General features: G+C 42.5%; 1 protein-coding gene, 1 long non-coding RNA gene and 2 pseudogenes across 5 annotated transcripts in view; 1 reads left to right on the forward strand and 3 right to left on the reverse strand.

Moving 5' to 3' along the window:
- Positions 1–16,486: 16,486 nt before the first annotated feature.
- Positions 16,487–16,581, forward strand: LOC115284546 (annotated as a pseudogene).
- Positions 16,582–23,582: 7,001 nt separating this feature from the next.
- LOC115283241 lies at positions 23,583–27,270 on the reverse strand. The gene is made up of 2 exons (XR_003904968.1): positions 27,216–27,270; positions 23,583–23,851 (listed from the first exon to the last, which is right to left on the reverse strand). It is a non-coding gene; the product is annotated as an uncharacterized LOC115283241 (long non-coding RNA).
- Positions 27,271–58,881: 31,611 nt separating this feature from the next.
- Positions 58,882–58,991, reverse strand: LOC115284420 (annotated as a pseudogene).
- Positions 58,992–64,862: 5,871 nt separating this feature from the next.
- Positions 64,863–72,089, reverse strand: part of IDS (iduronate 2-sulfatase) — a 25,076-nt gene continuing 17,849 nt past the window's right edge. For 2 of the 4 annotated variants that reach the window (XM_029929578.1, XM_029929577.1), the window contains one exon: positions 64,863–69,002. In XM_029929578.1, coding sequence (XP_029785438.1) covers positions 68,530–69,002 — 473 coding nt within the window. In that variant the 3' untranslated portion in view covers positions 64,863–68,529. The remainder of the gene's footprint in view (positions 69,003–72,089) is intronic. The other 2 variants (XM_029929580.1, XM_029929579.1) reach the window with 2 other exon arrangements.

A 72,089-nucleotide genomic window follows, 5' to 3' on the forward strand; every position in this document is an offset into this window, starting at 1 on the left:
AAACAGTGTTGTTGTGGTGCCTTTAAAGGAGGAATTCTACAGCCCGCCTGAATCTTCTCAGTTCCACAAAGTCTCTGAGTTGACAACTAATAATTAATTAACAATGAACAGTGTCTTGCTGCCCATCACAGTGACTGGCACTCTCATCTCTGAAAAGAGAAAGATGTGCTAATGTGGCAGGCTTCATAATCCCTGCAGCTTTCAGCTCAGTGCCTGATGTGACAGGGCAGATCCCTTCTCGGGACAACTCAGCAAAGGGGGGTGAGGGGACACAGGTGACAGCTTTCTGGAGCCAGGCTACAGAAGCCAACTACCAACAGGGCAGAAGTTCAGGGGCCAGATGTCATTACCCAGCTCTTCTCATTCATTGATCCCATTGTCTTTCTCTTTGCCTTGCCCCTGTCACCAACTCGGCCCAACTCTGCCAAACATAGTGAGCATTTTCATGTGCGAAGCCCCAGGAACTCTGAAGACGAGCAAGCCAGGTGCCTCAAAGGAGCCTGGCCACTAAGCCAGGTTGGGGTCAGTGAGAGCACAGAACAAAATTCCTCACTCACTGCCACTGAGCTATGTAGCCCTCGTCCTGGCAGGGCTGTTTTCTATTCTCTCCTTTCAAGACTTGAACCACCTTGTTTGAAGATCTATAGACCAAATACACACGCACGTCAGCAGACCTTCCAGGTGACTAATACCCAGAGCTGTCTACCTGCCTGGCATGGAACTTGGATTTTTTACGATGGAAGACCCGACACAAGGGATGTTTACTCAAGTCACCTGGGGGAATCTGTGCAACCATGGCTAGAGCACAATCAGGGGGAGCAGCAGAATTAAGCCATGACCGGCAGCTTCCTGGGTGTCAGGGGTCCTGAATTCTAGCATAGCCCTGCCATGGACTTGTTGTGTGACCTTAAGCAGATGCCCTCCTCTCTTTGGCGAAACTAATATGTCTGTCTACAAAGCGATGGCATTGGACCAAAGGATGTTTGTTCCTTGCTGCATTCCCAACACCTGAAGTGGCACCTAGCATGCGTGAGATACCTGGAAGTGTTTATTGCCTGAATGATCTGCTATGGATCCTTCCAGAACTGTGAAATCATCCCCCTTGGTACTGTGAGTTTGCCTTCACAGCTAGGCCTTCAGATGACAGAATTTTCATTTGAAATGAATATTTTTTTAATCAGATGACAACCATTTGGGTTTCTCTTTTACTTTCTTAATCATTCTGCAGCCCATAGTTGCTTCCCCAGTCACCTGTGAGACAGAAGGTTGCACCGATCCTTCACTGTACACAGAAACTGCTGTGGTTTGTAAACATAAGGAAAACATTCGAGATAAAAATCTGGGTCCCCTAATCCCCAGCCCCAACAACACAACACACAGCCTCACAGCTAATTCATACAAGGGAAGAAGGGAACACACAGAAGAATATTAACACTGTCAATCTGAAAACATGAGTTTAAAATTAGTAAAGGGAAAAATACATCAATCATGACTCAGAAGGCATCACTGATTGCTTTGCATGTTCAGTACTCACAAACCAACCAACCAACCAACCAACCAACCAACCACTTGAAATTCTTCACATCTAATTGTCTATTGGTGAAAATCAGTGCTGAGAACATCATGCTTGAATTAACACCCCTCCCTCCCCCCAAAGAAACAAACCAAAACAAAAACACCAAAATGCACAGAGAAGGAGAGCCTGAAAGGAGAAGTTTAAATCCTGCAATGACCTTTATCTATTAGCAGAGAAGCCTGGATTTACTGGAAAGTGTGCCCTCCCCAAAATAAAGAAAAAGAACTGAGGTAAAATCCACTGCTGAAGGAGGAGACCATGAAGTGGGCAGTTTTCCTGTGATTAAAGCAATTCTTGAGGCCCCTTCCACCTCTGTCCTCAAAATTATAACTGCAGGCTGGAATAAGTGGGCAAGAGAGAAATACAGCACTCACATGGGAGCCCCCATCATGCCCTGAGGATGCAAAGTGAGGCGAGTCTAGGGTGGGCAGGATGGCAGTCATCAGAGGGCTGTGGGGGGCAGGTGGCATGAGGCAGGAAGGGGAGCAAAGGGCCCCCAAAACCCCACCCCTGGGACAAAAGGTGAGAGAGAAAGGAGAGTTCTCTTGAAGCCCATCCACTCACCCTCCTCAGTAGTCATGGTATAGGGGCCCCAGGAAGAAAACACATCACTGACCACAAGCGCTAGGTCTCCAGAGGCTCCAGTAGCTGCTGACCACACCCCAATGCAAACATACACATTTATTTTTTGTTTATTTTTTTGAGAGAGACAGAGACAGAGCACAAGTGGGGAAGGGGCAGAGAGGGTGATCTCACAAAATCAGAAGCAGGCTCCAGGCTCCAAGCTGTCCACACAGAGCCCAACACGGGGCTCAAACTCACAAACAGTGTGATCATGACCTAAGCTGAAGTTGGATGCTTAACTGACTGAGCCACCCAGGCACCCCCTTACACATTTCTTATATTAGGTGCAATGCAAACATCTAGAATGGAAACTAGTTTAGGAAGCTCCATCTCAGCTCTACCGTGGACTCTGTGTGTTCTTTCTTGGGCAAAGCCAGTCCCTTTCCAGCTTCGGTGTGTCCATGGAGGAGCTACAGCAGGCAATCTCAGAAGAACCTTCCAGACTGGTCATGACATGGCTAAAGCAAGGTCAGAGACTGTGGGAACACAAGAAAAGCCCCCTCTCCTTGCCTATGCTGGCTAAAGTTGGGGATGCATGCTCCAAGCAGAGGACCCAGCAAGAATTCAACACAGTTGCCCTGCACTTGCTGTGGACATGACCAGAAGCTTCTAAGTTCAGTCCTGGCCTTAGAGACTCTCGATTAGCCTTGAGCACAGTACTCATTATCCAAGTGACCCAAAGCCACCCCTGCCTCCCCTGACACTAATGTCCTGGCTGATGCAGGCCCACTCTGTCATCCCCACAGACAGCCTGTCAGCATCTCATAATTAGGAAAAAGCTGTTTCTGCAATCATCAAGAAGATCCATTTCACAGAGACAGCTTCTGCATGTGAGATGGTATTTCAAACAAAAAGCTTTCAAATACCAAAATCCAGGCATTCCAGCAAGTCACATCTTGACAGTCTGGTCCTAGATGACTCAATATCCTGAACTCACCTTCCTTTTGCTCTAGACAATAAATTGCCCTTCAATTTTCAGGACCAGGACTGTTCGAACCTTTAAAGTAACTTGTCAATCTGGCTGAAAATCGCATTTGCAATTGAAAGAAGTCTCAACTGAGACAATAGAGTGATGTTACTTCCTAGAAAAAAGAGTCCTCTTACTAACATATATGTAAACACACATATACACATGCCTGCACACACATTCTGACATTGAAAACATTTTAAATCAGCTACAAAACTTATAAATAAGAATACCATATAGCAGAATTTCTGAATTATAATCTAATAAGAAACCCAACATGAAAGGCAAAAATTTATTCAAAGTAAACATGGTCACTCCAATCATGACCAGCCATATGTCTGCTAAGTGTGGATTGTCAGTGATCCAAAGAGACCATTGCGACCTAGAAAGTGAGTGTTAAAAGTTCTGAAATGGGTATTGGGTGTTTACACAAGAGCCATCAAAGTTGCTGAAGAAACATCCCACTTGACTCTCATTTTCATTCTGTAAATCTTGCGCAGGTGAAGGACTGAGGGCTTTCTACTGCGAATCAAGGGAAACTTTCTTTTCCAGCAATGTCTAGAGTCACGCGACTCTAGACTCTAGCTTACTGCCAGATGTAAATGGTATGGGTTAAATGAAGGTCTCAACTCTTCAGTTAGAGAAAAGAAGAGGAAGCAAAGCCAAGGGAACACCGATACTTACTTCCCCAATCTGACTATACATCGCTTCCTCTTGCAAAAACTTGAAGGCCAACATCTGAAGCACTTCATTTTTCCTCAGTGTCCATGCTCACTATACACAGATGAGGCTTATGATCTGTGTGCCACAGGCAAATGGAATAGAGGCTGCTTTTGTGGGAAAAGATGAAGGAGGTTTCCTTTGGGGTTCCCATATTCAATGATAAGTTCATTAGCACAATTGCTATTATATGAGTAATAAGTACTCATTATAGAAAAATACGGAAAAGACAGAGAAGTGTCAAAAGACAGTTGAGTTTCCATCCTGAAATGGCCAATGTTAACACTGATATATTTCCTTCCACCTGTTTGGCTATAAGTCCATGCTGCTTGTTTTACATGGTTGTAATCAAACCAGATCTGCAATTTCACATCCCACCTTTTTCACATATAATTATGAGCATTTTTAGATGTTACAACCATCATTTTGAGAACCACATGAAGTGGATGTGATGGAGACAGAAAGTGCACCATATATGATAGTTAAAAGCTTGGGCCTTGGGGTGCACCTGGGTGGCTCAGTCAATTAAGCATCGGACTTGGTCTCACAGTTGGTGGGTTCGACCCCCACGCAGGGCTCTGCTCTACTCTGAAAGCTAGGAGCCTGCCTGGAAGTATTTTTCTCTGCTCCTCCCCCCAACTTGTACACATGCATTCTCTCTCCCTCTCTCTCAAAAACAAATAAATAAACTTTTAAAAAGCCTAGGTTTTGGGATCAGATAGAGCTGGGTTAAAATTGCAACTTTACTGCTCACTGGGTCTTTCTTTTTGCACAGTCCTGTGTGCCTCTGTCCCCTCCTCTACAAACAAGGAATGACAATAGCCTGGTTCGCATCACCAGGGTTGTTCTGAGGCATAACGAGTTAATTCCATAAAGCATTTAGCACAGTGCCAGTGGTAACTCCTTAGTGCAGGATAGCTGATGTTATTTTTAATAGCATTTTTAAATTATCCAATCTCTTATTGTTAGCCACTGCATAGCTTCCAAATTTCCCATTTGGACAACTTTGCAATGTGCATGTAAATAGTTTGAATTCTTTTCCTTAGAATATATTTTCCAAAAGTGAAAGTCTGGATATTCTGTGATTGTTGATATGCATGGCCACATTTGTTGCCCTGATGACTTTTGCTCTGCCATGAATCAGTGTGGAGAAATTATCAAGGGCAGCAGAACTGAGAGAGATCAAGGGACCCTTGAAGTCCTTAAATATCTTAGGGCTAAGAGAGCCCTCGAGGAGCACCAAGTGCAATCCTATTTGGATTACTAATGGGAGACAGGTGCCCGTATTGACGACCTTGGCCTCATTTGAGTTGAGACCTCATCGACCACCAGGCAATGTACATATGAAGCAGCTTGTGGTGAGGCACTACTGAAACCCCACATCATCCATGCCCAAAGGCTACTAAGAATTTGGTACCATGGGTTCCAGCCTCCCCCTGAAAGTCAAGGGCATATCTTCCTATCATCATATTTCTCTCTAGCAGGAACATAACTGGGCATAGTAGTGGGGTATAACCCATGCTGTTCCTTTATCTGAGGTACATTTTCCCCACTTTTGGAATGGTTCCCTCTTTTGTGTACCTTATTCTCAGCTTCAGCGCCAAGAGTCAAGAGCATTCAGTGCTGAGTAGCTGCTCCATAGCTCTCTACAGCTGTGCAAATTCATTTCATTTCAAGGATTCTTCATGGCCTATAATCATGTCTTTGTTCACTTATTTATAGTGGATCCCCTCATCTAGACTGTCCACACCATGAGGGGTGAGGACTTTGTCTCAGTATTGCCTGGATGTATCCTTAGTCACCCAGCTAGCAAAGAGTCTGGCACAGAGTAGGCACTCCTATACACCATTGCCTGTTTGATGCTCAGTGCCCTCTTGGTTACATAGGAAGCTGGGCCTTGAGATGGATCCTGAGGGTACAGGAACAAAGGAGCACACAATCATTGCCTTTAAGGAGTGTCCATGGCTGTCTCTTTGCACAGCCATTTAAGCAAGAACTAGGAGCAACATTCTCTAATGCTAGGGAGGCAGATGGAGCCAGAGCTCATTAATAGACATCCATCCATGGGAAGGTTTATTCCACCCTCACCAAGCTGCTCATGCTTGGCACCTGTGGGATTTTGTCTGCTTAAAATCTGTTCCTTGGGATGCCCTTTCAACCTCTAATAAGTCAAGGGTTGAAAGGGCTGGTGCAGCAGAGTAAGAGTAAGGAAAGATGGGGGTAGGGGACAGAGGGCAAGAGCCTAAAATCTGGGTTCCTGTCTCAGTTGTGCTCCTTATGATACTGGGTGGGTCACCCCATACCTGAGCCTTGGTTTTGTCCCAAATAGGCTTCATTGGCCATGGGCACAAAAGGTAAGGGTGCAACAGGAAGGCCAAGAGGTCATTACAGTAATGAGGAGAGAAGAGTGTGCCAGCTGAGCGACCTCTTAGGACCCCTCTGGAGGATGTCATTGACAGAGGTGGAGAATGAGAGTCACACCTTCTGCACCTACACCTAAACTTACCCTGGCCAAGGAATTCTCACCAGCCCTCTTGAAATAGCCCCCAGATTGGACTTCCTCCTGAATATGTACTCAACAGCCCTAAGAAGAAGCTAGTTGTTTTCTTCAAGGCAAGGTTTCTAATCAAATAAGCAGTATCTCCACAACAGCCAGAAGACATCTTTAATTGATGAATGCCAAAGCTCAGACAAACCACAAATGCCCCATTCACCATGTCAGTCCTACAGAGGATGTTGTGCTTCTTTCAATTTCCCCTGCCACATACAGCTGCAAAGCTGGCTTATATTACTAATTATATGCAGTATGTGTGTCTCGGGTTATAACAGATGGTGTTTGTGATGCATGCAGAAGCTTCAGATAGCCAAATGGCGCAGCCATGGACATCTTCCAAAAAGAAGACAAAAACAACAACAACAAAAAACACTCACACCAGTGAATAGCTGAAGAGTATTTATATTGCTTTCTACTGTGGCAAAATAGAGAACATCCGATTCCTGTGAGAGCTCTACTGACTGGGAGAAGCCAGCCAAACGTGAAGGGGCAGATGCTACTGAAAGGAAATACCTGCAGGGCATGTTCTCACACTTCCTAGAAGAGCTATTACCTTAAAGAGGTGGAAGAACAGAATTTGGGCCTCTTCATCTTGCCAATAAATCTGGAATTCCCTCTACTTGCCAAGGTTGTCCATGAGTGGACTACTCTAACTGGCAGAAAACCCTGTTCTAATAGAATACCAAGATTTCTTTTCTATAACTCATAAAACCAGAGGGTGCCATGACTGAAGCCCCCTTATTTCGCAGCAGATACCTGAGGCCCAGATATGGGAGGACAGTCAGCCCAAGTCTCATGACTTATGCTAGTTGGTGTACCCCATTAGGGTCCTCACATACCTAGGTCTCCTGAGTCTGAAACCAATGAACTTTCCACTACGTGATACTCCTGCCCCTGCCACTGCATTACTATTAATTCCACCTCCACAGCAGCCAGTAAATCTAGTTCCTCTCATTTATCATACGAAAATGGTTCTCATGTTCCCACACCACCGTAATCACTCCTACCTGAATCTTCTCTCTTCTACATGAATTGTCTCTAGCTTCTTCAAGTTGACTTCATAATTCATGGTTTCCAGATCTTCAGAGCACTCACAAACTCAATCATCATCCTCTTAAAAAGAAAAATACAGAATACTTTGGGTCCATCATATACATTTAGAGTGTCTACTTGTATCAACACAGGTCTGGTTGTGGCCATATTATCATCAGCTGTGTGTCACATTGTCCCAAGTTGTGGTCAACTAAAATCAGAATCCTTCCTTAAGGATGTTCAAATACAAGAAAACAAAGATATTTTCTCTTTCTTTTGGGGTCCCCAAGCTGGGATTTGTAAATCCAGAGATGCCAGAAACCATGTTCTATCACATGTAAAAAAAAAGTTCATCTGCAAGAGGATAGCTTGGAGCCAGCAAGAAACAGAAAGTGTGTGTGTGTGTGTGTGTGTGTGTGTGTGTGTGTGTGTGTGTGTGCTAGAGTGTACTAGTCCACATTAGTGTGTGATCACACATTCACTGGCACTATCAAGCCCCTAATTTCAGTAGAGCTGCTTGATTCCTACAGCTCTTCCACTAAGTCTGGGAACTACCCCAGTGTCTTGACAATAAATCCTCTTGTATATTTAAGCTAGAAAGGAAGCTTTCTGTCACTTACAACCAAAATAAACTTGACTCCAAGTTTCCTGAGATCTTCACACGCATGTTTCCTCTCTTCCTTCATATTGCTGCTTTATAGTCAGTGTGGTGCCTTTCCTTACTGAATGAAATGGAGGACCAAGTATCAGGACAATCATAAGGATAGAGAGAAGAGGAAGGGTGATAACGTTAGAGACCAAATTTTTTTTTAATTTATTTTTGAGAGACAGAGATGGCGTGATCAGGGGAGGGTCAGAGAGAGAGGGAGACACAGAATCCAAAGCAGGCTCCAGGCTCTGAGCTAGTTGTCAGCACAGAACCTGATGCAGGGCTCGAACCCATGAACTGTGAGATCATGACCTGAGCTGAAGCTGGACGCTTAACTGACTGAGCCACTGAGGATCCCCAGAGACCAAATCTTTTACTTACCCATTTGCTGAGTGCAAGCCCAAGCCTTCTCTGGGCTCCTCCAAAGATCCCTCCAATCCCATGAAGCTCAGAAAAGAGTGCATAGTAACTTGCTACCTTGCTTTTTCTAAAGATCTCCACTCCAAATGGCAAGCTCTGGAGCAGATGAGTGTCTGGGGTGGAAAAGAAGTGCTTGAGAAAATCACAGTTCTGTGACACAGTCTGATTTTGTCCAGCTCCCAGGCTCTGCATTGAAAGTCTGAAACAGGATACCACTTGTGATCTGCCAGAGAGAATCTAAGAAACCTTGAGCTGGAAGTGACCCAAACTAAATGTTTGGGTTTGTAATGATTGGCAGCAAGATCATCAAGTTGGTAGCTAACAAATCACACAGGAACAATTTCTAACCAAACTGCTTCTTAAGATGGGCAGCATTGTCCAAGAAGATGGTCAATGTGATGGTGAGTGGACAGCAGTGTTCCTAGCATAACTGTCCCCAAAGTGGCTAAGATGTGGTCTTGCACGTCCCATTGCAATTAGAGGAACTATGGCCCACTAACAGCCTTGTAGTTGTAAATTCCTGCAGAAAGGATTATGCACTCCTACTAATACAGTAATGTTAGACTGAGTTTTGCTCGATTACATACTTGGCCTCAAGCCTTCTATTCAAGGGATTATAACAGCATCTCTCCCAAACTCATGTACCAGGAAATCTGGTTTTGCCTCCTACACTAGTCCTAGAAAACCACCAAAGAAAGATTTTATTTGCTCACTGAGTTTGCACTTTCTTGCTTTATTTCGGGAAATGATGATGTGTCTAGAAACGCAAAAGGATGAGGCACAGGAACATAATGTCACCCACGTAGCCCAGAGAAACACAGTCCTTACATATTTATAAATCCTTTCTGCACACTAATTGATTACTAATCTTTTGGAGGAAATGCTAACAGTCCAGATGGCTGTAATCCGAAGGAAGGGAGCAAGTAAATGACTTCAGATTAAGCTGAATAATAGTGATGAAGAGGGACTTACAGACCCTGCTGGGGTATACACTAGATGGAAAGAAAGAATCAATTTTTTGTGGATTTTTAGCAATGACTTTCCCACTAAGGAGGCTTTGATGAAGCAGCCTCCTCGTCTAGTTACAAATCATCTTAGAGCCTATATTTGGCCCCTTTGAGCTATTTAAGCAAGCATAGAAAATAAATGGGTGGTGCTTATTAAATTAACATTGATCTGCAAGTGAAGCACTTCATGACTCCTTCAGGAATGGTGTCATGAAAAACGTATGAGGCGGTCATAGAGAGAGCTTAACATTTTCCTTCATATCACTGGTGCCATATCACCAAAGCTACTTGAAGAATGGAATTCAGACAGCTCAAGCCAATAAACTAAAGGAATAGATTCACACTGAAGTCTTCTGATGCTAAGTTTTATTGTCTACTATACTTCCAAAATACAAGTCATGGATCTCTGCCCTCAAGACAAGATCATGACTACGTTAATCAAATGTGCAATCACTCTAGAGACAGACAGCAGCCAGGTACATGAGACAGACAGTCAGAAGACTGTGAGTCCTTGCCAAATAAGTAACACAGACAAAGCAAGAATTTGGCTCCCTTTTCCCAAGACTATCTTGACTTTAAACACCCTACTGGATAGTATCCCCACGAACCCCTTAAATGTCCTTCCAGCCCTTCAAGTGCCAATATTTCAGCAAATAGTGACAAAGCCAAGTCAGTAATCATAGCAATAGCAACTTTAACAACTCACAAAGATCGTATCTCAGATCATGTGTCCTTGGTCCTCCACTGATATTGACAACATAGTGCTTCAGATTTGAAGGAGACATTCCTATAAGTTGGTGTTTCAGCTAGAGGTCTTTGATTGTAAGCAACTGAAAAAAGAGTCTGGGTAACTTACACACACACACACAAAATGGAGATGGACTGGAGGCCTATAGAAAAATTCAAGAGATCATATGAAAGCTAAAGAACCAAGCTTAAAAAAGCCAAGAACCAGGATGCTCCAGAGAGTCTGGAACCACTCAGCAGCTTCACCCAAGCATACACTACCCCTGGAATTCATTCACTCATCAAATACATACTTACAAATACTTACCATGTGCCAGGCATAGTATTACATGATAAGGATACAGCAGTAAGCAAAACAGACAATACCCCATTCTCATGGGGCTTTCATTCATGATAGTGAACATGTTCATTCATGTTTAACTTGTTTAATAGCTCGAACAATAATGATGATGATCACGATAGTGGTGGTGACAGCCCCAATTATTGAGCATCTACTTTGTGACACTGTGCTAAGTAATGCCAAGAAATGTCCTAAGCACTGGAAATACATCCAGGAAGAAAACCAATAAGAATCCCTGTCCTTGTGCAGCTGACATTATAATGAAACAAATGAATTGAAAACACCCAAAAATCAAAGTCCTAGGGAATAGCTTACGATTAGTCATGCTTAGGTCATATATATGCCCCCAGGTTTGCCAGGGCAGTGAGAAGGAAGAGGGCAGGTATCCAGATTTATCATCAACCAAGCATATGAATCCCGTGGAGGTAGAGTCCCTAAGAGGAAATCAGGGAACTATGAGGAAAGAAAATGGATGCTAGGCAGTGGAGACTACTTCACCTGGGCCTTATTGGTGTCAGGATATATAGTAAAAATATACTGGAAACAAGATTGTCTAAAAAGAGAAATAAAATGATATTTTGGACTGCTTGAGCTTGAATATGGCTGCATGATTTATGGGGTTAACTAGAGGTTCTTGGGCAAATTACTAAACCCCTCTATGCCTCAGTGTCCTTTTCTGTGAAATAAGGGATATTGTTAATATCTACCAGTTGTGCTGTCATGAGGAGTAAATGAGTTAATATTTGTAAAGTGTTTATAACTGCCTGAAACACAGTAAGTACTCTGTGAGTAAATAAAATAGAAAAATACTTGATCCATGTAAATTCATCCATAATATATTATGCAAAAAAGTAGGTTGCACAGTAGATGCCCAACATAACCCCATTTTTTATTTTAAAAAGTAAGTTATGATAGAAAGATATATAATATAAGAAATATGCATATCAAGTGGTTTGCAGCAATGCTCTCTAGCTGCAAGTGGGAGAAATGGATAATTTCTATTTTTTCCTTTTTTCCCTTTTCTGTATTTTTGAAATTTCTAGTGTTAATATTGATTGCTCCTGTAATTTTTAAGTTATTAGAAACACACCTATATCCAAACACATACAAACACTGAAATATCAATAAAACAAATGTGTTGGCAGATGGGGAAGTGACCAATTGCAAACATGTTTAACTTGTTTAATAGCTTAACGTAACTTCAGTAAGGCACACTAAAGGGAAATAAAAATCAAGAAAATTCCTGGCTCTACAATAATGATAAGAGAGGCACCTGGGTGGTTCAGTCAGTAAAACATCCGACTTCGGCTCAGGTCATGATTTCACAGTCCGTGAGTTCAAGCCCCACGTCAGGCTGTTTGCTGACACAGGATTCTGTGTCTCCCTCTCTCTGCCCCTCCCCCACTCATGCTCTGTCTCCCTCTCTCTCTCAAAAATTAAACATTAAAAATTTTTAATAAAATAATTATAATAAGATGCTGTCAAGATTACTGACAAGCTAATATTACAGTGGAAGAGAAGCAATCAACAAGAAGGATTCCATCTGAACACTGGGGTCCCACAGCCCCTTGAGCCACTCAAGACTCTTCTGCCTAACGGGACAATGCCTGACATTGTTTAAAGAAAGTTTCTGTCAACCTGTGATACAATGTCAAGTGATTTAACACACACAAAATTGAAGTCACAGAAACAGAAACGAGGAACAAGAGAAAGAGAGACATGAATATACTTCAGAGTGATAACAAACTTCTCACCAGAAGATATGCAAACAAGAAAACAACTGCACAACAACTCTAAAGTGCTAAAGAAACTGTCACCTTAGGATTTTATACTCAGGGGAAAGAGCTTGCAGAAACAAAAGTGAAATAAAGAATTTTCCAGACAAACAGAATCTGCCATGATTCCTTGCCATCAGACACACACTACAACAAACATTAAAGGAATCTCTTCAAGCAAGAAGAAAACAAGACCAGATGAAAACATGGATCTATACATAGAAATCAAGAGAACTGCGAAGGTTAACTACATGGGTATATATTTAAATGATTTCTTTAAAAGCTAAGTGACTGTTTAAAGCAGCAATAATTATGCATTGTGGTGCTAGTAACATATGCAGAAGGAAAATGTATGGAAATGATACCATGAAGGATAGTAAGGAAGATGGAAGAATATTGTTGTGAGGTTCTTATGGTGTATTAACAGGGTATAATATCATTTGAAGATAGACCATGATAAGATAGAGATGTATATTGCAAATATTAGGCAACTACTAAAAAGATAAAACAAATAGGGGTACCTGGGTGGCTCAGTTGGTTAAGTGACGACTTTGGTTCAGGATGATCTCATGGTTCGTGAGTTCAAGCCCTGTGTTGGGCTCTGTGCTGACAGCTCAGAGACTGAAGCCTGCTTCCCATCCTGTGTGTCCCTTGCTCTCTGCCCCTCCCCCGCTCATGCTCTGTCTCTCTTTCTTTCTCAAAAATAAAATAAACATATAAGAAAAAACCCAAAGAGGTAAAGCTAATAAACCAAGAGAGGAGAAGAAATGGAATGCTAACAAAATAATAATATCAAAAAAGTCAGGAAAGGAAGAACAAATGAACAAAGAACATGTGGGGAAAACAGAAAGTAAATAGCAATGTGTTAGATTTAAATCCAAACAAATTGATAATTACATTAAATATAAGTTTATATAAGAAATCCACTCTAAATATGAAGACACAAATAGGTTAAAATAAAAGGATGGAAAAATCTGTACAATGAAAGCACTAATCTTAAGAAAGCTGATTAGCTAAATTAATCTCAGACAAAGATGACTTCAGAACAAGGACTATCACCCAGGCTAGTGTGGGACATTTACATTTTATAATCATAAAGGGTCAATTCATCAAAAAGACATAATAATTCTAGATATATATGAAATCAATAACAGCATGTCAAAATAGATGAAGCGACAACTGACAGAAACAATGAAAAATGGGCAAATCCACAATTACATTGGGAGACTTCAATATTCTGCCTTCAGTAATTGATACAAGTATACTAAAAAATCAGTAAGGATATAAAGAATAAAATGACATCATTAGCCAATTTTACCTACACAACATTTATAAAACATTCCATCCAGTCACAGCACAAACGACATCCTTTTTGAGTTCACATTGGACATTTTACCAAGATATACCATATGTTGGGCCATAAAACAGGTCTCTATATATTTAAAATAATTGAAATCATATAGAGACTCTTCTATAGCCAGAGTGGAAATGAATTAGAAAGAAATAACAAAAATATCTGGAAAAGCTCCAAATATTTAGAAGTTTAAAAAGGTACACTACTTTGCAGTGCAGAAGCTTTTTATCTTGATGAGGTCTCTCCCAATAGTTCATTTTTGTTCTTGATTCCTTTGCCTTTGGGGATGCGTCAAGTAGGAGATTGCTGCGATTGAGGTCAAGGAGACTATTACCTGCTTTCTCCTCTAGGATTTTGATGGTTTCTTGTCTCACATTCAGGTCTTTTATCCATTTTGAGTTTATTTTTGTGAATGGTGTAAGAGAGTGGTCTAGTTTCATTCTTCTGCATGTTGCTGTCCAGCTCTCCCAACACCACCTGTTGAAGAGGCTGTCTTTTTTCCATTGGACACTCTTTCCTGCTTTGTCAAGATTAATTGGCCATACACTTGTGGGTCCAGTTCTGGGTTCTCTATTCTATTCCATTGGTCTATGTGTCTGTTTTTGTGCCAATACCATACTGTCTTGATGGTGACAGCTTTGTAGTAGAGGCTAAAGTCTGGGATTGTGGTGCCTCCCATTTTGGTATTCTTCTTCAATATTAGTTTGGCTATTTGGGGTTTTTGGTGGTTCCATATGAATTTTAAGATAATTTTCTCTAGCTTTGAGAAGAATGCTGTTGCATGGAAAGAGCCTCTCTCTCTCTCTCTCTCTCTCTCTCTCTCTCTCTCTCTGTATATATATATATACATACATACAATGGAGTATTACATGGCAATGAGAAAGAATGAAATCTGGCCATTTGTAGCAAAGTGGATGGACCTCGAGGGTGTCAAGCTAAACGAAATCAGTCAGGCAGAGAAGGACAGATACCATATGTTTGCACTCATAGGTCTAACAGGAGAACAGGAGAAACCTAATGGAGGACCATAGGGAAGGGAAGGGGGAAAGAGAGTTGGGGAGAGAGAGGGGCGCAAATCATGAGAGACTACTGAATACTGAAAACGAACCAAACCAAGGGCTGAAGGGGGAGGGGGAGGGAGGGGATGGTCATGGAGGGGGGCACTTGTGGGGAGGAGCACTGGGTGTTATATGGAAACCAAATTGACAATAAACTAGTATAAAAAATAAATAATAAACATTAAAAGGTACACTACTAAATGTTACTTTTGCTTCTAGTCAAGACAAGTATCATGGCAGGTATTTACCCTCCCACTTGAAATAGCTGAGAAAAAATCTAGACAAAATACACAAAACATGTCACTTAAGACAATGGACATCAGGCAATAAAAATGAGTTATCCCTGAAATATGGAAAAACGAATGAGATGAGCCTTAATATTGCCCCATATTGCTACCTGAAGAAAGTTTCCAGGGCTCAGCACAGGGAGGGGGAGCCTACGCAGCCTCCCTGAATTAAATACACAGAAGTGGGAGCCTAAAGATACTGAGATGACTAGAGTTCACATGACAGAGTTTCAGAGAAGAAAGTGCTGCAAAGAGAGAGATAGAAGTCCAGAGATCTTTGGGGGTCGCTCTCAAATATTGAGGAAAATGCTGATCAGTGGAAGTGAGAAAACTACCCAAAACCAGAAAAAATAATCACTGAAAAGGATTATAGGGAGCAATGCCCAGAGATCATACACAGGCAGAAATAGTATCTGTTGTCCAGTTAGTGTGAGAAATCTCATAACTCAGGGAGCAGTGGTTAGAGCTGTGATTCACAATGGAAGGCAATTGTGTCCCCAAGCAAACATTTGGCAATATCTGGAGACATTTTTGGTTTCCCAATCAGGTGCATGCTAGTGATACCTAGTATGTAAAGATCAGGGATATTGTTAAACATCTTACAATGCACAGGACAGCCCCCTGCTCTAAGAAATTACCTGTCCCAAAGTGTCAATAGTACAGAGGTTGACAAATCTTAGGTAATTAAGTACCTAAGTAATTAAGTAATAAAAAGGATCTTGCCTCAGTGGTAATAAAAAAATCAACTCTAGATTAAACCATGTTCTTGCCCCAACTAACAAAACTTTCGCTCATGCAAGACCTGAAAAGATCAAACTATTTCCACACAACTGAATCCCATAACAAAGCTCAAGAATATTTATAGGAGGGGGCACCTGAGTGGCTCAGTCTGTTAAGCGTCTGACTCTTAATTTTAGCTCAGGCCATGCTCTCATGGTTCATGAGTTCAAGGTCTGCATTAGGTTCTCTGCTATCAGCCTGGAGCCCACATCAGATCCTCTGTTCCCCTCTCTCTGCCCCTCCCTGACTCATTTTCTCTCTCTCTCTCTCTCTCTCCCCTCTCTCCTCTCTCTCTCTCAAAATAAATAAATAAACTAAAAAAAAAGAATATTGAGGGGCAGCTGGGTGACTCAGTTGGATAAGTGCCCAACTTAACTTAAGTGCTCGATCTCTGTGCGGACAGCTTGGAGCCTGGACTCTTGGTTTCAGCTCAGGTCATGATCTCATGGTCTGTGAGTTCGAGCCCCTCCTCAGGCTCTGTGCCGACAGCTCAGAGTATGGAGCCTGCTTCAGATTCTGTGTCTCCCTCTCTCTCTGCCCCTCACCTGCTCACACTCTGTCTGTGTCTCTCTCTCTCAAAAATAAATAAACATTTAATCAGTTCTCGGCCTTTTGGCTAAGATCAAGTGTAGTATTTGTTCTTATCAGTTTAAAAATAAATAAACATTTAAAATTTAGAAAAAGAATATATATAGAAATGTCAAAATATTCAGTATCTAATAAAGTGAAACTGACAATACTTGACATCCAATAAAAATTTGCCAGACAGGCAAAGAACAAGAAAAATACAATCTGTAATGAGGAAAAAGATCTATTAAAATTGACAGAGAAATTAAATAGAGAATATATTAATAGAAAAGGACATTAAAACAATTATATAACTGTATTCCATTTGTTCAAGAAGCTAGAGGAAAGACTGGAAACACTGAGTAGATAAATGGAACATATGAAATTATCCAAACCAACCTCTAGAATGTCTAAGATGAAAAATATACTGGATGAGACTTAATGACAGATTACACATTGCAGATGAAAACATGGCAATACATACCATCTAAAATGAAGCACAGAGTGAAAACAAACTCAAAACATAAATAAATAAACAGAGCATCAGTGAAATGTGGCACTTCAAGCAACCAAATATGTATATAGATAGATGGATAGATAGATAGATGATAGATAGATAGATAGATAGATAGATAGATAGATAGATATCCACTTCAGGTCTCCAAAAGCCAGAATGGAGACGGGAAATCCAAAAAACATTTGAAGAAGTAATGGCCAAGATTTTTCAAAAGTTAATGACAACTATGGGCCTGCAAAGCCATGAAACTCAACAAATCCAAACACAAGGAACATGAAGAAAGCGACACTAACACATATCATAATCAAATTGCTTGAAATCAGTGATAAAAAGAAAATCTTAAAAGTAGAGGAAGGAGAATGACACAGAAAAAAAGTGTTAGCAAGGAGACGGAGAATTTGGAACTCTCGTGCTTTGCTGGTGGGAATGTACAATGGTGAGGTATTATGGAAAGCAGTACGGTGGTTCCTCAAGGAATTAAAAATAGAATCACAGTATGATCCAATATTTTGAAATTCTGGGTATATACCTGAAAGAATTGAAAGCAGAGATTTGAACAGGTATTTGTAGACCTATTTTCACAGCCACATTATTCTCATTAGCCAAAAATTGGAAGCTATCCAAGTAGCCATTGACAGATGATTGGATAAATAAAATGTGCAATATACATATAGTGAGACCTTATTCAGCCTTCAAAAGGAAAGGAAAGAAAAGATATTCTGATACATGGTACAATGTAGATAAGCCTTGAATGCATTATGCTAAGTGAAATAAGGCAGTCACAAATGGACAAATATTGTATGATCTGAGTTAAATCAGTTACTAGAGTTGTCAAATTTACATAGCCAGAAAGAGCAATGGTGGCTTCCCGGGATTGTGGAAAGGAAGTGAAGGGAAGTTGTTGTTTAATAAGGACAGGGTTTCTGTTGTGCAAGAAAAGAGTTCTAGGGATGGATGGTGGTAATGGCTGCACAGCAGCATGAATGTACTTAATGCTACTGAACTGGAAAACTATATATAGTTAAAATGATAAATTGTACATTGTATATATTTATCTCAATTAAAAAATGAAAAAAGATGATATTATGAATAACTTTATGCCAATAAGTATAACAATTTGGATGAAATGAATAAATCTCTTTAAAATATTTTTTGTTTATTTATTTTTGAAAGAGAGAAAGAGAGACAGAGCACAAGCAGGGGAGGGGCAGAGAGAGGAGACACAGAATCCAAAGCAGGCTTCACAGAGCCTGACGTAGAACCTAAACTCATGAGCATTGAGATCATGACCTGAGCTGAAGTCAGACACTTAACCGACTAAGCTACCCAGGGACCCCTAAATGAATAAACTTCTTAAAAGACAGACTACCAAGGCACATCCAAGAGGAAATATGTAATGAAAAGCGCTGAACATAGTAAAGAAATTAAATACCTGTTAAAAAAAAACCCTCCCACAAAGAAAACCTCAGGTCCAAAGAGCCTTCAGAGGAGTTACTAGACCATACTTGTAAGTTTCATCCCCACTTTCCCCAAATGGCAAACAGCCACCTCCTGGCCACCCCTCAGGCACATACGTTCCCACATCAACTGCAGGTGTGTCCCCAGAAAAGCAGGCTCCAGAAAGGAGTTTGTGAAGGCTTTGGAAATGGGCTTGTGGCTATTTAGGCAAGCAATTTCAGCTTCCCAGGTATCTGCTGTGGGGTCTAGAAGGAGGCCAGTGGGCCTGTGCAGGCACATCTCTTTGGTTCCACTGTATCTTACTCAAAGTGAGGCCCCCTAAAGCACAAGGACCAGAGTGGGGCTCTTGTATGGGTCTAAGTGTGGCTGCCAAATCCTCAGGGAGAGAAAGTAGAGGAGAACTAATGGCCAGTGGCCCCAGGGACTTGCCCACAGAAAGCCTTGCGCCTCCATGGACTCCTATCCAACACTGAAGACAGAAATGGGCAGCTAGAGCAAGATGATTAAATTAATCCATGTCCATCAAGGCAAAGGGTTGACAGAAGCAACCTTGAGAGGGAATGATTGGGTCTTGAACCTTGCAAACCTGGACTATTTACCACCACTTTCCTGTCTTCTAAAACTTAAACGTCCTCATCAAAGAAAAAAAAGAAGAGTTTTTTGGTAATTTTCTATGGTGACGAATGGTAACTAGACTTATTTGTACTGACCATTTCACAACATACACAATATTGATCATTATGTTGTATGCCTGAAACATAATATGTCAATTATACGTCAATTAAAAAAATTCTCAAGGGTGCCTGGGTGGCTCAGGTGGTTCTGCATCTGACTTTGGCTCAGGTCAGGATCTTGCCATTTGTGAGTTTGGGCCCTACGTCAGGCTCTGTACTGACAGCTCAGAGCCTGGAGCCTGTTTCATATTCTCCATTTCCCTTTCTCTCTGCCCCTCTTGCACTCACACACTCTCTCTAAAATAAATAAACATTAAAAAAATTTCTCTGAACATTGCCAGATGTCCCCTGGGGGACAAGATTGTCCCTGTTGAAAACCACTATCTTAGATGGAATATTCTACAGTCTTGACAATGATAGATTTACAAATTATATGTCATAGAAAGTCTCTAACAATATAAAACGGCAGAATGAAAATATATATTCATAACGAGGCCACAATTATATAATAAAACAGTGTGTGGATAAAAGTCATGAATGTAGTAAACAATTAATGAAAAAAAGGCAATGTCTCTTCACATAGTTAGTAAACACAGAGACTATTGCTCAGTAGCCATTCCTCCAGTTGTATGGATGGCCTGTAGTACATCTCAGGATAGAAAGCCCCAGCACACTCCCACCTTCACAATGAGCTGCCTGGTTTGAGTAGAGCCAGGAACTCTGTTTATTCATGCCTGAGCAAGCTGCTGATAGGAAGGCAGTGCAATGCAGGGAGACATTCAGGTCTGGACTGGCCATGAATTAGCGTGCTTATGTGTTGCAATTCCCTTGGTGCAGGTGGGACATATGATACTCATTCACTCAGCACCACGGGCTGGCCAGGGACTCAGGACCAACTGAGCAGCAGCAATCTGTCATCTGTCACACACCTTCTTGTATCGCCTTTCTCAGCTTGGCTGGAGCCTCTGAGCCACGCGCATTTCAAAGGCTGCTGCAGACACTAGGACTCTGTTGTGGTAGAAGCTTACAGAAGACAGATGCCTCCAAAAGAGGGATGGCAACCAAGTCTTGGGGCATGCTGATACCTGGCAACAGAAACTGTAAAGATTTTTGAAAAGGGAGAGGAACTGGAGTTGGCCCATGCACAGCGATATGGATGAGTGCTTTCTGGAACAAAGAAACATACAGCTGCCAAGGCTTTGATGAGCTCTATTAGACGCACCTATATTATAGAGACAGAGACAAAGGATTGTACCTGAGAATGTGAAAACAAAGAAGGAAAGAATGTGGTGAGCCACAACATTCCAGAGATGGCTGCCTAGGTCCCATTCGGAGCACTGATTTCTATTTATTATGGATTTGGGGAAATTCTGGTACTGTCACTCTGTAGAACAATTATAATCAAGTTCTGAGTATCCTAATTTTTTCCGTCTTCAGGGTTCTATAACCATCCATCTTCCTTTCCATTGCCCATGTCCAAAAACTGTGATGGCATATGGTGTAGAAAATTCACTTTAGTAAATTTTGGGTTTTTAAATTATTTATGCATTTAACGAACACTTCCTGAGGTTTACCATGTACTAAGCCCCATGTTGGATGTTGGAACTACCATGACGAATGGAACAGACATGGGCCCTGATCTCATGGGATCTGCATTATGTCAGGGTAGACAGAAGTAAACAGAGAAGCATAATAGAAATATCATCAATAATGACAGATGACTTTGAAGACAATGTAGCAGATTGGCAAGCAACTGGAAGGAGGATGGTGAGAGAAAGCATCTCTCAAGATAACCTTTGAGCTGAAAACTGAATGGGGAGAAGGAGGAAGCATGCGAAGACCTGGGGAAAAGCATCAGAGTCAGAGGAAGCAACTGATAAAAATGCTATGAAGCAGGAAGGAGCTTAGGTTGTCGTAGGAACAGCAAGTAAGACAAAGAGGAAAAAGTCGTAGAAGATGACATTGGAGAGGCAGGTGGAAACGGGTCATCTAGGGCCTGGCAGTCCATGGTAGTATGTCAGGATTCTATTGCAAGTAAAATTATAATTCTTGGGAAGGGTTTAAGCATCCATCCCTCCACGTTTTGGTACTTGCATCCCAATTTCCTTGTCTTCTTTCCCCATCAGGAAGAGTCCAGTTGGGCCATCAGTCTGGATGTACCAGACCCTAGGCACAAAACTCAAGCTAAATCAATAGAGTCCACTCTTGCTGGAGATTTTTTCCTGTTGATTTTATAACAGCCATATTGATATGTAATTGACATACCATACAATTCACCTAGTTAAAGTGGACAATTCAGAGGTTGTTAATATATTCGGATCTGGGCAACTGTCACTCCAGTTGATTTTAGAACACTTTCATTACCTCAAAAAGAAACCCTATACCATTTAGTTATCAATCCCTCCACTGTTTTATCCCTCCCCCACTCCAGTCCTAAACAACACTAATCTACTCTCTGCCTCTGTAGGATTCCCTATTCTGGCCATATAACATGAATAAAATCATATAATATGTGATCTTTCGTGTCTGGCTTCTTTCACTTAGCATAATGCTTTCGAGGGTCATCCACGTTGTTTCATGTATGAGTACATCATTGTTTTTAATGGCTGAATAACATTCCACTGTATGGACAGATCACATTTTATTTGTTCTTCAACTGATGAACATTTGAGTTGTTGTTACTTTTTGTCTATTTTGTCTATTTTGACTAATGCTACTATGAACACTTGTGTATAAGTCTTTGTGTGGCTATATGTTTCTCTTGGTTAGATACCTAGGACTGTATTTGCTGGGCCATATAGTCACTCTATGTGTAATATTGTGAGGAACTGTCTAACTAGTGTTCACCTTGGCTGCACAGATTTACATTACAAAGAGCAATGCATGAGGGTTCCAATTTTTCTATATCCTCAACAGCAGTTGGTATTTTCCATTAAAAAAAATTACAGCCCTCCTAGTCAGTGTCTAATTATGTTTAGAAGTGTCTAGAAGTGGTACCTAACTGTGCTTTTGATTTTCATTTCCCTAATGCCTAGTGATATTGAGCATCTTTTCATGAGTTCACTGTCATTTTTCTTTTTTGGAGAAATATCTGTTCAAATCTTTTACCCATTTCTTAATTGACTTCTCTTTCTTTTTGTTGTTGAGTTTAAAGAGTTATTTATATATTCTGGATGCTAGATCTTTATCAGGTACATATGATTTGCAAGTAATTTCTCCAAACATTTTAATTACAGTGCACTAGAGATTTTAATCATGATGACATCTAATTTATCTATTTTTGTGATTTTGGTGTCATATATAATAAACCATTGCCTTGGGGTGCTTGGGTGGCTCAATAAGTTAAGTGCCCGACTTTGGCTCAGGTCATGATCTCATGGTTTGTGGGTTCAAGCCACACATCAGACTCTGTGCTGACAGCTCAGAGCCTGGAGCTTGCTTCAGATTATGTCTCCCTCTCTATCTGCTCCTTGCTGCTTGCTCACTCTCTCTCTCTCTCTCTCTCTCTCTCTCTCTCTCTTTCTCTCATCTCTGTCTCTCAAATGAATAAACAAGAAAAACTTTTAAACAAAAAGAAACCATTTCCTAGTCCAGGATCATGAAGATTTACATCTATGTTTTCTCCTAAGGGTTAATTTTAGCTCTTATCTTTAGGTCTTTGATTTATTTTTTGTATGGTGTGAGGGAGATTAATATTTCCTTCTTTGCATGCAGATATGCAGTTATTGGGATATGTTGTTTGTTTGGTAGTTTGGTGACTTTCTGAACTAATTCTGTAAAGTCTGTATTCTTTGTTGTGTATAGCCACTAAAGTCTCTCTTCTTTTATCTTAACAATCATCTAATGATTGGACAAAGATTTCCTTAACCTAATAGGACATTGCTCCATCCCAAATTTTCTTAGCCAGAAAGTGACCTAATTTGTATTGGGTTTGTGGCATCTAAACACCATTATTTTAGTCCTTGGGAGAAACTTTTATTAGGGTGAATTTAAGGTTCTTCTGAGGGCATTTAGTTGCTTCCTGCATAGTATGGAGGAGAGGAAACACTCCTGTGAAGTAGGTGGCCTAAAGGTGATTTACTTGTCTCCCTTTTATTACAAGGTGACTGTTTCACCCAACATATATCACACCTCTCCCCATTTAGATTCTGGTTATCTAAACCCTGATGTTGTCACACACACACACATAAAGCCCCTTTTCCTCCTTGCTTATGGATTAAATGTTAAGAATGAAAATTTTGCTTCAATGTTCCATCCTCAATCAATCTTTATCCATAATGTCTGGCTAACTTGTGGACCGGTCATTGTGGGCCCGCAATTCTCCAGAATCTCACCTTCTCCCTTTTCACAACCTGTCTCCTCTCTTCCCTTCTTTCCCTTCTTTTTCATTATCAGAGCACCTGCGCGCGCACACACACACACACACACACACACACACACACACACACCCCTACATCTTGGAATAAGAGGCTTCTCAAAGGTTGTTGATTTTATTTTAATCATCACCATCTCTGTTTTATAATGGTGTTGGATCTTGTAGGATTGTCATTTCGTAGTGTCTTCGGGGCCTGACCTCAGTGATTTGAGCTTAGGCCACTACTCAATCTTTGTAAAAGGCCAAAACTTCTTGGCTTTTTTCACTCTCTTCACCTTTCTTGGAATTGTTGTAATGGTATGAGAGCATTTTTTCTTGATTTTCCACGAAGCAGTATTTTTATTCCCCTCTGTATCTTCTTCACCTGGACCTGGAAGGGCAACAGAGTGATTCCAGAAGGGCAATGGGTTGGAGGAAGAAGGTGGGGACTGAATGGAAAGGAAGGTTTCATGAGAAGGGGCACAGGCTAATGAGGAGTTTTATGCCAGGCAAGGAAAGGGTGGGAGTCTTGGGGGAAGGGAATCAAAGGGAAAGAAGAGGAGAGACTCAGGTGAGGTGGTCTCACCTTGCCAGTCCCTGTGGATCTGGGTTGATAGTGGTTCTTTCTCTTCTTCCTTTTTGTGCTTGGGGTTGATTGTTTTGTGCTTAGCATTGGTCATTGCATGACTGTTGCTCACTCCCTCTGGCTTCCTGGTAACTTTAACCATAGTGAAACCTCCCAGTGGTCTTCTCCAGAGCTTCTGACCACACTGTAAAATACCCCTTACCAGTACACTGAGGAGCCACACCCTTTGGCTTTGTTTGTTAAGTTAGGCACTTGCCCCAACCAGTAGTGGGGTATGCTGGATGGGTGGGTGTGAGCTTAGACATTACAAAGCATCACTCCTGGCTCCTCTCTGGCGGTGGGGGTGCTTAGTAAACCCAGATGGTCTGGTTGGAGAGAGTGGGAATTTTCTCAACAACACCTTCAGGAGCTTTCCTGAACTGACCCACCATCCTTTCTCATAGCAGGCAGAGGGTGTTTCCTCCAGCCCTGCTCTTTAGCCACTGTCATTCTTTGTTTCATTCTGTTCTCTCCCATATTTCAGTGTTGCCTAATATTTCAGATGTCTTACCTAAAATCCCTCTAAGATAATGTGACTATTTTTGTTTATGGAGATGCTAATCATCCCACTTCTTTTCACCAGTTTTCTCTTATCCACCTTGAAGACCATTCACATCTTGGCTACTACCATGAAATTTTTCCCAGTGTCTTTGTCAAGCTCCTCAATTTTCTATTCTTTAGTCTGAAATTGCTGCCCTTATCAGCAGTCAAAACAGTGTGGTACTGCTATAAGGATAGACCCACAGATCAACACAATAGAAGCGAGGGTCCAGAAATAAGCCCATATATCTAGAGACATCTGTTTTTGAGAAAAGTGTCAAGAACATTCAGGGGGAAATAATAGTTTTTTCAACAGATGGTGTTTTGACAACTGGATATGCACACACAAAAGAATGAACTTGGACCCCTACCTCATATTGTATACTCAGATTAACTCCAAATTGATCATAGGCCCACACACAAGAGCTAAAACTGTTAAACTCTTAGAAGGAACACAGGCAAAAATCTTCATGACCCTGGAATAAGCTATAGTTTCTTAGGTATGACAACAAAGGCCCAAGAAACAGAAGAAAAATTTGATAAATTGCCATCAAAATAAAAATCCTGTGATTCAGGGGTGCCTAGGTGGTTCAGTCGGTCAAGCATCCCACTTCGGCTCAGGTCATTATATCATGGTTTATGGGTTTGAGCCCTGTGTCAGGCTCTGTGCTGACAGCTCAGAGCCTGGAGCGCATTTCACATTGTGTCTCCCTCTCTCTTTGTCTCTCCCCCACTCGTGTTGTCTCTCTCTGTCTCAAAAATAAATAAACTTTAAAAAATTAAACAAAAACAAACAATACACCCAGTGATTCAACTGGTCTCATGAAAAAAAGTGAAGAGACAAGTGAATGCACAGAACAGGAGAAAAGTTTTGTACATCATATACCCATAAGCTAAATTTATCCAGATTATATGAAGAACTCTTATAACTCAATAATAAAAAGACAACCCAATTTAAAAGTGGGCAAAAAACCTGTAAGACATTTCTCCAAGGAAGATATACCAGCAGTCCATAGCATATAAAAATGTACTCAACATTATTAGCCACCAAAATTGCAAATGAAAACCCAAATGAGATACCACTTCACACTCACTAGGCTAGAGATAAGTAAAAAGTAAGCTAATAACATGTATTAATGAGATTGTAAAAAATTGGAACACTCATACCCTGCTTGTGGGAATGTAAAATAGTGAAGCAGTTTGAAAAAAAAATCTGCTGTTCCCCAAAAAGGTAAACATAGAGTTACCACATGACCATGTGAATACTGTTGCTATGAACATTCGTGTATGAGAGTTTTGTGTGGACCTAGTTTTCATTTCTCATGGGAACTCCACTCCTAGGTCCATACCTATGAGAAATGAAAACTATGCCCACACAAAACCTCATACACTAATGTTCATAGCAGCATTATTTCCAATAGCCAAAAGGTGGAAACAACTCAAGTGTCCATCAACTGGTGAATGGATACGTAAAAGGTGGTATACTCATACAGTGGAATACTTTTTGGCCATAAAATAAATGGAATTCTGATACATGTTACACCATGCATGAACCTTGAAAACATTATGCTAAGTGAAAGAAGCCAGTTGCAAAGGACTACATATTATATGATCCCATTTATATGATATGTATACAATAGGCAAAGTAACAAACACAAAAGATATTAGTGATGGCATATAAGGCTAGTCAGGGAATAGGGAGATTAGAAGGTGGTGACTACGCAGTATAGAGTTTCTTTTGATCATCGTGAAAATATTCTAAAATTGATTGAGGTGAAGGCTGTAGAATTCTGTGCATGTATTAAGACAATGAATGGTACATTATAAATAGGTAGATTGTATGGTAGGTGAATCATATCTCAATAAAGCTGTTAAAAAAAACAATGAACAAGAACTGTCCTTGTGAAGGTAGTTTACTATTTAGTGCTTTATAATGAAAAAGTACTTTGCAATCAGACCTGGTTCTGAGTCTCAACTCTACCACTCATAAGCTGTGTGGTCTTAGGTGAGTCATTTCCCCTTTCTGGCTCTCAGTTTCCTCCTCTGTAAAACATGCTTAATAGTACAATCTACCTTATAAGGTGATTAAATCAAATAAATGGTGATTTTTAAGACATGAAAATATGAAGACCTCAAGAATAAATTTGTGGACTCTTGAGAACATGCTCCATGGTTTCAAGTTTGAGAAACACTGCTATCTCCATTTATCACAATCACCAAAACCAGTGCCAAAGCAGACAAGGAAGGCATGTATCACAATTCACTTATGTGGGATCCCCAAGATCATCCAGAATATACTCACTCATTAAATCGAAACAGAACAGGGGCACCTGGGTGGCTAGTTGGTTAAGCATCCAACTCTTGGTTTCAGCTCAGGTCATGAGCTCACCATTCGTGGGTTTGAGCTATGAGCTTGGGATTCTCTCTCTGTCCCTCTCGCTCTCTGCCCCTCCTCAACTCATGTGCTTTATCTCTCTCTCTCTCTCTCTCTCTCTCTCTCTCTCTCTGAATAAATAAAAGTAAAAACACTTATAAAAAATAAATAAATCTAAACAAAACATTTTATACTTATTATAGAGAACTCACTGACCTTAACTCTCTTGAGAATATCTACATGGCAACTGTAACTCTCGTATTCGGCTGGAGGAGGTGTAAGGTGTTACAACCACTTTGAACAACTGGTTGGCAGTCAGTCTACCTACAATGGAATATCAATCGGCATTACAAAAGATGGAAATTCTTAAAGGAAGGAAATCCTTAATTATTTATTTATTTATTTATTTATTTATTTATTTATTTTTGAGAGACAGAGCATCAGGGGGGAGGGGCAGAGAGAGAGGGAGACACAGAATCCAAAGCAGGTTCCAGTACACATTCTCTTCTTTCTGTCTCTCTCTCTCTCTCTGCCTCTCTCTCTGTCTGTCTGTGTCTCTTTTTCTCTCTCTCTCTCAAAATTAAAAAAGTTAAAAAAAATGAAGGAAAGAAATTCTGAACCACGCTACAACATGGAACCCTGAGGACATTATGCTAAGTGAAATAACCCAGTCACAAAAAGATAAATACTGTGTGATTCCACTTCTACTGTGTGATGCTCTACTCAGATCAGAGACAGAAAGCAGAATGGCAGTTGTCAGGAGATGTGAGGAGGGTAGAATGGGGAATTGCTGTTTGATGGGTATAAAGTTTCAGTTTTGCAAGATGAAAACATTCTAGAAATCTGTTTCACAACAATATGATATTATTCATACTACTGAGCTATATGCTTAAAAATGATTGATGGCACATTTGATGTTTTCTGTTTTTTAACCACAATGTTAAAAAATAAAAATAAAATAAAGCAGTTTCTAAATTAAAAAAAAAGAGGGGCGCCTGGGTGGCTCAGTCGGTTAAGCATCCGACTTCAGCTCAGGTCATGATCTCATGGTTTGTAGTTTCAAGCTCCACATCAAGCTCTGTGCTTAAAACTCAGAGCCTGGAGCCTGTTTTGGATTCTGCATCTCTCTCTGCCCCTACCCTACTTGTGTGCTCTCTCTCTCTCAAAAATAAAGGGTTTTTGTTGTTTGTTTGTTTATTTGTTTGTTTGTTTTACTGTTGGGCAACAGCAGTCAGAAGAGCTCAGCACTAAAGTCCATCTCCTCTGTTTATGGTTCTTAGATCAGGGTCCAGCTTCTCACCTCAAGTCCAACACAGTGGTCTTCCACCTTGGCTGCATTTTGGAATCACCTAAGATTTAAAATTTTCTGATGCCTGAGTCCCACGATAGAGATTTTAACCACCTTTCTCTGAGGTATGGAGAAATAATTTAGGTGATTCTAGAATTTAGGTAATTCTAAAATATAGCCAAGAGAACTAGAGATTTGGAGATGGTGTGCAGGTGTCCCTGAGGGCTCTGAATGGAGTTTTCAGGCCCAGGGCACTTGAAGCAGCTGGAATGAATTAGCAGGTGGGGATGGAGAGGAGATGGAATAAACTGAGCTTGTTGGTGATTGGTGTGGTTGTGGGGCACCATGGGTAACTTCTGGGTTCCTGGCTGGAACATAGGGAGGACGGCAGGGTAATTGCATCAGGGGAGACCTGAAGGCAGGGGCTTTGAAGGGGAAGACCATGAGGTCGGTTTAGGAGACCTGTGGAGACTGAGATGCCTGTCAGAGGTCCGTGAAGAGACGGTGAGTAGGGAATTGGATCTTGCAGTCTGGGGCTTGGGCACAACTCCGCAGCAGAGATCAAACTGGGTATCACTGAAAGGCACAGGGACTGATGAGATCACCCTGGAGAAGAAGTGGAGCACAGAAACATAGAGTTTCAGAACCAGACTCGTGACGACTCCAATACCAGCTTGGGAAACTGAAAAAAGAAGTGATTTTTAAAATGGTAAATATGATAATGGGTAATATTTATTAGCAATTAATTTGTGCTGAGCCCTGCTCTCCAAACCATGTTTTCAAGGCTTTACTGTTTTAACTTGACACACGATTGTTCAGTCATTGGAAATGAAGCATCCAACTGCATTTTTATTTTTGGCACCTGAGAGCTTTCAAGCCCCATCCCTCCCCTCCCTTCTGCCCCTTATCTGAGTGAGTCAGGTGCTCTGTCCCTTAGCACCAGCAGGGATTTTAAATGGTGAAAGGCCCTGCATCCACACACAAATCCCCACCCCAGCTCCAGTGCTCCTGACAAACACCCGAAGCTGCCATCCCTCCCAAAAGGGGACCTGATCCCTTCTCCTGGAGAATCCTTCTGCAGGTTCCTTTGTGAGTAACCAACTATTTTAGTTTCCCACAGCTGCTGTAACAAACTGCCAGGAATCCAAGGGCATAAACAGTAGAAATTTATGTTCTCTCAGATTTGGAGTTTGGAATCAGTGTCACTTGTCTGAAATTAAGGTGTCAGCAGGACCACACTGCCTCTGGAGCCTCCAGAGAGGAATCTGTTCTTAGTCTCTTCCAATCTCTAGCAGTTGCCGGCATTCTTTGGCTGTTGGCCACATCACTCCAATCCTCAAAATTAGAGCCTTCATGTCTCTGTCTGCTCCATCTTCATATTTCATATCACTTTCTTCCTCTGTGTGCACCGCCTTTGTCACCCTCTTGCAAGGATACATGTGACTGCTTCCAGAGCCCACCCAGGTCATCCAGGATAATGTCCCCACCTCGAGATCCTTCACTTCATCACATCACATCTCCAAAGAACTTTTCTTCCAATAACGCAACACAAGTCCCAGGAATGAGGGCCAAAAGTGTTGAGGAGACATTTTTTTCATCCTACCACAACACACATTGGTGCCTATGTGTCATTTGTCCCAACATCCAGAAATTCTTGAGTGAGGGAGGACTCCCCAGTATCCATCAAGGGATAGTAGGCACCCAAAAAAACCCAGTAATATTATTCCCAATTCACAGATGACAGGACTTACAGGACACCAGAGGCTGGGAAACTGGGGCACAATGTGTTTGATTATGTTTTCTTTCAAAAGGACCCCTCCCTCATTACCTAAAAAATCTCTTGGCTCTTTAACAGAAAACAGGCAATTAGTGAGAAGACCATCCAAGGTGCAATTAGCTGACCTGGACGTGCTGGAGGAAAAGAAAAAAAAAGTTGACACCCAAAGGAGACGACAGAATCCTAAGTATAGAAGGAGCTGAGTGTACTGTTGAGCAAAACAAATAACATGTATGCATACACCTTGGAGCGTGCAGGTGGCTCCAAAGCTGTAGTGGATCTTCAACTCTATTTATATGGAATTAAAGCTACATTTGGTTTCTGTCATTCTACTTTTAGTAAGCAGTAGATATTCAATGTACATTAGTCGTTACCTTGACAGCAGTGACTCTGATGTCCTCTTTCATAATTATCAGGTTTAGTTGTCCTTCACAGCTTTTTAAAAAATGTTTAATGTTTATTTATGTTTGAGAGAGAGACCAAGACAGAGCATGAGTGGCGAAGGTGCAGAGAGAGGGGGAGATATGGAATCCAAAGCAGCCTCAGGGCTCTGAGCTGTCAGCACAGAGCCCAATGTGGGGCTCAAACCCATGAACTGTGAGATCTTGATCTGAGCAGAAGTCAGACACTTAACCCACTGAGCCACCCAAGTACCCCTGTTCTTCACAGTTCTTTACCAATTCTTCCTCTGGCTCCCCCTGACATCCTTCAACATTCCTTACTGAGGTGGGATTCCGTTCAGTTTTCCCATAGAAGGGAGGTCTGGGTTCAAGTCCCGGTTCTACCACTAGCTGGCTTAGTGACTGACACAAAGCAAATCACTTCTATCTGGGTTTCTGGCTTCAAATCCTAAAAGCAAGGAGGGTGTATGGCCTTGCTCAAAAGCACACAGTTCTATATGGTGGCTAAAGCACCCTAGACGCTCCCCAGAGAGAACTGATCTAAAAGGAAGCTCTTAAACCACAGCACCGCTGACCCACACAGGAAGCTGCTGCCTTTGCAACGCTTCAAGTTGGCCCTGAATCTACTACATGGCATTGGGCAAAGAAAGGCAATCATTCTTCTTTGGAATGACTGTAACAGATTTGATTCTTGGCAATTACTGTAGGTGGGAACAAGAAAATTCTTTCATGATGAACAAAAGCTTTTGTGTCTTTTCCAAGCAGTGGAAAACTGCCTAGATGGACACACCAAACCACTCTGATGAAAGACTTTGGAATATCTAATTTGAAAAACAGGCACGTGGCAATACAGTGAAGGCCTCTGCCTCCTTTCTTCTCCAGCTCTTTTCCTCTCCCTTGCTTGCTCCACTGTGCCAGATGTAAACAATCTCTCCTCTGGAAACTTTAAAGCTTCACCATAATCATTTTTTATTGGTTTTAAGCAAGTACTAAATTAATTAGCAATATAACACAGCCAAATAAGCAGCTTAATGTGCTCCCTGGGTAGACAGCCTTTAAAGAGTCTCTTTATTCCATACTGGCTAACCCATCTCCCTCTAGCATAGGACACTGGAGAAAGCATGGGCTTTGAGCCTGATAAAGTCAGGCTGGAATCCCAGGCCTATTATTTCCTAACTGTACGACTTTGGGAAAGTTGTTTGTTAACCTTTCTGGGCCTCCACTTCTTCCTCTATAAAATCAGCCTCATCATAGCTACTCACTACGGTAAGTGGCTTGCATGGATTATATCACTTTAGCCCCACAGTAGCTTCTGAGGTTGGTGTCACCTGCTTTTATTGTAAGGATTAAGTGAGATAACTCAGGTAAGGAACCAATGGGTTGCCGAAAAAAAATAGTGGCCAGTTACTACTGTGTGCAGCTTTGTGCCAGGTACCATGGAGGACGTCAAGAAGTATTTACTCATCAAGCATAAATGGAGCACCTGTCATGTATTTATTTTTAAAAGTGGAACAAGAACGTTCAAATAAAGTATGTGACTCAGGTTCTCAATCTTGACTGGTTCTCTTTTGTTCAGGAGGATTTCAGATATGTTGAATTAAATACCCTTCCTGGCTAGATGAGCCTCTAGGAGTCATGGGTTTCTCTCCTGTATTTCCTTGTTTTCTCTTCTAGCCTTGTGAGCTCAAGGTTATAAACAGGAACATAATCCTCTGGGGTGGGGGAAGCATCACCAGCATTGCTAACAAGGGTGGATATAGACCACACAAAAGCCAGAAAGGATTTAGAACATTCAAGTGGTCTCTGCAAGGGAAGGTAGGGGCTTATATTCCCCTCCTGCAAATGCTCCACAGAATGGCCACCCTCCAAGTTGGACTTGGTCCACTGACTATCCCTCCCATTTCCCCCTTCTGTCCCACATGCTCCTTGCAGAGCTTTGCCAAACTCCTGCTTTTTGATCTTCTTGGCATTTTTCAGGTTATTTTCTCGGTCTGGCGGAAGAGTCAATGCCCGTTGAAATTCAGCTCATCTCACAAGCTCAAATGGCCCCTCCGGGCATGGTATCAGGAGTGAAAGTGGAGGTGCTTTTCCATGGCAGATAGTGAAAATAGCAGCTATTTAATATGATGAGACCTGATTTAATCCCCTTTAAAGCCATCACAAATATAAGGTTAATTTTTTAAATAAAAATGAAAGTGGTATTTATGTAGTATGCATAAAGTAATTATGAACATAAATCAATTAATAAAAAGTACTACACACCAGATGTCAGCTTATTGCCAGATGCCAATATTTATAACCATATCTATCTATATCACAAACATACCCTGCTGCATAGATTAACATATAAACATTTTTGAATTATATGATTACATGTGATTTATAGATTTATATATATGAAAACACAATTAGTAAGGTAGTAACTATAAAGATGGCTGAGGTGCTCAATAGCCTAAACGATACAAGAATACCAAAAATGAGAATATGGTAACTAAGCGTCAGTGACTTAAAGGCAGACATGTAGAATGTAAAGACCTCACAGTCGTTCAAAATTGTAAAAAATAAAATAAAGTAAAAATATGATTCACTTAGTTTGACTAACCTACAATACTGGTTCAATTAGTGTTTCCCTTCCCCATTCATATACATCTGGAACTCAGACTGTGATCTTATTTGGAAGTAGAGTCTTTGCAGTTGTAATTAGTTAAGGATCTCAAGATGGAATCATTCAGGATTTAACATGAGTCCTAAATCCAGTGACTGATGTTCCTATGAGAAGAGGAGAGGACACGGGGAGACACACACAACAAAAGACCATGTGAAGACGGAGACAGAGCTTGGAGTGATGCAGTTACAAGTCAAGAACTGCCAAGGATTACCAACAAGCATGAGAAGGCAGGAGAGAGGTGGGGAAGTGATGTTCCCTCAGAATGGCCAGAAGGAACCCACCACACCGACACCTTCCTTTCAGACTTCTGGCCTTCGGAACCACCAGAGAATACAGAACTTTGATACAGTAGTCATAGGAAACTAATACAGCCACCTTAAGTCTGATACCGAAGCCTGACAAAGCACCAAAACCGAGAACTAAAAACCTAATTTGTGAATATAGAAGCATAATCTCTGAATAAAGTATTAGCAAAGCAATTCTTGAAGAATAATACACACTAAAAGACTAGTTTACTATGACTAGGCAGGTTTTCTTTTAGGCATACGTAGGTGTTTGATAATTAGAAAAACCTGTGAATATATTCTTCACCTCAGAATCAAAGCTTTATGACCATCTTGATAGGTGTCAGCAAGTCGCCTTTTAATTTTTTTAATGTTTACTTATTTTTGAGAGAGAGAGAGAGAGAGAGAGAGAGAGAGAGAGAGAGAAAGAATGTGCAATCATGAGTAGGGGAGGGGCAGAGAGAAAGAGAGACATAGAATCTGAAGCAGACTCCAGGCTCTGAGCTGTCTGCACAGAGCCTGATGTGGGGTTCAAACTCACAAACCTGAGATTATGACCTGAGCCGAAGTCAGATGCTTACCCAACTGAGCCACCCAGGTGCCCCAGGAAGTCATCCTTTAAACTCCACATACAGGGACGCCTGGGTGGCTCAGTTGGTTGAGCGTGGGAGTCTTGATTTTGGCTCAGGTCATGATCTTGCAGTTTGTGGGATCGAGCCCCACATTGGACACTGCACTGACAGTGCAGAGCCTGCTTGAGACGCTCTCCCTCTCTCCCTCTCTGCCCGCCCCTGCTCGCTCTCTCTCTCTCTCTCTCTCTCTTTCTCTCTCTCTCAAAATAAAGAAATAAACATTAAAAAATAAAATCCACATACATGAGTTCCTAATAACTATTATTATTTTTTAAGATTTTAGTTTTTAAGTAATCTCCAATACCCAACATGGGGCTCAAACTCATAACCCCAGTATCAACAGTTGCACACTCCACCAACTGAGCCAGCCAGGCACCCCCTTAATAACTATTCTTAATGAAGTGTGATTATAAAGACATTGCCTTAGCAGGCCATACAATATGCATCTGAATGCATATATGTGTGTATCTGTGTATACATACATATACTTCTCAGCTCTACCCACTGAGAGGACCTAGAATCAGTGGCCTCAGTAGCAATGAGCATATTGTAGTACCCAGATATTGATTTCTAAATACTATTTTCCTTGGAGAAATGTGCGGGTGCAGCAAATATACAAGATGAGCCTGGAGCATCTTATGGTACCATAAAGTCGAGAACGCTCAACAAATTAAAGGATGAGGCCATGCCAAAGCGATTCAGGAGCCAACCTGAAAGAGCACTCAATGGCTAAAGCTGGAACAACTTGGGCAACAAAATAAATAAAGTAATAGTGGGGTATAACACAAAGTATAAAATAAATATCCATGAGGCCACACTGAGAGATAAATGATTGAATAAATAAATGACAGAGAAAAAAGAGCTCTTTCAATTCATAAATATAGAAGGAATGATGGACATAGAAAATTGCCATTTGGCAAACACCATGGTAATAATTGTTTCAAGAAAAATCATCAGCAGATGCTAAAATTAGTAGATAAAAGTGTAATGAGAAACAGGATATTTAAATAGTCTCAAAATATATTACCACAAGGTATTTATAATTATTGAGGGGAAAATTGTAACTCCACAATGAGGAAACCCGGCAAACAATGATCAAAATTAACATTACTGGTATCGGGATATATCAATGTGAGGCATCTCTTGACATTAGGCCCTAAGAAGGGCACAGCATCACTTCTGTGGCATCCTCGCCAAAAATGCAAAATCTGCATTTAATCAAGGAAACCTCAGACAACAAAATGGAGCGACATTCTACAAAATAATCAGCCAGTTTTGTTCAAAAGTTTCAAAATCAGTAACAATAAAGACTAAGGAACTGTCCCAAATCATAAAAGACAAACAAGACATGAAACGACATGCCATGTGTGTTCCAGATTCGATCCTGGAGCCAAAAAAAAAAAAAAAGGTATTAGTGAAACAATTGATATATTCACATAAGGTCTACAGATTGGTTTATAATATTGCATCATGTTAATTTTCTGGCTTTGATACTTGTACTATAATTATGTAAGATGTTAACATTTAAGGAAGCTGGATGAAAGGTACATGAGAATTCTTTGTGCTATTTTGCAAATTTTTGCAAATCTGGGATCGTTTCAAAATCAAGAGTTAAATTAAGAAATAAATTTAAAGAAACAAAAAATGTTTGAACTCTAGTGTATCTCATTCATGCACTGGAATTTTATGCAAAAATTAATCTTAGGGTTTTTATAAAGTAATAGGGTGCCAATGAGGAAATGCTCACACTATATTAAATGGAAATATATCACATTCTACTTCTACTTAGGAATGCAAGAGAATGAACTCTAAGAACTACTAGGATAATTCAGTTAGGGGGTTATAAAATAACTGTATGGAATTTATAGTAATTCTGTATGCCAGCATACATATAATGTTAAAAGAAAATCCCATTCACAATAAAACCTTTAGAATGCTAGGAAAAGTCTTCCACTTTAGTACAAGGGGTTTGAAGTCCAAGTGAGTGAGGATCTTGGGTAAAGCTGGTAGAATTGGTTAAAAATGAGGAAAAAAGCAAACCGGTATCTTGTACTATACGTTCTTAAGTGAACAGAATATGCCACCCCCAAATACATCACTCTGGCATAAGGATTATTTTGAGCTAATTATCTTGAGAAGCTGCAGACACAGGAGGAGCTCTGAAAACAGTAGAAGCGACCCTTTTGTAAAGGAAATTTACATTCGAAAGGCAGCCTGTACCAAGAGAGCTATTACCAGAGATCCCTTTTTCATCTTAGAGACTTATCTGCATGGCAGGGCAAATTTTCTTGACGAAACACTTTCTTCTCACCTTCTTTGGAGTTGTGTCTGCGTCACGCCTTTGAAGCCCCAGGTCCCTATCCCTTTCCATAACTCAGGATGGTGTGTTCACCTCAATAGTCTGACCATCTTTTGAGTTGCATATCTTTGTGGGGCTCTCATAAGTGCATACATGTAATTAAAATTGTTTATTTTCTCCTGCGAATCTGTCTTTTATTACAGGGGGCTCTCGGCCAAGAACCTAGAAGGGCAGAAGGAAAATTATTTTTCTTCCTCCACACCATTATAAATACCCCATAACTGTGAATTAAACAGTTAAATATGAAATGCTTAACCACTGGGGTAAAATAAACTGGGAATCATTAAGGTGAATACTTAATCTAAGGGAAAGGAATCATTCTTTAAGCATTAGTAGATAAAAGCTGTAAAGAAAAAGACTCCTAGTTTTGACTACACAAAAGGTTTAAATTTATTTATTTCAACATGAGCATAAGGAAGAATAAAAGAGAAATCACAGATTTCAGGGGGAGGAATGTAATATATGTGACAAGCAAGGGTCAATATCCTTAATAGGTTAAGAGCTCTTACAAATACATAGGAAAAAGGACGCCAATAAAAGAAACAAACTCGCAAGAGACGTGGACAGAAATGGCGAAAGAAAGACAGGGAAAGAGAGCAAGAGAGAGAGGGAGAGAGAGGCAGGGGAGCAGAGAGAAAAGAAGGGAAGGATGGAGGAAAGAACAGAGGCAAGGAAAGGAGAGAAAGAATGTATGCCCTTACTAGTACAGAGAGAAATGCAAACAAAACAATATTTTCGTTTACAAAATTGGCCAAAGTAAAAAGAATTATGTCAGGTTGGCAAGGATGCAGGGGTAAGAGCACTCCCGTAATGTATTGTGGATGATGATGTGAATTCGTGCAATGTCTCTGAGTGTGCTGTGGCAATGTAACAAGAGCCTTAAGAGAATCCATTAGCTTTGATCTAGAATTTCCAATCATTCAATGGATATATCAGAACCGTCTCTGAGAAAGCATGTGTAACATACAGTGGTACTTACAGCAGTAAAATATTGAAAACATTATAAATAGGCAACACCAAAGAAACAGTTTATCTATAAGAAAAAATACCATGCCATCAAAATCATCTCACAAAACTGTGAGGATTATAAGAAAAATAATTATGAAATACAATATATTATTAAGATACAATATAAGGTGAAGTAATAAAAAGCAGGCTACAAAGAAGTACTAAAATATAATCTCAATTTAAACATATATGTTCACAATATATAAACATCTCCACCATTTTGCTTATTTCAAATGTAATAAGAAAGTTTGTCTTGAATACTTTGGGAAACTTCTGAAAGCAAAAACTGAAAACACAGTGGAAATTGAAATGCTGTGATATTTTAATCGAATAAAATTCAATTATATGGTTTGAAATCATATATGGGTATATGTATAATTCATTTATTTGATAAATATTTATCAGGCACCGATTATGTGGCAAGCAGTTTAGCAGGCTCTGGGGACACAATCATGAATGAGGGCACAAATCTGTCCTCTCGGCATTTACATTCATGTGCGGCAGTTGTATTCAACATATAAATGTACAAATAAACTACGGATTTCAGTAAGTGCCTTGAAGAAATATTACAAATGACTACTACAATGCATCCAGAGGGCTAATCTGTTAGTAGGGCGAGCATGGTTTGCAAAGCATAGCAAAAGAACTAAAAGTTGTTTTCTAAAATGCTAAAGCAATTTTTATTTTCATAGGATCCTTAGCAATGATTAGTGATCTTTCCTTATTATCACTTTTGCCATATTTTCCCAAATTTCTGCAATGAACATGTATTCCTTTTATAAGCAAAAAAATAAAAAATAAAATCCTTCACAATACACTTCGCCATGGAAGTAAAAGACTTATATGCTAAAAACTATAAGACACTGATGACAAAAGTTCAAACAGATACACATAATGGAAAGACATCTCATGTTCATTGATTAGAAGAATTAACATTGTTGAAACGGCTTAGGGTAATATGTGCATGGAACTACAAAAGATTCCACATAGCCAAAACAAGTTTGAGCAAGAACAAAGCTGGAAGCATCCCACTTTCTGATTTCATAATATATTACAAGCTACAGTAATCAAAACAGTATGATACTGGCATAAAAACAGACACATAAACCAGTGGAACAGAATAAGAGCCCAGAAATAAACCCACACTTATACAATCAACTGACCTTCCACAGGGTGCCAAGAATACATAACGGGGAAAGGATACCATCTTTGATAAATGGTGTTGGGAAAGCTGGATATCCATAGGCAAAACAGTGAAATTAGACCTTTATCTCATACCTTACACAGAGGTAAACTCAAATTGGTTTAAACACTTAAATGTAAGGCCTGAGACTATAAATCTCCTGTAAGAAAACATAGGGAAAGAGCTGCCAAGGCATTGGGTTCAGCCCTGACTTCTTGGATAGGACACCAAAAGCACAGGCAACAAAAACAAAAATAAACAAGTGAGACTACATCGAACTAAAAAGCTTCGGCACACAAAGGAAAAAAATAAACAAAATTAAAAGGCATTTCCAACCTACAGAATGGGAGAAAAATATTTGTAATCCCTATATTTGATAAAGAGTTAATACCCAAAATATAAAAGGAACCCTTGAAACCTAATAGCAAAAAAGCAAATGATTAAAAACTGGGCAAAGGACTTAAATAGACATTTCTCCAAAGAAGATGAATGAATGATCAACAGGTATATGAAAATGCGCTCAATGTCAGTAATCATCAGAGAAATGCAACTCAAAAATCACAATGACGGGTGCCTGGGTGGCTCAGTTGTTTAAGCATCTGACTTCAGCTCAGGTCATGACCTTGCGGTTCGTGAGTTCAAGCCCCCACACTGGGCGGTGGGCTCTCAGCGCACAGCTCACTTCGGATACTCTGTCCCTCACTCTCTCTGCTCCTCCCTGTCTTCTCCCTCAAAACTAAATAAACATTTCTTAAAAAATCACAATGAGATATGTCACTTTGGATCCATTAGGCTGGCTATTATTAAAAAAACAAAAGATAGAAAGTGGTTTTGAGGATGTGGAGAAAAGTGAATCATTGTACACTGTTGGGAGGAATGCAAGTTGGTGCAGCCACTATGAAGAGCAGTATGGAAGCTCCTCAATAAATTAAATAGATCTACCATATGATCCAGATATCCCACCTATAGGTATACATCCAGAGGTATTGAAATCAGGGTCTCAAAGAGATCTCTGAGCCCCCATATTCATTGCAGCATTACTTTCAATAGACAAGGTGTCGAAACAACCTAAATGTCCATCATCAGATGAATGGATAAAGAAAACATGGTTGCCATCATCAGCTGGGGATGCTCTGACAAAGTACCATAGACTGAGGGGGCTTAAACAACAATTTCTTTCTCACAGTTCTGGAGGCCAGAAGTCTGAGATCAGGATGCCAGCACAGTCGAATTCTGGTGAGGGCCCTCTTCCAGGTCTCAGTCAACAACTTCGATCTTCATATATCAGACAGAGAGCAAAAGAACTCTCTTGGGATCCCTTTTATAAGGGCACAGACCCAATTCAAAGCCCTCATGACCTGATTAGCTCCCAAAGGCTTCACTCCCTAATAGCATCATACTAGGGGTTAAGGTTTCAAAATATGAATGGGGGGGGGACACAGACCTTCAGTTCACAACGGTGATACATACATACAGTGGAATGTTATTCAGCCCTTAAAAAGAAGAAAATCTTGCCATTTGTAGCCACATGGATGAACCCGGCAGACAGGATGCTAAGTGAAATAAACGAGACATAAAAGGACAAATACTATATGATACCATTTTTAATAAGGAATCTAAAATAGTCAAACTCATAGAAGCAAAGGTTAGATTGTTGACCCCAACAGATTGGGGTAGATGGTGGTTGCCAGGGAAAACAGGGAGTTATTAGTCAAAGCATATAAGGTTTCAGATCTGTAAGATGAGTAAGTCCCAGAAATTTGCTGTACAACATAGGGCCTATAGTTAACAATACTGTATTGCATATTTAAAATTTTGCTAAGAGGGTAAATCTCATGTTAAATGTTTGTATCGTAAAAATTACTAAAGAGAGTAGTGGAAAAACTTTTGGAGGTAATGGATATGTTTAAGGCATAGATTGTGGTGGTGGTTTTACAGGTGTATACTTGTCTCCAAACTCCTCAGGCTTTTTACATTAAATGTGTACAGCTTTTTGGATGTCAATCAGACCTCAATAAAGTGTTTTTCTAAAGAAATAAGCAGTAACTGTAAAAGAAAAACATAACAAAAATATAATAAAATAGTTTAAATATTACTCCATAGTTTGCCAATCTTCTAAAAGTCATACTGTCTAACAAAGCTATCTTGTATATGCCTCACCGCAGTTTCCTGATGAACACATAGCCTTGTCCAGCCTGCTTTTCATGTCATCTTTTAAGCTTTGTCATGACATAAATATCCCTCTCATTGGCTTACTGCAAATACAAAAAGAAAGTCTACTTTGACTATACTGGAAACCCACTAAGTGCAAAAATTTTAACAGAGTTGAAATTGAAATGCTGTGATATTAACGAAAAAAGAAAATTCAATTACAGTTGACCCTTGAACTACATGGATTTGAACTTGAACTATGCAGTTCATTTATATGTGGATTTTTTAAGTGCAGCACTTTAAATGTATTTCCATCAATTGATGAATGGATCAAGAAGATGTGGTATATATATACAATGGAGTACTACATGGCAATGAGAAAGAATGAAATCTGGCCATTCATAGCAAAGTGGATGGACCTCGAGGATGTCATGCTAAGTGAAATAAGTTGGGTGGAAAAGAATAGATACCTTATGTTTTCACTCATAGGTCTAACAGGAGAAACCTAAAAGAGGATCATGGGGAGGAGAAGGGGGAAAAGAGTCAGGGAGAGGGAGGAAGGCAAATCATTAGACTCTTGAATACTGAAAACAAACTGAGGGCTAAAGGGAAAGGGGGAAAAGAGAAGGGGGTGATGGTAATGGAGGAGGGCACTTGTGGGGAAGAGCACTGGATGTTATATGGAAACCAACTGGACAATAAACTATATGAAAAAAATGTATTTTCTCTTTCCTATGACTTTCTTAACAACACTTTCTTTTTTCTAGCTTACTTTATTATAAGACTTCAGTATATAATATATATAATATGCAAAATGCATCTCAATTGACTGTTTATGTTACTGGCAAGGCTTCCAGTCAACAGGAGGCTATTAGTAGCTAAGTTTTGCATGAGTCAGAAGTTATACATGGATTATTTGATGGCGTGGGGGGTTGACATCCCTAACCCTTGCATTGTTCAAGGGTCAATTGTATATGATTCGAAATAATCTTTGGAGTAAACTCCAGTTATATGAAAGAGATACTAGGATGATTTGCAGATAGCAGTATCCTTTGACATTTATAGGATATAGATTCAGAAGAGAAATCTGATAGACATTGAATAGAAAAGAGGCTGGTTCACACAAGTTGTGATCCCTAAAGAACAATTAATGACATCAGAAAAACAACAAAAACAACAAAACAATGGAAATATATTGTAGCCCAGTCAGTCCAAAGTTTTAGGATTATTTATGGTAATCTCAAATTGAGAAATGTTCAGTGAGCAAAGGGCAGGAAATCAGGAAGCTTTCAATCAACTACTGTTAAGTTGCTTCAGTGGTTAACTAGAGCTAGACCCAAATATTTTGGTTTTCCTCTTTTCTGGGGACACACATGGTAGGATTGAAATTCCTCAATCCACTTGTACTTTCCCACTTGGGTTGACCATGTTCTTGCCTGAGCCAATAAAATGTGCAAAGAAGTTAAGGATGGCATGGTACCATTGTGGTCATAGAAGCCTGTATCAGGATGGAGGCTCCAGCAATGTGAACAAAGATAATGAGAATTTCTGTGAGCCATCAGCCAGGTAGCATGGACAATAAATATGTTTTTCTGCTAAGCCACTGAGATTTGAGGGTTATTTGTAACTATATCAAGACCTAACCCATGCTGACCTGTACAGTTATTAATCCATACCATCAGCTGTCCTGGATCAAATTTATCTAAACCTTCATTTCTAGTAATGGAAAGTTTGGTTGCTGGTATCCAGCTGTTAAAATAAATAAATAAATAAATAAATAAATAAATAAATAGACAGACATTGGTCTAACTTTCACAAGACAATGAGAAAAAATAGCTCATAAATAGCTATTACACAGGCTTTGGGGTCTGAAAAAAAATAAGAAAAGTATGTCCAAGTTCAGGCTACTATGAGCTCTGTGCCCTGGGCTAGTTATTGACCTCTCTGTACACCAATTCTTTTTAATCTGTAAATTATATAGTAATAGCAACTATTTATCAGGGTTATTGTAAGGAGAAAATAAGACAATGGATGTAAAGCCCTTGGCACAGTGGCCAGAAGACAGCAAGTGTTCAGTCAGTGACTAGCAACATCATCATTATTATTACAGTCAAACCTGGGATTGCAAGTGTTCTGCAAGATGAGCAAACATTTCTAACAAATTTTAACTTGATAAATGAGCCATGTCTTGCAGTACGAGTAGTTCATGAGGTCAAACGTCACATGATCACAACTGAGCCAATGGTTCCTGAAATTCACTTTGATCTACAAGTTCTTTGGATGACAAGCCTTTTTCCAGAACGAATTATGCTCACAAACCAAGGTTTTACTGTACCTCTCTGTATGTATTTACAATCTTCCTTTTGAAATGCTGTAAGACCACTAACTTGTTAACCTTGTGGCTCCTCACAGAGATAAGGATTTATTGCATGCAAATATGCCATGTTTATTGATCCCTCTGTCTCTGCTCAATGAAAGAAAGTATGGTGGGTAGAAATAAAATATCAGCCTCAACTTGTACATATACCCAAGCTCTTGTAAGTCATTACAATGTGTTTTTGAGAGTTGCCACTTCACTGCTCTATAAAAAGCTTCCTGGAAAAAGTATTAACAGATGGCCTCTTACTCTCTGAGACTGTTACTAGCACACCAGATGGCAGCCCAAATGAGAGGATTCAACTTCAATTCTCCAAACTGAAGGAAATGTGACACTAGCTTTTTAATAGGTGTGCAGCATTAGAGGTAGCAAAGAAATGATCGGTTAAGATAAAAACTCATTTTCTCTCCTTATTTCAATGTGGAATGCAGTCTCCATTGTCTCACCAGCTTGCCAGATATTTCATATAAAATGCTGGGAATGGTTTGCCCAACACAAACAGAAATTTTATTTGAAATGACTGACAGATTTATGAGGTGTAAGGCTAGTCTAAAGAATGAAAACACAAGGCAGTGCCCCAGGGACGAATGCTCTGTGCCACGGACACTCCTTTCTCTCCAGGACCAGTCATTAGTTTGCAACATTTTGCTCTTATTGTTAGAAATATTAGGCCTCAGCTCAACTGTCAAACTTTTGACAGGGAGGTAATAACTGTTCTAAGATACTTATCATCTTTCCAGATGTCCAGCACACCTACTGGTAAATAAAAGTCTGGGCTGGGGGCTTTCTTCTCAGGCTTCACTACTACCCAAATTCTCCCAGGTGCCTTTGCATTCCAAAACAACCTCTTCCCATTAGGGCTCCAGAAAAGCCAATAGTCTTCATATTGGCTTAGGAAGTTGTCCTTCTACTATCTTAGGTTACACGAGTTAGTGAAGATGCTGGTAGATATCAGAGAATCTCCAAATGTTTCAAGAGGCCATGGGCCCCAACTCCAAAGTTGGTAATCAGCTATGCCATTCTTCAGGCCACTGTGGATCTTCTAACATGTAAGCCATTGGGGCATGTTGTACAAATGGATTTTTGGCAAGGTAGCTTGAAATACGGTCTATAGTATGAACACACAACATTGAAACATTTGGGGTAAATGGTATATCACAGCCTCCATGACTACACAAGGCTCTCAAGGGGCTTAAACCTGGAAATTTTTTAGCCTTGACCACTGTTGTCCTCTCCTGTCTCAAGTGCAGCTATAGCCCATGGCTGGGGTAGACACAAAGGAACCATGACTTCCACAAACGACATCAAATTTCCAGGAGCTCCTTCCAGTTTTCTTGTGAACTCTTAGAACAGCTGGAGGCAGTAAAAACCATGGATTGGATCCATCCCCTGCTCTCATGGACCCTCCATACTATAAACTATAAGCTAAGACTATGGGCACCCTAAAATTGGAAGAGACTGACATGGTTCCAGGGCTCCAAGAAACAGGTACAATCTAAAGAAAGAATGTGGCAATCAAGGGGACTGACCAGCATAGGAAACCCAGTTCAAAGAAATACAAGTTGTCACATATACTCACCATTTTCTAAGGGAGAGAAATCCTCCATCTGTGGTCATTAGATGATCTTTGCTGTGGGACAGAGACAGATCACCGAGCTCCCTTGGTGCTGAAGTAAAAAAGCCTACCCTCAGGCTACCCATCTCTCCAAGCAATATTTGGTTACATGACTCTCTCTGCTTCTCAAGTCGGTAGGTACAGAGACAGAGACACAAAAGCATTTCGGCTACTGGAAAGAAGGAAACCGAGTTATAAATTCTTTGACTTTTTTCTTTATACATCATTGTCTGGTGTTTCAGTTAGCATGAGTATATGCTCATTTCTGATGTCCTGATGCAGTTTAAGACTGAGAAGCAGAATGTGGAACTGGAGTTCTTAACCTGGGGCCCATGATCTTTTCAAATAGGTCTTTAAGAGTTCAGTGAACTCTGTGGAACCATATGTATCACCATGTGTGTATATGTGTGTATAAGCATGTGAGGATAACTCAAAGGTTAAAAACCACTTGTCTAGCTGCCTCATGGGTGAATATGTGGAGGTGCCAGGAGGGTGGCATGCCTGGAGAGGGCATGGAAGCTCTGTGTTGCCCCCACCCCTATAAAATGTAGCCCCGTGCATCTTTTCCATCTGCCTGCTCCTGAGTGGTACCCTTTGTAATAAAGCAGTATTAAGGTTTTTTATATTTTTAATGTTTATTTATTTTTGAGAGGGAGACAGAGTGTGAGCAGGGGAGGAGCACAGAGAGGGAGACACAGAATTGGAAGCAGGCTTCAGGCTCTGAGATGTTAGCACAGAGCCTGATATGGGGCTTGAACTCATGAACTGTGATTTCATGACTTGAGCTGAAGTCGGACACTTAACTGATTGAGCCACCCAGGCAGCCCTCCAGTTATAAGTTTTTTTTAAAAACACTTCTCTGGAATGTGGTGACCCAGTCAAGGAGTTGCGCTTGAGAAACACTGCACGCCACTCGCCATCTCCCCTACGTGACACCTAGGTACCTAGAGGGCATCATTACATCTCCCTAATTATAAACACGAAGCCTAAACCACAGCAGGCATGCTATTTCATCTATCCCTAAAGATTGTCAGAGAAGGTTTTGCCACTGCTCTCAGTTATAATCCAAAAAACTGTCCTCAAAGCAAAATAATTCCTCTATTATTTGCTACCAATTCCTCACCCCACAGATAACTTTGTCTTTTCTGTGCTGCAAAGTCTTCGTATAATTGGCTCATCTTTGAAGTATTAGAAGAAAGGTCTGGTGGAAGTCTAGTTCTTCTCAATCCAAAAACTGTCTGGATTTTTCTTTACCGTGTGATGGGTTAAGGCTCAAAAAGAGGTTACATTAATCTCATAGTAATTAAGTGAAAACACGATTGCCAGTGAACAGCAGAGGACAATGTACAAACTTGCAAACCACACAGATATCCTCTCAGACAAAGAAAGCATTTATATAAAGTCAAGTATACTGATAATAACATTGCATATTTATCATGGTGGTAGATATAGGCAAATCCCACAGAGAAAGCCTTCCTTTTGGCTTCAACATTGGCTGCTGTCCAAAATTCACAGACTATAAACAATGAAAGCCTTTCCAACAAGAAAGTTAGGAGTGGAACTCACTTGGGGTCCCCAACTTTCTGAGGAAGTGCTCAAGCCATAAGTCAAAGTAACATTTTCATCAGCCCAAGGTGACAGGCAGAATAAATGACCTGGCCATGAATGCACACGTTGAGAAGGAACTGAGGGGCCCTCAGGAAATACCTGCAGAGCACTGACGCCCATCTCAGCGGGCCCGGGCTGGAGAGGAAGGCCCCAGTGAAGGTGTTACACCACAGTGGGAAGCCGAGTTCCTCCAAGTCTGTCTCCCTCCTGCGAAACACAACGGCTTCATTGTTGAATTTCTGGGGAAACAAGTTTGTGGTTTTACAAGCAGCCTAATTCGGGGAACGTGCTGGCTGGGCTTTTATGTGATACAAAGCTAATGAAGGTTGAAGATGGGCCTAAGTCAGCTCATGGGTGTGCAAGCCTAATGTGGCCTTGTCCAGGAGACTGGAATTTTCTCTGTGACTACTGCTGCCCCAGGTGAGCAGATGTCCACATGATTTTACCCCATATTTTCCTGAGGTGTTGACATTTTCCAGCTTTGGAAAATGTAAATTTGTGATGTGTGAAATGAAAAGTACAGTACTGGTTCCTTTGAAAATCTGAAAGAAAAAAGTCATTCAGAAAAAAATTCTTTCCCTTTGAGGTCACTGGGGTGACTTCACCTCAGGCTGGTTGTTAGCAAACCTCATTACGGAGACTTACTTGCTAAATATCAAAGTTTTTGCACATTGAAAGAAGAGAGGAAAGGAAGCTGGGAGAAAGATGGGATGATCAGAGCTCTCAGCAGCTGAGCCAAGTGCGGTACAGACCTCAAAGAAGGAGTCCATTGTTGCTGGAAGGCCTAGATCAGTGCTCTCAAATCCATAAGGAGCTTGAGGGAATGAACCCTCCTTATTCTTTTTCCAAGTATTAAAATATCTACAGGGTGTTCTGGAGATACAGAGGGGGGAAGAAGTCACCTCCTCCCACCCCATGAATCACCATCATGCTCCGCCCTCCTCCCAGCTGGGGTCCCTTGCTTGAGGAGAATAGGAAGTTGGAGATTCAATGATGGATGTCTATGCCTCTCAGAATACTTGCAACCAGAGACTTAAGGTTCAGAGAGGACTAGGGGCGCCTGGGTGGCTCAGTCGGTTAAGCATCCAACTTCGGCTCAAGTCATAATTCCGCGGTTCATGGGTTCGAGCCCCGCATCCAGTTCTGTGCTGACAACTCACAGCCTGGAGCCTGTTTTAGATTCTGTGTCTCCCTCTCTCTTTGGGCCTCCCCCACGCGTGCTCTGTCTCTCTCTGTCTCAAAAATAAATACAGTATTTTAAAAAAGGTTCAGAGAGGACTCTAACACATAGATCCCCCACGAAAGAAATATCATTGGGAAATTTCTTATAGATCTTTAATTAGGGCTTTCTTATGGGCAGTGATGGGTAGAGAAGCCTCAAATCATGTAGAGCTACAGTAGCTGGGTGCAGGGTTGGACTCTTTCCCAGGCACCAAGTTCCCAGTGCCTCCATCAGAGTTACAAATGGCTCCATGTTGTGGAATAACCCACATATAATAATCACACATGCAAAAGCCAAATATACACTTTACATATACTAAATATATAAAGTGTCTGGCATAGCTGAGAAGGGTAGACACATCATAGATATTGACTGTTATCACATGATTGAGATTGACCAAGTTCTACCACTGGACTTACTTCCCGAAGGGCAGACCTCCCTTGGAAAGATAGCGTCAATGCACTCGGTGCTTAGTAAATGTTTTTCAATGAATGGATGAATAAAAGAAAGAATGAGTGAATGAATAAAAGGAAAAGCACTGCACAGGCATTGCTTGAAACAAAGAACTTTCTCTCATCCTCCACATCAACATCAAATCTATAGATCTTACCTCTTAACAGCCTTAAAGCCATCCCTTCACTTCTCTCACCACTGCCCCTACCCTGTCACTAATTCCAGGTTGGCATCTTGGAAAGTCTCCTAGCTGGTCTCTCGTCCACATATCTCAACTCTCTTTCCAGTTTATGCTCCACTCTGCAGTCAACGGGATCTATTTAAAATTCATAGCTTCTAATCCAGGCACCTGGGTGGTTCAGTTGGCTGAGTGTCCAACTTCAACTCAGATCATGATCTTGCAGTTTGTGAGTTCGAGCCCCATGTTGGGCTCTCTTCTGTCAGCACAGACCCCTCTTTGGTTCCTCAGCCCCCCCTCTCTGCCCCTCCCCCAGCTGCACTCTCTCAAAAATAAACATTTTAAAATAAATAAATAAATAAATAAATAAATAAATAAATAAATATCGCAGCCGACCATCATGTCACCCTCCTTCTTAAAACATCACAGTGGATCCTTTGGACTTGGGACAAAGACCAAACTCCCTACCGTGGTCCAGCAGATTAAAGATATAGGCTGAGTTTGAGCTGTAGGAAAGTATAAGACCTGCATGGCCACAGTCACAAGACTCTCAAAAGAAAGGCACAAGACAGATGAATTCCACTTCTAGGTAATGGTACCCATTCTTGGGAGGGGGAGCCCAGGCAGCAGCTGTTGAAGAAAGTCCCTCTCGTCCCTCCTCCCAGATACAGAGGACACCTGTGACTGAGATTGAGCAGAATAAGAAATTAGAGAGAATAAATTTTGGATTTCAATGTCTTTGGAGTTAAGAATTCTAAGCTGTGGTTTTCACTTACAAGGAGAAAGAATTTCAGTTTTGGAGCTTAACTTCTTTGGACCTTAATTATAAAAACAAGAGGATTTAATTTATTTTTGTTTTCCAACATTTTAATTTTTTAATTTTAATTTTTTTTTTACTTTTGAGAGAGAGAGAGAGAGAGAACAAGCAGGAGAGAGGGGGAGAGGGAGAGAGAGAGAGAGAGAGAGAGAGAGAGAGAGAGAGAGAGAGAATATTAAGCAGGCTTTTCACTCAGCATAGAGCTCCATCCATGTTGTTACAAATGGCAATATTTAGTTCTTTTTATGGCTGAATAATATTTCATTTTATATATAAACCACAGCTTCTTTATCCATTCATCACTTGATGGACACTGGGCTGTTTCCATAATTTGGCTACTGTAAATAAAGCTGTTATAAACATAGGGGTGCATATATGCCTTTGAATTGGTGTTTTTGTATTTTGCCTGTAAATATGTGGTAGTGCCATTAGTAGATTGTCAGTTTGTTCTATTTTTAACTTTTTGAGGAACCTCCATACTGTTTTCCAGAGTGGATGCACCAGTTTGTGGCCCACCAACAGTGCAAAAGAGTTCCCCTTTCTCCACAACCTCGCCAACACTTGTTGTTTTTTGTGTGTTTGACTTTAGCCATTCTCACAGGTGTGAGGTGATATCTCATTGTGGTTTCCACTTCCCTGGTGATTATGATGTTGAGCATTGTTTCATGTGTCTGTTGGCCATCTGGATGTCTTCTTTGTAAAAGTGTCTATTCATGTCTTCTGCTCATTTTTTAATTGAATTGTTTGTGAGTTTTTTGGTGTTGAGCTGTTATCTTGAGCACTTTTAAGTGCAAGGTTCAGTGATAATAACTGCATTATTATTGCTGTGGAATCTTCACCACCATGTATCTCCAGAACTCTTTTGTCTTGTAAAACTGAAATGCGGGGCGCCTGGGTGGTTCAGTCGGTTAAGCGTCCGGCTTCGGCTCAGGTCATGATCTCACGGTTCATGGATTTGAGCCCGCATCGGGCTCTGTGCTGACAGCTAGCTCAGAGCCTGGAGCCTGTCTTCGGATCCTGTGACTCCTTCTCTCTCTGACTCTCCGCTGCTCACATTGTCTCTCTCTGTCTCTCAAAAATAAATAAAAAACATTTTAAAAATTAAAAAAAAATAAAAACATTTTTTAAAAACCTGAAATGCTGTACTCCTTAAACACTAACTCCCCATCCCCCTCCCCCCAGCGCCTGGAAAATACCTTTCTACTTTCTTTTTTTCTTTTCCTTTCTTTTAGAGAGAGAGAGAGAGAGAGTGAGTGCAAGCAGGGGAGAGGGGCAGAGGGTGATAAAGAGAATCCTAAGCAGCCTCCATGCTCAGCACAGATCCCAACATGGGACTCGATCCCATGATCCTAGGATCATAACCTGAGCCAAAATCAAGAGCTAGACACTCAACTGACTAGGCCACCCAGGCAGCCCTCCTTTTAATTTTTTAATCTCCCCTTTACCCGCATGCCCTAGCCTCTGGTAACTACCATGTTAGTCTGTTACTCTAAGTTTGGCTTTTTAAAAATTCTACATTTCAGTGATATAATGCAATATTTGTCTCTCTGTGTCTGGCTTATTTCATTCAGCATAATGTCCTACAGGTTCATCCATGCTGGTATAAATGGCAAGATTTCCTTCTTTTGTAAGGCTGAATAATATCCCATGTATGGTATGGATGTGTGTGTGTGTGTGCGTATCACAATGTCTTTATCCATTCATTCATTGATAAACATTTATATTGTTTCCATTTCTTGGCTATTGTGAATAACACTGCAATGAACATTGAGGTGCAGATATCTCTTTGAAATGGTGATTTCACTTCCTTCATATATACACTTAGAAGCAGGAATGAGGAATCATATGGTGGGTTTTATCTTTAATTTTTTGAGGACTCTCCATACTGTTTTCCATAATGGCTCTACCATGTTAAATGCACATCAACAGTATAAAAGGGTTCCCTTTTGTTCCACATCCTTCCTAACACTTGTTATCTTTTGACTTTTTGGTAATGGCCATTCTAACAGGTGTGAGGTGATAGCTTATTGCGGTTTTGATTTGTATTCCCTAATAATTAGCAGGGTTGAGCTCCTTTTCATATACCTATTGGCCACCTGTATGTCTTTGGTAAAATGTCTTCCAAGTCCTTTGCCCATTTTTAATTGTTATTTGTTTCTTTGCTACGTAGTTGTATGAATTGCCTATGTCTTTTAAATATTAAGCCCTTATCAGCTATATAACCACGTCACGTTTTGGTGGGAGCTTGGAGAGCCAGTGCATAACGCTCAATGTTCCTGCCCGCACCATAGTAACGATATGGGCAAGGGAGCCTCCTCCAGCTGGCATTCTGAGAGGTCTGAAGAGTAAAGCCCCCTGTTTGTCTGCATTGGAGAATTCATGTGAATGAGATTTGGAACTTAGTTGTGCTACTCAATATATCTGAGAAGTTGTTTGTTGATGCCACATAACCCAGTCCATATTGACTGATACAGACCATGTTTGACGAAAGAGTTTTCCAAGGAAATTAAAAGTATAAACATAATTAATCTCAGGGGTCAATCTATGTAAGGATATAACTTTCCTCAAGTGCTTCAAGAGCGCCCATTTACTTAATAAGAATTGCCATGTTGATAAAAGTCATCATTGTCTCTTCATTAAAGCAGGTCCCCAAAGATACTTTCTGGCCCTGGTTTGAGTGATATGAGCTTATTTTATGGTGTTCATCAATCGTTAATGAATTCTGGGGAAGGTGTTCTGCCACCTGCCATAATCTTTGTGGTCAAATGTTTATTGAGCCCCTACTCAGGTACTGCTTTCACGTACTTGTTCTAGGTATGGGGGTATAAATAGTAAACAATAAAGACATGGTTCCTTCCTGCAGAGAGTTGGGAAATGTTCCAAAGGAAAAGGAAGCGTTGAGAGTGTATCTCATGAGACCTGACTAGCCGGAGGGGACAAAGAAGGCCTCCTGGAAAACGTAACATTCGCACGAAGATTGGAAAGATGAACAGGAATTAGCCTGATCTGGCACCTGTCAGTACAATCTTGATCAAATAGAATATTCAAGAAATAGGGTATTTAGGTTAAAGTTCTAATTTTTTAATGAAATAATTATATCTCATGTATAAAGACAAAAGTTCCAGTACTTTCTATTTTCTCATCTTACAGACTCTCAATGGGAGGGGGATTGGTTTTGTAGACATTTTCTGGCCCCAGCTATGTCCCTTAGCCCTAACCATTTCCATGTGTACTGGCCCAACTTCCAACTGCCAATACCTGAGTCTCTTTGCCTGAATGCTATGTCTGGCCACTAGTGCCTGCCCCACCTGTCCTCATGGCAGCCCCAAGGGCAGAGGAATTAGCTACATCTCTGAGCAAATGGCAGATTGGATGTGGTGTGGGATGTGTGAATGACCCCGCTCCTTCGCCCCTTGGGCAGGACAACGCAGAGGCCCATGTCCTACTCCGGTACCTAAAGGTCTCCAGGATTCAGCTCCTGCTGCCCTCAGTGATGGCTAACTTGGTAACATACCCTTTATTGGCCATTTTCCTTCCATGGATCATGTCTTCATTCCTCCACAGATGTTTCCTGAGATCACCTCTGTGATAGTGAATTTTGTGAGTCAACGTGGCTAGGTCTTGGTGCACAGTTACTTGACCAAACACTCGTCTGCATGTTCTTTGAAGGCATTTTTAATTTTTTTAATGTTTATTTATTTTGGGGATACAGAGAGACAGAGTGCAAGCAGCAAGGGGCAGAGAGACAGGGAGATACAGAATCCAAAAAGGCTCCAGGCTCCAAGCTATCAGCACAGAGCCTGACGTGAGGCTCGAACCCAAGAAGCATGGGCTCATGACCTGGGTCAAAGTCAGATGCTTAACTGCCTGAGCCGTCCAGGCAATTCTAAATGTGATTAACAATCAGTAGACTTTGAGTAAAAGCGGGTTATAAAGCAGATGACTCTCCACATATGGGAGGGCCTCATCAAATCAGATGAAGGCCCTGAGAGGAAAAGACTGAGGTCTCCCAAGGAGGAAGGAATTCTGCTCAGACAGCCTTCAAACCTGAACCACAATATCAGAGCTTTGAGGGTCTCCAAACTGCTGGCCTGCCCTGTAGATTTCAGACTTGCTGGCCCCTGATTCCTTAAAACACATCACAAATCTGTCTTACCTCTCTTTCTTTGTCTCCCTTTCCCTCCCTCTCTCTTTCTCTCTCTCTATATGAATAAATATTCGTACAAATATATATTAAAATATATATACAAAAACATATATATATTGTATATATACACACAGATGTATAGCCAAGTGACTTACTGAAATCACAAAACTACTTTGATGTAGAGCTCGTATCAGAAGCCCTATGTCCTCAACAGCACTGTTTCCATCCATGAAGACTGGGCAAACATTTGCCTCACACTCCCTGTGTTCATGGCAGACATCATGAGCTGATCTTTCTTTTCCTTAGAACTTTTTTCAGATGCACCCTAGGCAGCCTTCCGCAGTCAATAGGGCTTGGCACAGAACGAGACCAGGTGACCAAATCACCATGCTTTCTGAATTCGGTAGCAGCTGACAGTGTCTGCCTCTTTTCCCCACCTGTGGTGTCTCACCAGTCCCTTGAAGCTGAGCCAGCTGTACCTTCCAGTGCTCTCCCGACCCTGCCATTGCCCCCACCACCACGTAGGTGCTGATTCAAGGCTGCTCCATTCCCTGCCCAGGCTGCAGAGACCGCCCCACACCCAGGGGACCGGAGCTGGCAAGGAAGGGTCACTCCTGGAGCCCAGACCTGTTGGCCCACCACAGCAGAGTCTGGCACAGGCTCGGCCACGGGTGGGCCGGACGCCGTGCTGATGGGCCAAGAAGAGGGACACATGGGTGAGTGGACACGTCCAGGCACAGTGAGTTATTTCAGTCTCTCATTCCAGGGACCCTTACAGGAGCTGGCCGAGAAAAGAACAAAGAGTCACAAAACTCGTCCTGTCATTCTTGAGGCCCCACACATGAGCCTAGAGCTCGTTCACATATGCGCCAAAGTGTTCACAGATGCTGCAATTTCCCGTAAGGATCCGAAGGCCGTGGATTTGCAAGATAGATGCAGCGGGGCTGGCAAAGCCTTGTGGGGGCAGGAGCCTCTGGTGCGGAGCCCTGGCCCTGCCAGGACCCTTCCGACCAACTCTGGAGACCACACGGCCTGGCGACACCATCAGGACTGCCCCTAGAAGATGACAGAGCTCCCTACGAGCCCTTTTGGTGCCAAGCAGCAGCTCGCGGGCACAGCCCCACCAGACAAGGGAAAGGAATGGAAAGGTCCCCAGCAAGTGGGACACAATGATGGTGACAGAGACAGAGAGAGTCGGAGCCTTCCACAGAGGCAATGTAGCAACCCAGGCTCGGTCTCTGTGCCCTCCCCCCTTCCCCAGGAGCAGCGGTCCGGTCAAGTCAGCATGGCAGGCGAGGATGCAGGGAAAAAACAGATCTGAGGGTATCAACTCCCAGGGAGAAAACGGTGTGTGGTTTGCCAAGGTCACTTAGATGAGGCCATGAACAGTGAAGCGAAAGCCAGGGTGCCAGTGTTAGCATCACCACGAAGCCCCAAGGTGATTCACCCAAGGTCAAGCGCTAGCCACACGCACGGTGATATTGCAGTAGTTCAAGTGGTCTGATCAAATCCTAAAAACAACCCAGTGATATAGGCAGGATGTATCAACCTGTTTTCCACGTGAGGAGACCGATTAAGGCCCAGAACGGTTAATGCGCTTGCCTAAGACCACACAGCCAGTCAGGGGTGGAGTCAGAATTCACACTCTAAAATTAGGGCCCATTCTCACCTGTGATGATTTCTCTCACAAGCTCTCAGTGATCACAAAGCAAGGCAACAAACACTTTTCAAACATCCTTGAGGCCCTGTGCTGAGAAAGCAGTGGTAAATAAGGTAGTACAGGTTCTCTGGATAGTTCTCTGCATCCACATGCTAGTGGGGGAAGTGTACAATGACAAATTAACAAGAACATAACTCAACTTCAGAAAAAGGTGGATGCCGTGAAAAAGTGAAGGCAGTAGCACGAGAACGATGCAGCAAGTGTAAAGACTGCTGGTCAGAGACATGGGGCCTGGCGTCCATACTGGGCCTGGCTTCTGGATGTGATGACCTGCAGAGTAACCTCATGTCCCCCAGGCCTGGTCCCCTACCCTAGAAATGGCCTTCAAGCTACAGACTGGCCCAGTAGCATGCCGGTCTTGGCACAGTCATGCGTGTGAGTTTGCTTTGAGATGAAACTCATCCAAGCCTAGTTTATTTTTTTATGTTTACTGATTTTGAAAGAGAGAGAGAGAGAGAGAACGTGAGTGGGGGGGTGACCAAGAGAGGGAGAAAGGGAATCTCAAGCAGGCTCCATGCTGTCAGCACAGAGACGGATGTGGGGCTCGATCCCACGGACTGTGAGATCATGACCTGAGTCGAGATCAAGTCAGATGCGTAATCACCTGAGCCCCCCAGGCGTCCCTCATCCAAGTCTAGTTTACAAAGAAGGAAAGAAAATAAATCTGTGAGATGTGTTTTGCCACTCACAATGAATACCGCTCCTGTGTGCAGAGGAGCTGGCCTTTCCCAAAACTCCCGAGCATGACAGCTGGATAGGATAGCCCCTGGATGCGGAGACCCAGATCCAGGAAGGAGATTTGCCCCAGGTCGCCCCATGGGTCACTGTCAGGGCCAGGGTTTGAATTTCAGTACTTGGAGGGCAGAGATGGAAACACAATTGCTAACTTCCTCACAGGTCCTCACGGCCTAGGCAGTTCCAAATAACTGCCCCGACCCTGACACTTGCAAAGTAATAATTCTGTTAACTTGCTGGTTTTTCTTTCAGCAATATACCCTATAGACTCGCATCTCTCTTATATATTACCACTCTGGCAGTAGTGGCCTGGGTTGTGCAGATTAATCACTTTCAAGAGGGTGCCGCCTTCTCCACCTCGTGGAGTTTGGGAAAAGAGAAAACGACACTTGGGGAGCAGATGCCAGACACAGCCCGGGTGCGATACGGTCTCCAGAGCAGCTTACTGAGAGTTCAACACAGACGCAGGTTTCCCCCGAGCCACCCGAAGTTCCAAGCAGACCCCAAACTGGAGACCAGAGGACCAAAGATTGGGGGCTCCTCAGGATATCTGGTTTATTCACCAAACTGGAAAATGGAAATTGGGGGACTGCATGCCTCCAATGAGTCCTGAAGACCTCCAACCAGGTGGAACAGCCTGGTGAGGAGTCAGAGGAGGTCAGCAATAATGCACTGGGACCTTAGGAGCCCCACATTCAGAAAGTCTGATGTGCCAGCCATGCCTTTGCTGGCTTCCCCTTCGCCAGCCACCTGGACTTAAATCTACTGGTAGTCTTACCTGCAGCCCCAGGCCCACTATGGGGCCCGAGGAAACCACACCAGGGCAGGGCCTGTGCCAGTGCAGCCTGTGTGCACAGGGCCTCCCAGAGCTGGGACATGGTGACCACTGGACGCCCTCAGTGCCGCCTGGAATAAAGCCCCCAAATGCTGCTGTGTCTGTGTAGGTGTTAGCGCAAGGGCGGTAACCAAAAAGAGAAAAGTAGAACATTACCTCCAGGTGCTGTTTCTAAGAGAGCAAATTCCTTCCTCTGAGGCCTCTAACCACTAGGCAGGTCCAAGAGACTATTTGTTCCCTGTGTGAACATGTGGCATTTATTACCACCCACCTTGGATTAGGACTCTGTGCCCAGCTTCAGCCCTGACCACCTTGAGTCTCCCGGTTCCCTCAGGCAGCTCATTGCTACCCAACCTGAGTCACCCTTCCTGTGTAGTGTGGCCAGGGTTTGCAAATCAAAACCCAGGATACCCCGTTAAATTGGGATTTCCGATAAACAACAGATCTTTGTTTAAGTATGACCCACTCGATATCTAGGACATACTTATAGTGAGCAATTATTCATTGTTCATACGAAATTCATATTTAACTGCGCGTCCTGGATTTGATTAGGCAGCCTTATTCCTGCAGCCCCTTGGTGGTTGGCACCTGCCTCCAGTACTGGCGGATGGAGAAAAGGGTGTAATATCCTGCTTTGCAAAAGTATTTGGGGATAAATACTACAGGCTGCCGCCGCGACATTTCTTCCTCTTGTGTCATTTTTGGAGGACGTCTTCGCCATATAGAAAGCCTGCCTCTTGTGGGATGCAAATGAGAACCAGTCCCAGAGGAGGGAAAGTGAGTTCGAAAGCAGTTAGAAAACAACCCCAGGGGATCTGAGACCCGCGCTTCATCTGCCGAGTCTTTTATTCTCGTTAATTCATAACAGTGTCTTTTAAATCCTGGACTAGAATTCGAGAACAGTCGGCGGCGTGTGAGTGTGACAGTCATTACTCCTAGGAGACGCCCCCTCCGCCAGCTGGGCGCCCTCCGCGCGTTCTTGGTGCCACAGCGGCCTCCAGTGGTCACCCTGGGAACTGTATGCTTACTCCACCGAAGGACGAGGGACCAGAGACCGGTCCCTTGGGCTGTGGAAGACAGGCTTCCCTTGGCCACTCAGGGGGCCTGGGCTGTGTGGAAGGATCGCAATCCAAAGACATAAATCCAAGTGCACCACGTTGAGACAAAGCTCTTCCCTGCTCCTGTGACGCTCTGACAAGCCAGGGTTATTTTTCATGTTGCTTGGCATTGTAACATTGCTGACCCAATTTTACAGATGTTCTCTTCAAATCGGACTCGGCTTTGTGAACAGTCTTAACAATCAAGCTGCGGTGATGGAAATGTCAAAAAAAATCCTTCACATAGATAAGAGACGGTTGGGCTTAGAATTGATTCTTATTCTACCAGTTGGTTATGCTTAAATGGTTAGCTGGGGGGGGGGGAGTGGGAAAGGTAAAAGCCCCAGAATGAAGACCACCACTCACACCCATTGCTTCTTACCTCCAACTAGCAACAGTCTCCCTTCATTTCCAAGAAAGGGAGGCAGTACCGACCCGTTATTGAAAACACATGCGACTCCAATAACCTTGTTCATTTTTATATACGTAGCTCGGAGCAAGAGGTTCTCTGCCACAACCTCCATTTGATTTGAAAGCAATACAAAAAATAAAGGGAAATGAAAACTATGGCCACAGAGAGGCCAGAGCTTGATCCTTACACACACGCAGACACACACACCTTCGTGTCTTCCAGTTACATACAAAGGTAAGTTTCCGAACGGGTAGCACCAGCCTTTCCCCTTTCACAAGTTGGACTTCTGGCAGCTTCACAGCTTTCGGTTGGCTCATTTGCACATCATTTCAGCTGAAATCTCCCTCCTTGGTGGGGACACCCAGGGAGAGGAATGTTGCCCAGGCAGCAGCCCTGGCAGCAGGGCCCTGGGGAACTGGACTGGGAGGCAGGCACAGTGGTAGACTTGGGTCTGAGGTCTGCTCCACTTGGCTGGCTGTGAATTCCTGGCTGAGCAACTTCCCTCCTCTGAGCTTCAGCTCTCCTCCTCGAATAAAGAGCTTCATGGTCGTCCTCCCAACCGTGAGTCTCCAATTCTAGTGATGATGCCTTTGGTCAAACTCTTAAAAAGAATTCTTTTCATTCATTCGTGCAGTCCCTCACTCACTCATTCAGCAAACAGGAGTGACTAAAACGTGCCACACACTGGCTTAGAGGCTTAGCATCAAGTAATGTCCTTTTCTTGCAAAGTGACGGAATTAGAGGAGAGGTATCAACCGAGGTGCCAGGTGCCCTGCCGATGACAGTGTAAATTTGTGCAACCTCTTTGGAGGCCAGTTTGGCATCAGCTCCGTGATTGTCAAATGCACACACTCCCATCAGTCAGGAGCCCTACCTGCCTGCCCGCCTCTAGTTAAGCAGAAGATGTTTGGGTTTCCTTTTGTTAAGGCTACTGAGTTCCAGGGAACTTGAGAAAAGTTTTCAATTAGCAATAATCGCGCCTCGGATAAACCTCATTGGCTACGATACTGCCACTGCGCAAAGCTTCCAGGGAACTTGAGGGAAGGCTGAAGAAGGCTGCAGTCTCAGACCCAGATAGGGACAAAGGTGACCAGGGAGGTGCTGTGACCACAGCTGAAATCTCACTACAAAGACTGGCAACAACAGTGCCATTGCCACTGCCGGACACTCACAGCCCCAACTCGCCCATAACTGCAGAGCCTGGGCCCTGTGCCACACCACCATTGCTTTCCACCACAAAGATGGAGTCGCCATGGTTCCTGCATTACAGACTCGGGGATGGAGGTGTCTACTTAGCTGGGTCGAGGTCACATGTCCAGTTTTTACCCCCCACTCTGGAGCAATGGCATGGTCAATGTTCCAGGCGGAGGAAGACATTTATGATTCTGGTCGCCAAAATCATGACAAGTGTCCTCTACACATGCCTTTGACCTGGAAATTTCAATTCCGCAATTTCCATTTCTGTAGAGGTATGTTAATACTTACACAAGTGCATAACGCTGATCGCACAGTATTGTGCCCTGCAGAGAAACAAATCTTGAAACACCTAAGGAGTCAGCAGTGGAGACTTAGGGAAGTCATAGATAACGATGCTGCCATTATAAAGAGTGTAGTCATTCATTCCAGAAACATTTGTCACAGCTGTTACTTTGTTTGAGGCAAGGGGAGACCATGGCACAAAAACAGACACTCCGTGCCCCCATGGAGCTTACTGGGCAAACAGATCTAACAGAGGAAATATTCCCAAAAATGAATGTGAAAGTACAGTCAAGCCAAGGCTAAGAATGGTACGGGTGTGATGCCACCAGGAGTGGTCAAAGGCATCAGGGCATGCCTCTGGGAAGACAGCGTAGGAGTTGGGACAAGGAGTCGCAGCAGGATGGCAGGGCCCAAACCGCGGACGGACCATATACACAAAGGCCAGGTTAAATTGTTTTCTGCTTGCCCTCATTTCAATGGGAAGCCATTGAAATATTTGAGGGGGGGGAGATGCAAGCGGTGGGTAGTAATGACTTCAGATTTGCGGTTTTCAAAGATCATCTTCAGAACCATATGAACCGGATTGTACCGCCATGGGAGCGCAGACCACTTAGGAAGTGTTTGCACGTCCAAGTGATTGGAGATGGTAGTGGTAGACATGGAGACCTGGACGGGTTCAGGATACACTCACAGAGGTAAAAGCACACAGCATGTGGGTGGATGTCTCCGCCCCATGGAGTCGTGAAGGACACGGCTGGCCGAAGCAGCAGTCTTGGTATTAACCTTTGTAGAAACATTCATATTTATTAGCTGTCCTGGAAGAGGGAGGAAACGATGTGGTTTCTGGGTTTGTCCTCCGGGAGACAGTGTCACATGCTCACAAGGAAATGCTCCAGATTTGGGTGTCATAGCACATGGGGGTTGGGAAAGCTCTTAGAAGTTCTGCAGCATGAAGAACAGGTTGTAAAGCGGAAGAGCACACGGGATGTAGAATAGGGCCCGACTGTTTACTATGTGACGCACAGCAGGCCAGGCCAAGTAGTAGTGCTGGTGGTAGATTATTGCCTTCGCTTTTGCACATTTTTCTAACTTTCCTGTGATAAACATGTAAAACACTTTCTCAATAAGGGAGGAACCCAATATAATTTTTTAAAGGAAATTACCTAGTACATATAATTCCTCCTCTGGAGGGGAGCGGACTGACAGGGGAGTCTCTCTGGATGGGGAGAAAGGAGAAACCCAGCCATTACGAGAGCAGTGTTCTGTTGCTGTTGTCGTTGTACATTCGTCATCTTTAAAAAAAAATTCTTCATCTTTATTTGAAAGCTCCTTGCCCTCTTGAAAGATTTTCAACTGTACATGCAAAGGGCCACTTACCTTGTACAGTCAGCAAGTTATTTGAGTAGTTGAGTGTGTTGTCTCCAAATCAAAAACGTCTCAGAGACAGAAGCGGTTTTAGTACTTAGTTGTGCTCTGGCAAACGATTGCCTGTGTCAAGATCAGAGTTTCTCTTTTTCCCCTCTCTCTCTTTTTTTTTTTAGTACAAAATGAGTTTAATCTGGTAAAAAAAAAAAGTTCCACGTAAAATTTAAAGCACATTGAACTTGTTTTTAATTTAAGTATATATTTTTTAAATTCAAGTTAGCTAACATACAGTGTAAAACGGGTCTCAGGAGTAGAACCCAGTGACGCATCGCTTACATACGGCACCCAGCGCTCAAGTGCCGTCCTCAACCAGTGCCCATAAGCTTGGCACCACTGCCATTCAGGGCCGGATGGCTCTCTGTTGTGGGGGCTGACCTGTGTGAGCCTGCTATCATTTCTGGCCTTTCTCCTCAACTCCAGGAGCAATCCCCCTCTCAGTCACGGCCAGTGAAAATGACTTGTGACATTGCCAAATGTGCCCCGAGGGCAGCATTGCGCCTGCCCTCCATGAGAACCAGTGGCCGGGGGGATGCTTACATACGTCAGGCGACAGAGTCCGCCATACCTAGGAACGGGCTCTTCCAACCATGAGCTGCTGTGACAAAGTGCAGTCTTCCACTGAGCTGCCACCAGCGCCCCTGCAGCGTCCAGTGCCGGTTCTTCCCTTGGGGCCAGGAGAGCATGTACCATCTCTCTCGCCTAGGATGGTTCTGCAAAGACTTCAAGATCGTGCCCTCGTCTGTCCATTCCTCATCACCCCCACCCACTCCTAAGTCTTTTGTCCTCCACGTCGAACATTCCTCCTTCCAGCGTCCCTCACATGACAAATCGGGGTCTCCCGTTCGTGCCCAAGTCCACGAGAGCTCCAGGTCCTCAGCTAAGCACCATCCTCTAGGTGCCGGCAGAGCGCAGGTGCAGCAGAGCACAGGTGCAGCACCTCTCCCCTCCCAGATGCCCGTTCATGCAGCCAGACATCCCTTTCTCTCTGGGCAGCAACGCCCCACTAAGTCCCACCCTGAGCTGTTGAGCAAAATGGTGAAGGTTTGCACATGGGACACTGCTCCGTTAGCTCCTTGGTCCTGGTGCCCAATTGTTAGGCCCGTATTTATCCTTCTCAGACTTCACCAATTCACAAGAAACTGGTACCCATGCTTACCTCTGAGGACACAGAGATGGGTGGTGATGGTACAGAAGAGAAAATGACTCGTCACTGCACATGTGTGCATGCTTTCTCAGCTCTGTGCCAGTAAGCTGTGTATATTGCCTAGTCGTAATAAATAAGCCTGCAAAGAAATACACCGGACATTCTTCACCTGCTTGGATTCATCCAATGCTCCCAGACTGTCCTGATCCATTTGGAAACCTACGATGTCTTCCAGGGTCCTCACTTTCTTCCCCAAACATGAGAAGTGTGCCATCCAAATCCTTACCCAAAGCCATTGAGAAGGAGCGGTGGAGGGCACAAGCCAGCGTTGGTTAAGGCACTAAGAGGCGCACCCCTTTCCTTCAGGAAGACGAGCCAGCCCTCCTTTCAGTGGCTGCTACTGCACATCTGAGGGGTCACCGCACTTCCTCCTCCTTTCTGGGGAGTCTCTGACTGCAAGGCAAGCTGAGAGAAACAGCACTGCCCGTGAAGGCGCTTCTATGCTCACGTGCAACTTAACCGCCCACTGCCAAAAATTCAGCTGCTTCACGTACCCCACAGCAACCTGCCCTGGCCTCACATGGCTGGGGACAGGCTGGGCTCCATCAGGGGCGAAACCGGACGACGGGATAGAGGGCTGTTAAATGGCTTCGCTTGTTTTAAGGCCGCATCAAGCAGCCGCAGAACAGCAGCAAGAACTGCACACACAATGATAATGGCAAATTTAGTATGATTTATTCATACAATAACTCATGCTGCACGTAACACAAATATAAGGATACCTTTTCCAATAGTGTAGGAGAGATGAATTCATAAGAACCTGTTAAGTAAATAATGAGTTTTGAATATAAATCACCTGCAAAGCTTCTTTCCAAAGCACACCCGAAACGACAATAAATTAGGGCAAGGGTTTTGTAAATGTCAGCCTCAGTCCTACTCTAAAGCATCTCACTTGCATAAATCACAGATGCTGACTTTTACAGACAGGGAAAAGCAAAAGCGTTAACCCCTGGCCTTTGCTTTTCTCTTTGTCCACGTCCTACTCTGGCTTCCTAGCAGGGGTCAAGGACAGTAGGCACGGAGCCTTTGTTACCTGCTGCCAGCGGGGCTCCCTTCTGCCTGGGGTGTGCCACACTGACCTCCGCGTGCACCCCCAGGTGGCCCCCCAGACCCCACCCCCAGAGCCAACCGAAGCCATGTCTGTTTTCTTCAGCCTGGAATCACCCCCGTCAGAGGCCTAGGACCACTGTCCAGAATCCAGAGTCAGTGATCTTGGGTGGGACACGGAATAACAGCCGGGAAGCGCTGATCCCCAAGAAAAGCCCTCAAGGATGGGCTCTCCACCACATCAGATGGTCTGTATTTCAACAGACACTCCAGAGGAAAGCAACATCTGCCCCACCAGGTAGGGAGTAGGCAGGACACCAGCAGGAACTGCAGGGGCACAGGGGAGGCGAGTCCTGAGAGCAGTGAGGCCTCTTACCCATCATGGCAGCACTGGAGGCGACCCCAGGGCACTGGTTACTGACAACTCTCTCAGCCTCAATCTCTCCTGTGTAGAAGAGAGACTGCCTGGGAGAGGTAAGCGGAACACTGAGTGCCTTGGGGTAAGAGGGCGCTAAACTGACAGCAGGTTCAACCACAATGGGCTATACCCAAGGCCAAAAGAAATCATGGGCGGAGCCAAAGGGGGCACCTGACTTTAGTTCAATGTCTAATCCCAGGCCAAATCCAAGGGATTCCACAAAGGAGCTATAATCTGCAGGCTGGTCTTGAGCAAGAAGGGGCTGAGCTCCATTTGGAAACTGATACCCAAAGCCCCTCACACAGTGAGGACCGATGGCTTGGTCATCCCAACAGGTGCCAGTGAGGGTGGCCCTGTGCCACCGCTCAGAGAAATCCTACCCACTGTGGCTAGGGTGAGGCTCCTCCAGCCACCCTGCTCATCTCTCAGCATACACCCCAACAATTTTAAGTGATTAAAGATGAATGTCAACTGGCATAGACTCAAAAGTAATTAAAAGCAGAGATTTGAACAGATAACCTTATATCCATGTTCCCAGCAGCATTAGTCACAATAGTCCAAAGGTAGAAACAACTGAAGTGTCCATCAGGGACAAATGGAGACACAAAGTGTCATCTATCCATACAATGGGGTATAATACAGCCTTAAAAAGGAAGGGAACTCTGACATATGCCACAGCATGGATGGACCTTGAAGATATTCTAGGTGAAAGACACTAGACACAAAATGACAAATACTCTATGGTTCCACTTCCATGGGGAACAGAAAGGAGAATGGTGGCTACTGGGGCTGGGCCAGGGACAGACGGGGAGCTGCGGTTTCATGAGGACAGAGTTTCACTTGTGCAAGAGGAAAGAAGTTCTGCGGATAAGGTTCCAGTAGCAAAACACTGAATGGACTTAAAGCTACCAAACTACACACATAATGGTAAATTTTATGTTATACGCACTTTACCACAATTTAACTTGAAAATTTCAGTAAAAAAGGATTAATGTAGGAAGGGTGGTACAGTCATCATAACTGCTTACCAAAAGCCATTAATGATGTAAAAAAATGATGTTATTTCAGATCACAAAAGCGAGATACAGGACCGGATGTGATACGTTTCGTGTATGCACAGATAAAAATGTTCTCATATGTGCATATGCATGCGGGCAGGAAAAAGAGCAAAGAGAAACGCACACCTATCTGCAGTGGCTATGTTCTGGACGGTGGTCATCCTCACCATCTGCCAGGTCTTCCAAATTTTATACAATGAGCACACAGTACTCTGGTAACAGGGTGAGGAGACACGGTAAATTAAGTACAAAAGCAACCACAAAATCAGGAGAGGAAAATGAATATTTATTAAATCTGTAGACTTGGAAGGATCCCTGTGTTTACCAGAAGAAAAAATCATGCAGGAAAAGAGTCATTTGTTTCATTGTTTTCAAAAGTTAAACCAATGACCAAAATTGAAAGACAAATTCACACAACTGGAAATACAAATGCCCAACAATTTTACAGAGAGAGCAATGTTCAAAGACAGGAATAAGCAAAGAGTTAGAAGGTAAAACAGGATGCCACTTTCACCTGTTATCATTATGGGTGGGGTTTGTTGGGAATTATGGAGTTTTATGTTTTTTAATTATTTGTATATTTGTTTGCTTTATTTTTAGTTTATTTTTAGTGGGAAAAGGGGTCAAGAAGCTTTTGACAATTTGGCACCAAAAAACTAGCCTAAGGGAGTCGTTTGATGTACATAAAAACATTTTATTCACAAAGTTGCTCATCACAGAATTACGTACAATACTGAAAATTTGGAAATAAGGTAAATTTTCAATAATTTAGAAGAAGGTTAAGTAAATTATGGTAAAAGTACAGAATAAGATATATTACCACCACCATAAGGTATCAGCAGAAATTTGTAGTAACCACATGCAATACTTAGTGAAAAGAGTAAGAATATAAAACTGCATGATAAAATACCGAGCATGATCACAGCAACGTAAAACATTCATACCCTAAAGAAGACATTATATTAAGTAACCATCTTGGGGCAAAATACTGATGCATTTTCTTACATTTTACTATATTTGTTTCCCAATTTTTCTATAAATAACACATTTATTTTGCGCTCAGAAAAAGACACCTTTTTTCAAAGCGGCCATAAGATCCTTTAGTGATGTTCCTGTTCACTTCATGCCACAACACACTCTAGAGGCACAAACTGTCAGCTTTTTGGAGATGGAGGCAGGGGAGTGGGTGTAAAGAATGGTCATGAATGAATGGTGGGGGGGAGGACAATCTAGGGGCGGGCAAAGGAGGTAGGGATTGGCCAGGGAAGGTGAGGGACCAGTATGGAAACTGGTCAGCCAAGGAAAGGGGCTTTGTGGAGTCAGGGAAGACTCTGACTGCTCAAAAAAGGTCTGAAGAGACCCAGTAGTAGGCACTGATGGTGTTCTCAAAGGGCAGGATTAAAAAGGAGATTTCAGGAAGACACGTGATTCTTCAGGGCCGGGGGAGGAAAGAGGAGGGGAGGTAAGCTACCTGGGAAGAAGGTAAGAAGGGCTGGGGAGATGGCGATGGCAATGGCACTGGCAGTGTGGGAGGAAAGGGCCCACCGCCAGAGGGCGCTCCGGTGCTATGCTTCAACCGGACATCCTTGGCTGGCCTCCAGACAAGTCTTCACACACAAGCAAGTAGTGACTGCAGAACCATTAATAAAACACGTCGAGTTCAGTGAGATCAGAGAAAGGTCATGTGGAGCAACAAAGATGTGCCAAGTCAAGATAAAGAATGTGGTCAGCTTGGATATGTGAAACCCAGAAAGCAGCTGTTCATCCCAACATGTGCCGGAGACGTGCAAAAGGAAACAAAAAGCGGCTCTAAATTGGGTTCGGTGTCAAAAATAGAAAGACCCCACAACCTGTGAGATGATGTGAATACCATGAAACGAGAAATGCAGCCTTTGCTTCTAAAGGGAGAGATCTGTAAAGGGAGGGCCAAAAAAACTAAAAGCTAAGGCGTACTCTGATGCTGCGTGCTCACGTAGGGAAGATGAGACAGAAGCACTTCCGGTAGAGACAGATCGACACACAAAAGTGCCTCCACGTGGACCCGGCTCTGGATGTGGCTTTGGTCAACCTGGCGAATTAGTGGCCAAAACAGCAGCTGTACACCCACTGTATCTGTCACTTGACTCTTTTCTGGCGCAGTTCAGCTAAGACCTCCAGCAAGAGCAGGAAGCGGCGATTTTTGACAATAAAGCTGTGCCTCAAGAAATAAAGCAAGAAAAAAATGAGGAAGTGTACATACTGCAGCCAACAGGCACAGCACACGGATGTGAGATAAAGGTCTGTGTTCATACTTATCATTATAACTGTGGAGGAGGAGATAAAGCTAAACACACTGACCATATGTCATGAATTTGCAGACTGGATTGTAAAAATCTTCATGGAAGTGATTAGAGCGGTAAAGAGGACAAAGCAGCAGAAATAAAAGGCCCAGGGAACCCATCAACAGGCGAAGGCTTCCAGAAGAAAGACGAGCTTAAGGATCGGTAGAGATGAACAGGGCCTTCACTCTTCAACTAGAAACTGTCGTTGCCACGACACTAAGTCACTTAATCAGTTAGAAGAGCGTTGTGTTACCATATGTACCTCTACTGCAGGCTAATCAGTTAAAAAAAAAAAACTGTCTGAAACTATGGATTTGAAGTAATCTGTTAACATAATATCGTGCCTTTTTTGTTACAATTTAATACACGGAACTAACTTATGATCTAATTTGCTGAAGTCTGTTTCACAAGCATTTACCTTGAAGCACTGATGCACTTATAAAGAGAGAATTACTAGAAATGACTCGTTTTGATACAGGACTACACAAGATGCTGATTTACAATGCGCTTGACTCCTCTGATGACTACTTACAACTGATCAGCTGCCACCATATTAACCGGAGTTGCTTACTTCTCCCACCTGCCTTCTCATGACTTTCATGTTCAGGGAATACAGGACTACTTTCTGGGGGATTAGAAATCACCTAATATACTAATGAAGTTTTGACAATTCTAAAAATAATTTACAATTTAACAAAATTGTCTTTAATCAGAAATTAAAAATCAAATATTTCTGGCCTCCTGGATAAGTGGATATCTGCAACCAACCATTCCTGAAGAAGGGGAACACTTAACAGTTTTGAGTGACTCAATTCGTGTATACAGTTACGCCTTAAATCTTTTCCAGTGAGAATAACAGTGCCTTTCAATACGTGATCTCTGAGGTCAAGGGTCCTATTACTTGCTAACAAATTATTACTTGGGCCAGATGTCTCTGAACGTTTTTAACTGAATTTTCCATACATTTCATGCCTCTGGTTTGCATTACATATTATTTGATGTAGAAATTCCACATTAATCACTTCATGCCTATTTTATCTTTGGATTTTGAAAATTTGCAATCTTAAGAACAAAAATTAAAGATAAGACTTAAACGCATCTGGCATTACTATTTAACATTTTAGAAAGAAACCTGAAATACTGACATAATATTTTGAACATATTGGGCTAAATAAATTATTAAATTATAGAAGAAACAACTAGTAACTTAGTGTTAAACAGAATGTGATGTATGGTTACTTTTTGAAATGCACTAAATTCTGCAAATAATTCCAGTATTTCTTGACTATAATGTCATGGTTATTATGGTCTTCTCGACTAAAAGAATGGCGATTTTTATTTGCTCACTTTACACTTATCCATTCAATAAATAAGCTATGATTCTTTAAACTGGGAAAGAATGGTTCAGTTCAATGACCATGTAGAAATGAAGACTTAAATTAATAAAGAATCAAAGGGCTGGGCTGTTGCAGATTCTTAGGCCAAACTGTTAATGCATGCTTTGATTGCTTCCGATATTGTGGGTAACCACCAAATAACCATCTCTAAGTCCTCCTCCCCCCACCTGGAAGGGAGCACATTCCGTACGCCCTCCTCCGTGCTTGGCAAGACTCAAGGCATCAATGATTGGAGAAGGTCTCTGCCTTGAGAGTCATTATACATGTTGTGGTCCTGCAAAGGGTCAGAATCAACAAAATACAGTTCCCCCGCATGGACATCAGAAAAGTTAGCCAGGAATTCATGGGGATCGAAGCCAACCCACACAGTGTACCTATAGTCTACCGTGCGTATGGAATAGCCCATGACTTTTATATCCTTTAAGCTCGGCTTGTCGGAATTCCACTGAGGATAGTCTGCGGGCCGGGGGTACTGGCTATAGGCAATAGACTCACGGGGATTATCACGAAGGTGTGGGTCCTCTTCCAGGTCCTGGAGTCGAAAATGCTTCCTGAGGTTCTGGCCTTCTCGGCACAGCTGCACACGAAATGAAGGAACAGGACAGCGAGGTGGGACGTGCAGGCCAGCAAGTCCCACGAGGGTGGGGAATAGAGAGAGAAGTTCCACCAGGTCCATGACTCGCCGGCCTGAAACAGGAAGTGATCCAGCTAAATGGACTACTTTACAGAAGCCTGCCAGCCCCCAGGATGAGGACAGGAGCCCATCTGGGCACCACACATTGTCTTTTGTTCTTTGACATTTATTTTTGGCCCAAGAGTTTAGGAACAATGCCAACTCGGAACCTTACCCAGATGGAGGACACAAAACGAAGGTGCCCACAACCAGCTGGCACTTTTAAAAATGATGTGAATTTTGGAGCCACCAGTGTAATAACTGATTCAGGCAAGGATCACCCACAGAAGCCCAAGCCACTGAGTAGAAAATCTGTTGCAGGACAGGATATTCAGAGTCTCAACGGTGCCACCCTGCAGTTGACTCCTTCCAGGATGTCAGCACATCTCCTTTAGATTGTGGGGAACACGAACAACATCATATTTACCAACGACCCATTTTGTAGCGTCTACTTCAGGAGCATCACAAACATTCACCCTATTCTACAGCCATCACCACCATCCAGGCCCAGAACTTTTTCCACCTTCCTGAACTGCAGTCTGTCCTCATTAAACACTACCTTCTCCATCTCCCTTGCCCCCCAGCCCCTGGCACCCACTGTCCTACTTTCTGCCTCTATGACTTTGGCTCCTCTAGGGGCCTCACGTCAGTGGCATCACATAGGATTTGTCCTTTTAGGACTGCTTACGTCACTGAGCACCATGTCCACAAGGCTCATCTGTGTTGTAGCAGCATGTGCTGCCCTCTTGGAGGCTGACTAGCAGTCCACTATACGGGGAGACGCCATTTTGCTTATCCATTCATCTGGCAGTGGACACCTGCCTGGGGTGCGTGAACCTTCTGGCGATCGTGAATAATGCTACAAACGTTCAGGTACAAGTTTTTGTTTGAATATCTGTTTTTAATTCTGTGGGCTATACACCTAGGAGTGGAACTGCCAAGTCACGTGCTAACACTACGTTTAATTTTGTGATGAATGGCTGAACTATCGTGCACAGTGGCTGCACTCACAGTATGAGGGTTCCGGTTTCCCCACACCATGCCAGTGGTGGAGTTTTCTGTTGATTTTGATAATGGATAGGAAATGACATCTCACTATGGTTGATTCATCTTTGAAGTCTCAATCCTGTACTTTCTATTGACTCCTGTTAAAACCTATCTGGGATTTGGACAATCATTTTGACCTTTCTGGATCTTTAAGAACTTTTTTTATACTACCCAATTTTATTCAACACATTTGATTTGTGAGGTAAATAAAAAGAAACAAAGTAAAGAAGCTTAAAGAAAGATACTTTTACAAAATGGCAAGACCTGGCCAACAGGGCCACCTTAATCAGGTCATCAAATCTGGCATCATTAATGATGGCACAGGCCGCCACCAAGTGTCCCACTTTGAGACAATGGAAGCACACAACCTCATGTGCAGTGGATTTGTCCACAATGTTTACCCTGAACCTAGTCCCGAGGAAATCCAGACTGCGGGCCGCTGCCCAAGACACCTACCCAGGATACCTGTTAAAAGGTGAAACCAGGGAGACATGGAGGCCCAGAGCCTATCAGGACTTGTTGGTCATTATAAGGACTTTACTCAGAGAAGTATGTGGGAGGCTCCAGAGCAGGGCTGTGACGTCACCTGACTTGGGTTTTAACAGGATCACTTAGGCTACCGTGAGAAGGGACTCCAGGAGGCTATGGGCGCAAGCAGGGAGACTTCAGCGAGCTGTCGCGGGAATCCAGCAGGAGATGGTGGCGGTGTGGCCCAAAGGGGCAGCATGAGCCGGTGAGCAGCAGTATGGACAGACTGAATGGACAGTGACAGGCTTGCTGATGAGGACTACGTGTTACATATGGAGGACAGGAGAGAGGCAGGGGTCGGGAAGACTCCACATTTTTTTGGCCTGAGTTAGCACAGCCATTTCCTGAGAGGGGAAAGAGGGTCAAGAGAATCTTACAATGAACGTCCAGAAGCAGAGCTTGGGCATGTCAGGCTGGCCAAGTGGAACAGGCCATTGGAAACCCAAGTCCCAAAGTTCAGGGGAGAGATAGAGGCTGGAGATAAAATCGGGGCATAAACTGGGAACAGTGCAGTTACATGAATTTATGAGTTGCTGAACACCTACCCAAAAAAGTTTCAAAAAAAACATTCTCAAGCTGTCAGATTTCTCCAAGGAAACAAAAGGCTATAATCATGTATTGAAAAGGTTTAACCTTACCAATGATTTGAAAGAAGGCAAAGCATGCAGCACAGAAAAATCACATGTAGAGAAGACAACATTTTCTGTTGTTTGTAATTGCTATTTAGAGCAAGCTGAGAAAGATCCAGAAAGGCCAGAATGATGGGCCAGAACCAAGAAAAAAAATTCAATAGAAATCAACCAAGATTTAGATGTTAAATGGATTTAGATGGACTTAATGCAGAAAGAAGCACAGAAAGGGAGCAACCTAGCTTCTTAGAGTTGATGAAAAAAGTACCCCTAAAAAAGCAAACGTCATCTGAAGTACACAACTTATCTCTGTACTGATCAACTCAGGAAATAATTCGCCAAGTATCTTGTTCAAGGGACATTTCTAGAAATCCTTTCTCAATCTGGAGCTTTCTGGAAGACAGAGGCCAGTATAACCATGGGCCTAACACTACCCTGAATGAACGGTGGCAAGCCTGGGAGTTTCAGCCTAGAGAAGAGAGGTATCGGTGTCATTTTCAAGGCTGGGATGGACTGGCATGTGGAAGTCAAAGCAAACTTGCCCCTTGTCGTTGGGGAATGCAGAAGCAGTCACCTGGTAGACTTTACAGATCCAGTGGGCAGTGAGCTGCCCAACTGGCAAACTTCTCCCTCACAAAGGGCCGAGTCCCTGCAGAAGTGTGCAGGTAAGAGCTATGCTCATCTGCAGCGGGCTGGCCCCCGGCCCTGGTGGACTCTGCTACCCACTTCCTCCCAGCTTTGGAGCACGCTGTTGTCACCACAATAGTCCTCCTCATCCTGGGGATGCCACCTACTCCGTTAGTGCTCCCCATCCATCTTCCAGGCTCCCCGTGGACAGGGGCCGAACGTGCTGGCTCTGGCTCCGCCACCCCTCCCTGACGCGGAGGTACTCAGGAA

Source organism: Suricata suricatta, chromosome X (assembly GCF_006229205.1).
Source record: "Suricata suricatta isolate VVHF042 chromosome X, meerkat_22Aug2017_6uvM2_HiC, whole genome shotgun sequence".
In the NCBI taxonomy this organism is placed as follows: domain Eukaryota; kingdom Metazoa; phylum Chordata; class Mammalia; order Carnivora; family Herpestidae; genus Suricata; species Suricata suricatta.